This window comes from Hevea brasiliensis, chromosome 1 (assembly GCF_030052815.1).
Source record: "Hevea brasiliensis isolate MT/VB/25A 57/8 chromosome 1, ASM3005281v1, whole genome shotgun sequence".
Taxonomy (NCBI): Eukaryota; Viridiplantae; Streptophyta; class Magnoliopsida; order Malpighiales; family Euphorbiaceae; genus Hevea; species Hevea brasiliensis.
This window is the reverse complement of record NC_079493.1, coordinates 123,071,393-123,141,753: the sequence shown is the minus strand read 5'-3', so window position 1 is coordinate 123,141,753 and position 70,361 is coordinate 123,071,393. Positions and strand designations below refer to the sequence as shown.

Sequence of the window (70,361 nt, the reverse complement as noted above, 5' to 3'; positions counted from 1 at the left end):
CATGCGAGGGTGGAAAGCCGCATCAAGTTCAAGCTGTGTGCCAAGTGCCTCCTGCAACTTTCTCCAAAATCGAGAAGTGAATGGGGCCCTCTCGAGATATTATGGAAGCCTAACTCCATGCAATCGACTATTTCTCGAATGTAGAGCCGGGCATCTTGTGCCACGAGTATGTAGTCTTCTGAGTAAGAAGTGAGTGATTTGGTCAAGCGGTCTACAATTACCCATATCGAATCATATCCTCGCGTGACGAGGCAACCCGATCCACAAAATCCATGGTGATCATTTCCCACTTCCATTCTGGGATAGGGAGCTCTTGCAGCTTCCCTGACGGTCTCTGGTGTTCAAACTTCACCTTCTGACAAGTCAAGCACTTGGACACAAAGTCTGCTATGTCTCTCTTCATGCCATTCCACCAATAGCTATCTTTCACATCATGGTACATCTTGGTGGAACCTGGGTGGACACTGTACAGTGTATAGTGTGCCTCTCGCATGATTTCATTCCTGAGATTGTCCACATTGGGCACACATATCCTAGAACCTTGCACTAGGGTGCCATCATTGGCAAATCCAAACTCACCACCTTCACCTTACTGTACTCTTTCTATGATCTTCATCAATTGTTGGTCTCTGTGCTGGGAAACTCTAACTCTGTCCCTCAAGTCTGGCCTCACTGAAAAGTGAGCCAACAATACCCCCTCATCTGAAAGATCTAGGATTAAACCTTGATCCATCAACTCATGTACCTCCTGAATCAGTGGTCTCTTCTCTACTGAAATGTGCGCCAAACTGCCAGAAGATTTTCTGCTCAAGGCATCTGCCACAACATTGGCCTTTCCAGGGTGGTACTGGATGGTGCAATCATAGTCTTTCAGAAGCTCCATCCATCTCCTCTGTCTCAAGTTCAAGTCCCTCTGTTGGAAGATGTACTTCAAACTCTCGTGGTCGGTGTATATCTCGCACACTTCACCATACAGGTAGTGTCTCGAAATTTTTAGTGCAAAGACTACAGCCGCCATTTCCAAATCATGGGTGGGGTAGTTCTGCTCATGCCTCTTCAGCTGCCTTGAAGCATAAGCCACTACCTTTCCATTCTGCATCAAAACACACCCTAGGCCAACTCTGGAGGCGTCACAATACACGGTGTATCCTTCACCACTCACAGGTAGTGTCAACACAGGGGCAGTAGTTAGACACTCCTTAAGCTTCTGGAAACTCACCTCACAGTCATCTGTCCAAATGAATGGAACATTCTTCCTGGTCAACTTAGTTAGGGGAGCCGCTATCCTGGAGAAATCTTGTACAAAACGCCTATAGTAGCCAGCTAAACCCAGAAAACTTCGCACCTCAGTGACTGTTGTAGGCCTAAGCCAATCAGTTACAGATTCAATTTTCTTGGGATCCACTTGAATGCCGTCACTAGAAACCACGTGTCCCAAGAATGAGATGCTTTCTAGCCAAAATTCACATTTTGAAAATTTGGCATATAGCTGGTGCTCCCTCAACGTCTGCAATACCATCCTCAAGTGACACACGTGTTCTTCCTCGGTCCGAGAGTATACCAGAATGTCATCGATGAATACGATGACAAAACGGTCCAAAAATGGCTTGAACACCCTGTTCATCAAGTCCATGAAGGCTGCTGGTGCATTAGTGAGTCCAAAAGACATCACCAAGAACTCATAATGACCATATCTTGTCCTGAAAGCCGTTTTGGACACGTCCTCATTCCTGATTCTCAACTGATGGTAGCCTGATCACAGGTCTATCTTGGAAAAGAATCTAGCTCCTTGGAGCTGATCAAACAAATCATCGATCCGAGGAAGTGGATACTTGTTCTTCACAGTCACCTTGTTCAGCTGTCTGTAGTCGATACACAACCTCAATGACCCATCCTTCTTTCTCACAAATAGAACAGGAGCGCCCCAAGGTGAAGTGCTCGGACGTATAAAACCTTTGTCCAGCAGCTCCTGTAGTTGCTCCTTTAACTCTTTCAATTCTGCTGGGGCCATCCTGTAAGGTGGCATTGATATGGGGTTTGTACCCGGAACAACATCAATGTAGAACTCTATTCCCCTTTCTGGTGGCAACCCTGAAAGCTCCTCTGGGAAGACATCCATAAATTCTCTGACAACAGGAACATTTCCCATGCTAAGACCTTCTACAGATGTATCTCTCACCAATGCCAAATACCCTTGGCATCCACGCCTCAATATTTTTCTGGCACTAATTGCTGACACCAAGTTATATGGAGCTACGCTCCTGTCACCATCAAAGCTAAACTCTTCCACACCAGGTATGTGGAAATACACCTTTTTGTTCCTGCAGTCTAAAGTGGCATAGTGAGTTGCCAACCAATCCATCCCCAAAATTACATCAAAGTCCATTACTGGTAGAGGAACCAAGTCTGCTGGGAGGATCTTTCCATCCACTACTACTGGGCTACCCGGAAAAACCATATCTACATCTATGTTGTCGCTAAGTGGGGTAGCTACTGACAAAGGGTACTCTAAAGTTGTAGGGTTTCTACCCAACCTCATGGCAAACACAGGGGAGACAAATGAGTGCGTAGCACCCGGATCTATCAAAACACGAGCCTCATAAGAACAGGACTGGAAGAATACCGCCACAACTGCATTGGAAGCTCGAGCATCCCTGGTGGGTCGGTGAGAACCCAAGCTTGACCCTACCCCGAGTGGCGTAACCTTGATATCGACTTCTACCTCCCGACCGCCTCCAAATCTACGCCCCTTGTCCTCGGCCTGTTGGCCATCGAATCGATCGCCGCCATGTTGGAAGCACTGGATACAATTGTCGAGGAACATTCGCAATGTAACCTTGTGACCCCATCGTGGCTTGCCGAACACGGGCATTCGCTAGCAAAGTGACCCGCTTGGCCACACATGAAGCAAACTCCTGATCCCCTCAAACAAGGGCCTGTAGGTCCTCTTCCACACTCTGCACAAGGTGCCAAGGAGGATCTGAACTGCACCCAGGCTGCATTTCGAATCGTGACCACCGCTGGATCCGCACAGTCTGAATCCTCGTGGTCTGTGTCTAAAACCACTTCTCTTACTCCTACTCTTTCCTCTGTAATTACTCTGGCCACCACTATCCGGAGTACCCATTTGGGGAACACCTGAAGAACCCTCTGCTCCGTTTTTCTTTGCTCTTCCGCTGTCATCCACAGCATAGCTAATCTCAATCTGTCTGGCTCGATCAACCACCACATCAAAAGACTGACCAGACATCATGGCCAGGTTTGCATACCTCCTGTCAAGCCCCTTTAGGAACCTCTTCACCTTCATAGTTTCGTAGCTACTTTGTAGGGGCATATCTGCTCAATTCGAAATTGCAGAGCATATTCATCTAGCACTGCCATTCTGTCTTAGGGCCTCAAAGGCCCACTGTTTCTGATCTCTGAAACTTTCTGGCACAAACCGATTGATGAACAGTTCCACAAACTGAGCCCATGACAAACCCTCCATCCGAGGTAACACGTAGTCATTCATCCATTGTCTAGGCATAGGCCCCATGACATGCTGCATACACTCTATCAGTCTCCTATCGACCAATCAGACTGCTCTGCTGCTTGCGAGAATCCAAAAACCGATATGCATCGTCTGACACATCATAAGTTCCAGGCACCAACTTCTTAAAATTTATGATCTGTTTGTAAGGTTCCCCTCTTGGTGCGGTGGACTGCTGCTGCTGTGGAGGGTGGACCATATACTGCGCCATCATATCAATGGTCCTCTGCAACCCAGCTAGAGTATATGCCATGGGGTCCATGGGACCCTGTGCCATGAAAGACTGTTCCTGAACTGTGGGCAGCTGCTCTTCTACTTGAGCAGCTCTAGGCCTCCTACCCCGCCTCCTCGGGGCAGGCGGCGCCTCATCTGTCGACACACCTCGTCAGGCACATCTGGTTCTGGTGCAGTGGCAGCTCTCCTGCTTCTACGCATTTTCCTGAAATTCAGTAGCATTAGCCCACAAAATTCAAAACTGCACATTGCACAGCTCTATAGACTCATATTTACACACAATATATGAAGCAGAAACTAGAAGCAAAAACGATAATGCAAGACGAATATGGACCCTATTTTTCCGCATGTGACTCCTATTAGACTCTTCCCGATATTTTAGACAAACATTCCCTAAGAATCTGGAGCCTAAGCTCTGATACCACATCTGTCACGACCCAACCTATGGGCCGGACCGGCACTAGGACCTGGGCCAGCCTAAAGCCCCCGAGGCCCGTAGTAAGCCTAACTGTTCATTAACCCAACTCTAAGGCCTATTTGGGCCCAAATTCAAGAAAACAAACGGATAAAGTCCGGCCATAAAATGGACTTCCCAACGGGGAGTTTTCGACTCACCCGACCTGTAAACATAATAATACTCAATTGGGGAGCTCAGCTCACCCTCCACATACTCATAGCATCATAAAAGAAATGGGAGCTCAGCTCCCTCATCCAATCCATCAAACAGACATAGAATATTAAGTTTACAGGTCCAACATGATAATAATATTACAGACCAAATTCAAATAATTACTGCTAACACATGCGACAATTCTAGGAGTAAATAAAATTACACAAATATTGATAAACAACCTGCGAAGTAGAAAAGCAGGTTAACCTAGAATAAAATATCCTCCTGTGGCCTGTAAAAATTTTTGAACAAGAGTGAGCGTTCGACTCAGAGAGTAAAATATCAATTTTAACCATAATCCCTATAACTATCTAAAACTAATGCACCCTGTAGAGTGAAATGCAACATCAACAATATTTTCACATCATAACATCAAAAAGGTAATTTGGAGCACTCACGCACCCTGTAGCATCAATCATAATATATGGGGCCGATCCCTATACGACTCTCTTAAATCCAACCCAGTGCCAATGAAGAACTCAGCTCGGACTTCCACTTAATAACCAAATCGAGGGTCCCAGCGAAGAACTCAAGCCGTGACTACCCCTCGAAGGATCGGGTCCTAGCGAAGAACTCAAGCCGTGACTACCCGTCCTATCCATAGTCCACACCACATCACACGCACGCCAACGCACGCACACTGCTCCAAATTACCGCAACAACATTCATGGCACTTTAACAGTTATCAATGCAACATAAATCGTGCCTAGAGTTTAACTACATAATTATATGCATATAAGTGATGCATGGGCATGCTGAACATATAATAATATCGAAATTACAATTAAAATTAATATTTTACTCACAGACTTGACGACAATCACCATGTGGCGGGCGGAGGAAGAAGGCATCGGCTCACCTGACAATTTTTATTACAATCATTTAATAAATTTGACTCAATACAAACAAAGAAAAAGACCAATACGTCCTAAGTCGTGCCGAAAATCTGGTAGAGTCTCCCCTATACCTAGGACCTACCCATCCTGCAAAAGGGCTCAAAATACACTTCTATACTCACAATCCATATGTCCACAACTCAATCACATCACACAGCCCCTCCTGGGCCTATCAAATCAATCATTCATCACAATATGTAAAATTTCAATTTAGTCCTTATAATTGATCATTTTTGCAAAAACTGCCCAAATAAGTTCTAAAAATTATAAAACTCTGCCCCGCGGTCCTTAGAAATATTACTAAGCTATTGCAAAAAGAATCGTAATTTTCTAAGCTACCACGAATATTTTATGGATTTTTAATCCTATTTAAGCACTAGAAAATTACGTAAAAACAAGGTTCGGGTTTGCCTTTGCCGATTCCGACTTCTGGAACGCGCTCGGGACGTCTGACAATGGGGGGCTAGCCAAAACCTCGGTCCAATTCGGAGACTTTTACGTAGCAGTGCATGCGGCGGAATTTCGTGAATCCAGGACAATGTCGAATTCCGTGAATTGAGGATACCTACACGAAGCCCAATAATAATATATAAAAAATCAGGGGTGTTACAATATTTTAAAAAATATACAATCTAATCTTTATATTATCTTTTTGTTAATTTTTTTTTATTAATTAATACTAATCAAAATATATTGACAAAAAAGAATACTAATCAAAATACTATTTTATATCTTTATTTTAATAAAATTATTTTATTAGTTCTTATATTTTATAAAAATACATTAGTTAATCTATATAATTTGACTATATTAATTATTTAATCTCATAATTATTTTTTATACCTAAATTATTATGATCTTATTCTCTTTATTTCTCTCGTCTTCTCTTATTTTTCTCTTTCATTTCTTTTCTTTTTTATGTCTGCACTTTTCTTTTTATCATTATCTTCTTATTTTTATTTGTTAATAAAAACTATACAAATTATTTAAATAAAAAACTGTTAATCAATTTTTTCTAATTTCTAAGTAATTAAAAAAAATATTTGCAGTACAAAAAATATAAAAATAATATTTAAAGAATTATAAATTAAAAAAATATAAATTTAAATTTAATTTGCACATAATAAATTTTAAATTTTTATCTAATAATATATATTTTAAAATATTATATTTTTTAAAATATATAGACTAACTAATTAATTTCACTAAAATAAAATGACTAAATAATAGTAATTTTTAAAATATATTAATTAATTAATTTTTTAAAAATAAAGAAGCTAAATAATAATTTGAATGGTATGAATTATGAAAAATTTAATGAATGAATTAAATAGTTTAATAAAAATACAACTCAACTCAACTGAACTAAGCCTTTATTGGGATAGGCTATATGGATTCGTTTTCTCCACTCTAAACGATTTTGGGTTAAATTCTCAGAAATGTGTAATGCTTCTAGGTCACGTTGTACTACTCTCATCCAAGTCAATTTAGGTCTACCATTTTTTTTCTTTCTATCTTCTAACCTAATGTGCGCTACTTGTCTAACTGGAGTCTTTGTATGTCTACACTTCATATGACCAAACCACCTCAATCTCCATTCTCTAAACTTATCCTCAATTGGCACTGCTCTTACCTTTTCTCTAATACTCTCATTACAGACTTTATCTAATCTAGTATGGCCATTCATCCACCTTAACATTCTCATCTCTGCAACTCTTATCCTAAACGAATACGACTCATTCAGTGCTCAACACTCATTACCATATAACATAGCCGGTCGTATAACTGTATGATAAAATTTTCCTTACAACTTATTGGGAATCTTGCGATCACATAAAACTCTCATGGCACATCTTCACTTCAACCATCCGGCTTTAATACTATGATTAACATCTTCCTCACATCCCCCATCTACAATGACTAAGCCGAGATATTTAAAGTGATTACTTTGGGATAGTACCACTCCATCCAAACTAACTCCTTCCCTATCACCAGTTTGGCCTTCACTGAATTTGCAATGTATGTATTCTGTCTATATTCTACTTAACTTAAAGCCTTTTGACTCTAGAGTACTGCTCCAAAGCTCTAACTTTCTATTTACTCATTCTTGCGTCTCATCTATCAAAACAATATCATCCGCAAACATCATGTACCAAGGATTACTCTCTTATATATATTTCGTCAATTCATCTAAAACTAATATAAAAAGGTAAGGGCTTATAGCTAATCCTTGGTGTAATCCAATTGAGATCGGAAAATCTCTTGTGTCCCCTCTCACTGTGCGCACAATAGTAGTTGCTCCTTCATACATATCTTTCAACACTTGTATGTACCTAATAGATACTCTCTTTTGTTCTAACACATTCCATAAGACATCTCTTGAAACACTATCATAAACCTTCTCCAAATCAATAAAAACCATGTGTAGATCTTTCTTCACATCTCTATATTTCTCCATCAAGCTTCTAATGAGAAATATCGCTTCCATAGTTGAACGACCGGGCATGAAGCCAAATTGATTGAGAGAGATAGAAGTATCATGACGTATTCGATACTCTACAACTCTCTCCCACAACTTCATAGTATGGCTCATGAGTTTAATTCCCCTATAGTTTGAGCAACTCTGTATGTCTGTCTTATTTTTAAAAAAAGGTACTAAAATACTTATCCTCCATTCATCAGACATTTTATTTGAGTTTAGAATCTTATTAAATAATGTAGTTGATCATGCCACTCCCATATCTCTCAAACACTTTCACACTTTAATTGGTATTCCATTGGGTCCACAAGCTTTACCCACATTCATTCTCTTAAGTGCTTCTTTTACTTCTAAAGATCTAATAATTCTAGTATAATTCACATTATTTTCTACTGTTCTATAGTATATATTCACGCTATTACCATTTTGACTATTATTAAAGAGATTATTAAAATAATTTCTCCATCTTTCTTTAATGTCCTCATCTTTCACCAACACATTTTATTCTTTATCCTTAATGCACTTAATTTAATTGAGATCTTGACATTTCCTTTCTCTCCTCTTTACTAATCTATAAATAGTTTAATAAAAATAAAATATAAAAAATAAATAATTAATTTTATTAAAATATAATAATTAAATAATAATTTACCCTAAGTTAAAACTGAAATATTAAATAGCTGATCTGTCACGACCCAAAATTCTGAACTGTGACCGGCGCATAATTTAAGTATTCTTAAATCATGCAAGCCTTATCAGAGTATCTTAAATGAATATATTGTCACTTACTAATCCCAAAAATAGACAAAATCCAAATAAACAAAATGCCGAATAAACATCATAAATATCCCATAAGTAAACTGCGGAGTCTCTACAGATTTCAAATAAACACTTAAACTGTTCAATAAACTAAACTAATAATTAGCTCGAGAAAACATGAATTCGGGCATACCATGAGAACAAATCAAAGTTGTCCCTTTCCAGAAAATGAGCTGAATATTTGGATCAGCTGCAGAATTCTACTAATCTGAAACAGATAACAAACAGAGAAAACGTGGTTTGAGCTAGATGCTCAGTGAATGATAATTATAGCACACAACGAAATAGGAACAGGCAAGCGTTTGATTAATTTCACAATAAATTTTTCTATTCAATAAAATCATGCTCATGCGGTCAAAATCATTAATAAAATAACTTCATAAAACATATATATAAAAAAAATTCATTCAATAAAAATTTTTATGGTACAGTGCACCAGGGTGATGATACCCCACATCACCAAAGGCCAGATGGTAAGAGCGCTACCAGATATTAGATACCTTCCTCCTCCTTCACATATATCAATGCATATGATACTAATGCACACCATAAACTGCAATGATGCATGACTCGACAATGCAACCTAATACCGTGATAGTCCACACGGCGGGGCCAGATAATAGAAACAAATACCGGGTACAGGTACCAATTCAAAATAGAAAATCAATTTGTACAAATCAATCAAAATCAATAAAAAAAATTTCAGATAGCAAATAATAACTGACAGTGCAATTCCAATAGTGTATTTCAATAGTTTCAGAGAGTCAATAAAATCAAATCAATCTCAAATCAATTCAGTGTAACACATCGATAAATTTTATAGTCAAGTATCAATCAATATAAATACATTAAAGGCCTGTTTCCGGAATCCTAATGGGTCTAATGCAGAGATAGTTGACAAAATTAATTATTTAATCAAAATCGAAATAAAATTCAATAATAAAATAAAACTCTAGAAAATCACATATAAAATAATTGTTAAAATATTGATTTAAAATTTCATTTAATAACAAACTTAATGTTAAGAAATTTTAAAAGGGACTAAAACGATGCCATGTACTATAATTACTACTCACCTAAAATCTCCAAGATAATAGTTATTTCAATGGAAGAGAGACAATTTCAACAAACTGATTGAATATTCAAATTTCCTACACACCCAAAATATTAAAGAAAAATATCAAATAATAATAAAATATAATAATTTATATATATATATATATATATATAATAATCAATTATTATCCAACAGTAATTATGATCAACTCAATTCAATACTAATGATCAAAGAAAAAAAAAATTCTAGGGTAGTTGTAACAAATCAATGAAAGAAAATAAAATCAAATTCACCCATTATTGAATAAATAATGAGAATTTTTACCTTGAAAACAGAATCGAATGTGATGAATAGAGAAGTAAAAATTTAGGGATTATTTGTTAAGAGTATTTGATAGAAAAATGAGGTGACAAACAGGTTTTGAGAGTAAAGTTTAGCAGAAGAGATGATTAGGGTATATATATATTTCAAGAGTTTTATTAGGTATAGAATGAGATAAAAGTTATTATTGAACTGGATTATTCAGATTATAGATATATATCTAATTTTAAAAATAATATATATATATATCTAAAAATAAAAAAATAAATTATTTAATAAAAAATATATATTTTTTATAAATATATTAAATTATTATTAATTAATTAAAATAAAATAATAATAAATAATAAATGTATATGATTTCCGCATGATCTAAAATCATTCTAAAGTTTCCGTTCAATTATGATTCCCAGACAGACTAATTCGAAGCCTGAATCACCCACCCCTAAAAAGATGAGTCCCTTGGAGTCAGATACGATAAAAGGCTGAAGTCATTGTTTCTTGGGCAGCTACCTAATGTATAAAAAATTGCAATTTGCCTGATTTGCTAATATTTCAAAAGTCTTTTTGCTAATATTTCAAAAGTCTCTCAACTAAAAATATTATATAAATTATAGGTAAAATACTCTACTTTTTTTTCTTTAGAAAAAAATTTCATAAGAGTTTAGTGATGAAAATGAATTATTATTTAATAGAGCTTTTATTTTTATATAAATTTAATACACATATATTTTATAAGTGATATGAGATGCTTAAGCACCAGTCTAGCAAGCAGAAACTCTACAACCGCCTACCCATCAAATCTTCAGTGATTACTTGGTTATAGGAGTGATCTAATCGAATCGAATTAAATTATAAAAATTAAATTATATATTTTAAAAATCGAACTAAATTAAAATGGGTGAAAAATTAAATTGAATCGAACCGTTCTATTTCTGTTCGATTCGATTCAAACCAATTATTTTTTATTATTTTTTAATTTAGACTTGATTTTCAAGTTATTTGGTCCAATTTTAACTTTAGTTTAAATCTAATAACTATTAATTAATGAAATTAAATAATTAATATATATTAAATTAAATATAATTCATAAATTCTCCATAAAAATAAATTAATTCAAAAATCGATTCGGTTTGATTTGATTCGATTTGAATATATAAAATTATAATTCGGTTCGGTTTGGTCTAACCAATTTTTTCTCTTCAAAATCGAATCGAACCGAAATAACTGAAATTTTTATAATATAAAACCGAATCGAACAGATTAAATTTTAAAATCGAACCGATTGAACTGAATTGACTCGATTTGATTCAATTTTTTAGTTTCAACCAAAATCTGCTCACCCCTATTTGGTTAGGAAGCTTAGTGTTCTTGATTTGGTGTTGTGTTCTTGAGTTATTGCATTTTAATGGTTGGGTTAGGGAGATAATGATTATTTGGGTTTGTGTTTTTTGTACTCTGAGAGTTTGTTAGTTTGGATTCTTTATTGATGTAATTTGATATTGTTATTATATATATATATATATATATATATATATTGTATTTTTTGCTTTGGATATTCTGAAATTGCTTTAAATGTTATGAAATTTTGCTAATTTCTTGTTGAATCTGGAATTGTATGGAGGTAGTGTTCTTGTTTCTAAGAATTCTTTTTTTATATAATTTTTAATTTAGTTAAAAATAATAAAAAATTTTAAAATTAAAAAAATAATATTTTATTATTAAAAATATATTATTTCATTAAATGGTTCATTTTAGACTTAATAAAGAGTTTGAGATTAAATTAAAAAAAAAACTCTAAAATAGCATGTAGTATAAATGAATTTCATAAAATTTATTTATGAATCTAATATTTAAATATTTGATTTAAATAAAAGTTATTTGAAATTCTTAATAATAAATTATATGAAATTTATTATAATTAAATTAAATTTCATCAAAATTAATAAAATTTTAAATTTAAAATCATATATATTTCAAGTGATAAAATTATTTTCTTATTATATATTATTTTATTTTATTTTATTTTATTTATTCTAAACATAAAATTTAATATAAAATATAACAAAAAAAATATATTTATAAATAATTCTATTATAAAATTTATTTACAAATGAAATAAATTTTACCATAAAAAAACCAAGGTATAAATAAACTTATTTAAACCTCCTACAAAATTTAGAGCATATTCGAACTTATTTCATTTTTTTTTTTAATTTTAGTTATTTGATTTAATTTTATTAATTTTAATACTACTGACGATACTAATTTACTTACCGAAACTCTTTATTTTTTTCTTTTTTTTTTCTTAATTAGCAAAGTTCATAGGTAAATTTATTATTTTTATTGTTAATTCAATGGCAAAACCCTAACCTATATGATTCTATTTCATCTAAAATTGTAAAAGAACCTTCGTAAATTTATCAAATATATGTGTAACCTTTAACACCGATAATTAATCACAAGGAGTGGATTTTGGCTTTATCGTATCTCCACCCCTATAGTAGATTTTGCATATTTCTTCATTCTAATTTTTGGCAATCATGCCAGAAAATCAACTTGGGGAAACATCTCATATGATATTATTAATAGTGACTTCAATATGGCATCCAAGTTAAATTCAACTCGGGATTTTCTTACAAGAACTATACATTGTCCCAAGTTATCTTAGAAAGTTCACAGATCATTGTTGCTAGGCATGGCCAACAATACCCTATGCTGCTATTATGAAAAACCTACACCTTGTGATGGCTGTCTGAATTGAAGATTAACAGCTATAACATTAATGATGATAAGCTACAGCTAATAATGCAAATTCACATGCCCAAGGTTTTTTACGAGTTAGTTCTCAATTGGATTTGAAGAAATTTGCACTGTAAGCCCCTTATTAATACCTTGTGCCAATCACCATCAACACATACCTTATAGCAGATAGAAGCTTGTGAATCCTTGTCATGGCAATGGCATATGCTCAAGGCTAAAGTAATGAAAGCTTAACTCACACTGGTAACATTGATAATTGTATTTGTTCAGTCTTCCATCCAGAAATTGTTTTACTGAAGACGATTACTAGGCAGCAATGAACTTCATTGCAATCTATTCAAATCTCATTGAAGCTTGGAATCTGTAATGCTTCTTTTTTGATACAAGACTGAGAATGAACTTGCATATCCAAAACTGATAGACCTCATCAAATCCTCTGGCAACTGTGTTGGCAGAAAAAGACAAAAGAAGTTAACTTATTAGGATACAATTAAGATGAGTAGGGAAGAAAATGATATTAGGATGAGTAGAACACAATTACCAGGACAAGGTAATTGCTCTCAATTCTTAATTCAAGGTTGAACAGTTTTTGCATCTTACCTAATGGAGACAAAACCTAAGAAGTCATTCAACAAATTATGTTATATATACACGAGCATTTGATGATTTTTCTATTATAAAGTAGTTTTTCAAGTCAAGGAAATATAAACTTCAATCCTCAATTTAATAATAAGTCTTTTGAGAATACTGCAAAGCAAAAATTAAGCAAATTTGCTTGTAAAGGTTTTTAATCTCATAAAACCGAGTATTGTTAACAAATGCAATGGATGAGGGAGAGAATAAAATGCATCGCAATACTACCTTCTTGATTGCAGCAGACAGCTAGTGGAAAGATATCAATGTTATTTGCCTGGATTTGGTATCCTGCATTAGTAGTCTAATTGAGAATACGATATGTTGCTTCTCCTAAGGACTGTTCATTTGACCACAGATTTTGTCCACCAAAAACACTTTCCGACATAACAAGTTCTGCTGGGTGCGCGCAAATACACATCATAGTTCACCTGGAATTTCGGTTCAGACTTCAGAGTGGAATCAATTACAAGGCTCTAGATTTTTGAATCTGCTTTTGTCTAAGATTTGATGCTCCAAAACTGATAACAACAAATAGTGAGGATGAAAACGGAGGAAGAGAGAAGAAAACAAAAATTGAAACGAATTCGCGCTAGAAATACCTTTAAGAGTTTGGATGAATGATAAACCAGAGACTCATCTAGTGGTGTATCACCCATACGTCAGGGATTTGAGAAATCATTGACCGATATTGCGCACCCGATCTACACTTTTGCTCTAACAAAGGGCAAGCATGGATGAGGAGAGAAGAAAGGGAGGAAGGCAGCCCTTCTTCAGGTAGGGATTGGAGATTATAGCAATGAGTTATCCGCAATTCTTTAAGAGATGTGAGGTGTAGAAGGCCCTTGTCCAAAAACTTCAGATTCTCAAGACTGTAGATTTTAAGAGAAGTGAGAGTGGAAGGAAGCAGCATCTTGCCAGGAAAGGATTCCATATCTTTGGCACCGTACTCGGCAATTGTAAGCTGTGAAAGAGAGGACAGTCCTTGCAAATCCGATTGCATGAGGTGAGCAAGGAGTTTGCTGCAAGCATAGATTTCAAGTGATTCTAATTTTGAGGGCAAACACCCTTCCAGAAACAACTCAAGCTTTGGACAATGATTTATTTCCAAACTTGTAAGCGAAGGGGCGAGGGAATGCAAAGATTTTGGCATGTACTGGAGCTCACGGCAGCTGCAGACCTTCAATTCTCTAAGAGAAGTGAGGTTTTGAAGCCCCTTGAAGTCTAAACATTTCAGATTATGAAGATGATTAATTTCAAGAGAGATAAGAGAGGATGGCAGTAACATCTCAAAAGATTCCACATCTTCACATCTTTCAATCACAAGTTTCACAAGAGAGGGGATGGTTTGTAGATCCCACTGCATGCGGCCTGCGACCAGTTTGTTGCAACTCTGAATATGCAGCGATTCTAATTTGTCCGGCAAACATCTTTTTGGAAATGGCTCGAGTTCTGCACAATAACTGATAGATAAAGAAGAAAGGGAGGAGGGTAGCCCATCCTCAGGAAACGACTCAAGTGCCGGACAACTCATTATCCTCAAATCAACAAGGGAAAGGAGAAGAGAGCGCATATTCTGAGGTAGTGACTTCAAATTCGGGCAATCACATAATGAAAGCCGTGTCAAATTTGAGGCGGGCAATCCTCCTTCCAGAAAAGATACTAAATATTGGCATTTCTCAATTTCCAAGGAATAGAGAGATGTAATATCCCCATTTGTCCCGGGTGTTAAAAAATCATCCAGATTTCCACAGTCTCTTACTTTCAGAGTCTTGACCTCACTAAACAACGTTAGTGGAAAGTTCTCTAGTGAATAAGAGTCATAGATTACAACTTTTTCTAAAGCATTAGGAAGAAGACCAATTCTTCCCATTATCTCCATTACAAAGTCAAATGGCTCCAATCCATAACTTATGAGACTGTACAACCCAGAAGGCAGTTTCTCCAATGTCACGCCTACAGTACTTACTCTAAGTATAGCTGGAGCCCTTAGAAGTGCAACTGCAAGCTGCTGACAACTATCAACATCCAGTGTCGTTAAACAAGGAAGATAACCAGGCAGGGCAACCTTCTTTAGGTTGGCACAACTACTTACATGAAGCTCTTCAAGGACAGGAAAGGCTCCTTCACATGAAATCCACTCCCTCCATCTTCCCATATATGAAAAGCTTAGAACTTTCAACAATCCAAATGGCTTCTTCATGGATGTGCAACTTCCATAGAACTCAGGACCGACAACCTCAACTCCAAAGTGTACGATAGTAAGATATTCTAAAGACGCTAGCTGCCCAAGTGGCGGTAAATAAGAGCAAGTCATTCCACATCCACTCAACTCCAACGACACTATACGAGAAAAAGAAGAGTGTCCTATCCAATCTGGAAAGCTGGCACTGCAATAACCATGAATTGAAAGATGTTCCAATTGTATTTGAGGTTGTAACGACTCCAGCACACACCTGTCATGCTCTGAATCAATACTATCGTGGATGTTCCTCTCCCATGTCAACTTCAACTTCTTAAGTTTCTTTTTACCCTTCAAATTGGCCTCCACGGCATCTTTGGCTTCCTCAATGTCCTGGAGATTCCAGATACAAAGTTCTCCTGCAAGAGCTTGAAGCTTCCCCAGTTCTTTAATGCTAGACCAACTCTGTTTACTCAGAAAGAAATCTGTTAACTTTTGAAGATTTATAAGCTTACCCATTTCTGGTGGCATCTCTTGCAGTTTTGTTCCTCTTATATCAAGATGAGATAAGTTGATTAATCTTCCGATGTTAGTCGGCAACACAACTAAGTTTTTACACTCACGCAAGATTAAAATTTGCAACAAATACGAACTGCATATAGATTCGGGCAGGCTTCTGATTAATGTTCCAGAAAGATTCAGATACTGTAATAGCTTCAATTCTCTAATTGAATCAGGCAACCTAAATATACAATGCCGAGATAAAGATAGTACTCGTAGACGGCTGAGCGTCGGCAATAAATCACGTGTTACCTGGTCTCTGATGTATGAACTGCTCTGCCATTGCTCCGTATATGGCTCCATATATATGAAAGTGCGCAGAAGTTTGGCTTCACAAATGCCTGGAAATTTCTCAAAGAAATCTGGTTCTGATTTAGCATAGGAGAAATGGCGAGTCCTCCTAACAATTTTGCGTGAATTATCGCCCTCCTCCAACTGAAAGAAAAATTCTCCAGAAACAAATTTAGCTAAGTCATTAATGAGATCATGCATAACAAAGCAAGATCCACGACCTTTAGATCGTTGGAAAAGTGACCTCGACACAAGATCATCAAAGCAATCGTTACCAACTTCTTTCATATCCTTGCTTCCTACAGGTTGGGCTAGAAAGCCCTCGGCCATCCATAGAAGAACTAAGTCTTCCTTGTCAAATTCATAATGTTTAGGAAATATAGCACAATAAGCAAAGCATTGCTTTAAAAGAGAAGGGAGATAATGATAGCTCAATCTTAGAGCCGGAAGAATCCTGCCATTTGATAATCCCCATATGTTGCTCTTCCATATTTTCTCCCATTTCTCAGCATCTCTTTCAGCACGTAGCAGGCCACCAAGTGTTTTTGCTGCTAAAGGTAGGCCATCACACTTGCTTACTATCTCCTTGCCAATGTCTTCTAATTTAGGATGCACGCTGGAATTATCATTGAGAAATGCATGCTTTTCAAACAAGGACCAGCAATCCTCGGTAGTTAATTTCTCTAAATGATAAGTTTCAACAGTACCCACGACTGATGCCACGCTTTCATTGCGAGTTGTAACAAGGATCTTACTTCCTTTTGCTCCATACAATAATGGTTTCCGTAAATTATTCCAATCATCATACTCATCATTCCAAAGATCATCCAAGACGAGCAAAAATTTTTTCTCACTCAATTCTTCCTTCAGGCTTTGCTGAAGTTGATTTGGAGTCTTGTCGTCATAAGACCCTGGCTTGACTTCCATAAGAATACCTTTTGTTACATTGAAAACATTGAATTCTTCTGTTACGCAGACCCATGCTCTGGGTTGAAAGTGCTGTACTCTGCTGTCATTGTAGACAAGTTGAGCAAGAGTGGTCTTACCGATCCCACCCATACCCACAATGGGTATCACATCCAAGCCATTGGTATCAGAATCGGATAGCAGGATCTTTATTATGGCTTCCTTGTCGTTATCCCTACCATAAACACCGGATTCATCATCATCTGGCAGAGCAGTGGTTGGTGTTTTCCTCAGAGACAGGTTTTCTCCAATTTTTTCTCCCAAACCAAGTGGATCCTTTTGTTCTAATAGAAACTTAAGTCTCCCAAGGATCTCTTCTAACTTTTCCCCCAACATATCCTTTTTGAAGGGATTATGAGAAGAGAGAAATTTCTTTACCATCTGTCTATGAGATGCATGTTCCAACTTGGATTGTAGAGCTTTAAAAGCAATCTCATCCAACAAGTCATCCGCCTCGTAGACAGCATCTTTGAGGTCATCGAGCCAAATTTTCACTGCTGGCTGAGTGATCTGCTTCTCCTCTGCGTCAGCAAGCAGTCCATCAACAGAATTCAAAGTTGTCTTCAACTTGTTTAGCAGTCCCTCATTGAGATTTCGGCTTTTGAAGAAGCGCAGAAATTCTTCAGAAGCCATCCGCTCAAAAAGAACTGGAAGTAAAGCGGAGAGAATCGCTCCTGCTACAAATTCAGCCATGGTTTTTCGTCTCTGCAAATATAAGTGATTTAAAGATTAAAAAAAAAAACTAATGAAGGAGAATACAATCAAGTGAATCAGATTGAGTTTATGAAAATGAAAGAGAAGAACCTGTAAAAAGATTATTTGCTCGAGTACTGATGAAGATGGGAGGGAAGTGAAGTGACTTTAAGATTCTCTTTAATCCTGATAAATAATTTGCCCACTGCTAGTGCTAATCCACTGGAGTCTGCAAAAGAGGAATTGTTAATTGGTTGGGCAGCTAGGTCCTAATGCATAGACAATTGCATAAAATGTGAACCTTCCTAGGGATTTGGTTGCTTTTGGAAGCTTTATCTTGCAGTTTAGTAACTGAGTGGAGTCTTCATCTAGAAGCTGGTGCTGTGATAAAATGAAATAAACATCATTTTGGTAAGATGACCGCGGTTCAGTTTCAGGTTCAGGTTCTGGTTGGAATTGAATTTGGAATCCGTAGTTTTGATTTTAAAGTTCAGATATCTGGACCCCTTTGACATTACTACTAAAATTATAATTGAAAAAAATTATTTTTTAAATATATTAATTAAAATATAATTTAAAATAAATTTAATAAATTTTAATTATAAAAATATTAAAATAAAAATAATTTTTTTTAAATAATTATTTTAATAACATTTAAAATAATATTTTTATTCAAAAAATAATTATAACCCTCCAAATATAATACCAAACAGGCATAAAATTAAAAATTTTTTTTTTAGTTTCATCCTGAATTTAGTTAAGCTTTGATTCGTTTATGATTCAATTTCCTGAGTTTGAGTCAAGTAATATATTGTTTTTTTTCTTATTTTTTTTATTAAGTAATATATTGCTCTTGGTTAAGGTTAATCTTGAGATTAGCATAATATTGTCATTAACCTTGGAGACAACATGTTCCAATTACCCTAACAGAGAATTTGATATTCAAATTTCAAATTTTCTCTATTGTATTAGTAATCAGAATTTTGCTAATCAAGTTGCATAAGTAACGGCACCTTGATCTGGTTGCTTTGAAATTATATTATATTAAGCTTGGAATAGCACGTTATTGTCGTCAATAAAATTATTTACTTTGAATATTAGATTAGCAAATAATTTCAACTTGGTGTGGTTCTGCAAAATTCAGAAATTTAACATTATGAACAATATTGAAGTGCGCTCACGGACGACATCTTCTATCATAATTTAGAACTTCAAAAAACTGTGTAGAACGGCTGAGAGAATATGAATACAACATACTTTTTATTGAAGAATTAGAGCTCTCCAAGCAAGGATTTGAATTGAAACAAAGGATCCATTTTTGAAAATTTCCTATCAAAAAGAAAAATTAAAAACAAAAATTTTGAAGATTAAAAGGAAAATGAAGAGAAAAAAGAGTTACCTGGAAAGAAGTATAAATACATACCCACTGAAACCCAATCTGTAATCAACATAACCATATGGAAATACCAGCACTTCTGAACCCAACAGTAGAAAGTCCAACAACTCTCACTGGTCCATACTGTTTTCAACAAATTTTTGCATTGGATTTGAATTGCAGGCAGTGTCAGCAGGGTGCCATAAGCGCACAAATTTACTCCTTGAAAAGTCCATCTATGATCGAATCTCTATACCCAACAGCTTTCCTCTTGAAGCATTCATAATTAATCTAAAAAGCGTCCATCATTTGAATAAATGTTATCATCTCACAATAAGGTTTTGATGACCTCTGGGATTGGCAGAATCTGTTTCCCAACCAACTCCAATTGCTGCAGCTACAGATGAACTATACAAGGTAGCCAAACTAAAAGCCATGGCCTTAGCGATAGTGATTTTTCTGCATTGATGAAAGCACTGAAAGCCAAATTGCAGCAATCCTAAGCAAAATTGGACAACTTCAACCTTACTCCTGCTTTGCATACAGACTGCTTCCGTGGCTTCGAACCTATAGCATCCAAATTACAAATAGAATAATTTTATTAATACATCAAAACTACGCTCAACTTCTTACTTAAAAAAAATATATTTTTTTTTATTATTTAGATGTGTACTTTTGCAATTTTCCTAGCTTTAAATGAATGTTAGTTTGGTATTTCTTTGTATCAAAATCAATTTCAATTTTCAACTCCCATTTTGCCATTTTCAGTAATCCATGTTGCCTAAGGACTTAAACAAATTAATCCTTGTAATCTACACTCTTGCTGATGCACTTGTAGTGATACCATTGGTAATGAAATGTTACCAATTAAAACACCACATGTATTAAATTAGCTTCTTGATTGTGCTTAATACTAGCCCTAATTATGCACTTATGTAGCATATGGAAAATGAAATTGACAGAAACTGGACTATTTCATCATTTATAAAAAAAAAAAAAGATTATAAAAATATTTTTAAATATAGTTAATAAAAACTTAATTGAAAAAATATTTTAATAAATAAAAAATATCAAGTTAAAATTTAAAAATTCTTGGTAAATTTTAATAACAGCTTTTACGCCAGTTATTTAAGTTGATCATTCAATCGTCCAACCAAATAAATAAATAAATAAATGAATAAATTTTGCTTGTAATGTTTGCAACTGCACAATTGGGCGGTGCAATGTAACCGACATAAACCGCGCGTGGCGAGTGGTAACACTGCAGAGTTGTTTCTCAGCACGAAAAAAACACTCATCTATAATAAATTTTGAGGTTGATCAAATCGCGCGCTCGCATCTCATTCCGCATTTTCCCTCGTTTTCTAGGATCTCCCCTATCGTTTATTTTTCTGGAGCTGTTCCATTTTCTCGCTGCCCAAACAGCCTTCCAATCCACAAACAATGAGTAACGACAACAAGGATAGCTTTGACATGTCCGATGTCGACGCCTCCCTCCCTGCCGCTGCTGCCGGTAATCTCTCCTCAACCCTCCCTTCCAAATTTTTTTTTCAAATTACTTTGTTATTATTATAATTAGCTATGTTGGGTATAATCCCTAATTTCTTGCTATTCTATGTTTTGAGAACATAAACAATCTGTTAATCTAGAGTTCTCAGTGTAGTGTTATCTAATCGAAAGTGATTTTTAAAATTCTCTTTCTTGTTTCTTTATAGCGGCCGTTGAAATCAAGCAATAATCACGATCTCTATATCTCTTTATCCCTACTATAAATGATTCTTGTTTGTGTATCTATAATCGTGCGCCCATATGCGCGTTTGGGTGCGTGTATTGGTAGTTACTGAAATTATGATATAGCATGATCTCTCTAAATCTGTGTGTCAAAAATGTATTTTTCTATGTACATCTATGGCTTTTTGTCTCTTTGAAATTCTTTTATAGGTTTATATTCACTGTTTGTATATTTTTGTGTTCAGCTCTTAGTGCGGAGGATCGTGCTGACCTTGTTAACGCTCTCAAGGCAAGTAATTGGGGGCAACTTGTGCCTTTTATTTTTTGGAAAAAAGAAAAAATTTGTAAAGCTGTTGCTGGTGCACAAGAGATCGGTATTCATTTTGTAAATGTTGGAAGAATGTTGAAAATGGGATTCTTTGAATCTTTGTGATAAGTAATTTTCTGAATCAAAGTACCATGTACCTAATGGATGAGTTAATAATTCATTTATACCATTTACAAAAGCAAATGGCTCTCTTGTGAAATAAAATAAAAGAACAGAAGAGGATTCCTTAATAAATTGGATGCTTGTATTGCCATTTTCTTACCCTGATTATGCTGTTCGAGTTCTTTTTCAGAATAAGCTTCAAAGCTTGGCTGGGCAACACTCAAATATTCTTGAATCTCTGTCACCCATTGTCAGGAAGCGTGTTGAGTTTCTAAGAGAGATTCAGGTTTGCTTTTACTCTCTAAATTTATTGTTTATCAATTTTTTTTATTCACGGCTATCTATTATCATCTTGGATTAATTCTTCTATTTAGTTTCGACTTTGCATTAATTTTTTATCACATGAATGGCTCTGTTATTAGAATCGTAATTCGAATCTTACTATTTGATTCTATTCGATTCCCCGTCCTAGCGAATCGAATGTATAGGGTGAATCTTAAATATACTAGAATCTTGATCTAATCTTACAATTCAATGGTGAATCGCGTAGACCCTAGAGCTTTAAATTTTAATATTTCGCTTCATTTTTTTATTGTGAAAAGTGAACATAAAACCTTTCCTTGGCTATTTTTCTTCCAGTAGCCATTCTTTTCCCTCTCCCTCTTCTTTGTTTTCTTTTTTTTTTTTTTTGGTTAATACTTCTTTAATTATAGTTGCCAAATTATGACATTTTATGTTAATATATTTTGACTTTTTAATTTAACTTGCTATTTTTTTATTATTTAATTTTTTGTTCAAATTTAAATGGGAGTTTCATCGCATGCACAATGATAATCATTATCCACAATTCAAAAGTTCATAATTTGTAACATAAAACCGCATAATATAATAAGAGTATATTATTCTATTATAAACTCCGCCTAAGTAGTTTGCGCTTAGCCGGTCCCAAGCCTGGATAAAGGAGGAGGGTTGCGGTAGGTGACAACCAGCGTAAAAATTTCGTCACACCCTATGATATGGATTCAAAAGATAGTGTGGAAGTATTTGGGAGATATGGGAGTGGCATGGTTAACTAAATTATTTAATAAGATTCTAAACTCAAAGAAAATGCCTGATGAATGGAGGAAGAGTATTTTAGTACCTATTTTTAAAAATAAGGGAGACATACAGAGTTGCTCAAACTATAGGGGAATTAAACTCATGAGCCATACTATGAAGTTGTGGGAGAGAGTTGTGGAGCATCGACTACGTCATGATACTTCTATCTCTCTCAATCAATTTGGTTTCATGCCCATTGCTCAACTATGGAAGCGATCTTTCTCATTAGAAGCTTGATGGAGAAATATAGAGATGTGAAGAAAGATCTACACATGGTTTTTATTGATTTGGAGAAGGCTTATGATAGTGTTCCAAGAGAAGTCTTATGGAATGTGTTAGAACAAAAGAGGGTATCTATTAGGTACATACAAGTATTGAAAGATATGTATGAAGGAGCAACTACTATTGTGCGCACAGTGGGAGGGGACACAAGAGATTTTCCGATGTCAATTGGATTACACCAAGGATCAGCCATAAGCCCTTACCTTTTTACATTAGTTTTAGATGAACTGACGAAACATATACAAGAGAGTATTCCTTGGTGCATGATGTTTGCGGATGATATTGTTCTGATAGATGAGACACGAGAAGGAGTCAATAGGAAACTAGAACTTTGGAGAAGTACTCTAGAGTCAAAGGGTTTTAAGTTAAGTAGAACGAAGACAGAATACATGCATTGCAAGTTCAGTGAAGGCCAAACTGGTGATAGGGAAGGAGTTAGTTTGAATGGAGTGGTACTGTCTCAAAGTAATCACTTTAAATATCTAGGCTCAGTCCTTCAAGTAGATGGGGGATGTGAGGAGGATGTTAGTCATAGGATTAAAGCCGGATGGTTAAAGTGGAGACGTGCCACGGGAGTTTTATGTGATCGTAAGATTCCCAATAAATTAAAAGGAAAATTTTACCGTACAGCCATACGACCGGCTATGTTATATGGTAGTGAGTGTTGGGCACTGAAAGAGTCGTATGCATCTAAGATAAGAGTTGCAGAGATGAGAATGTTAAGGTGGATGAGTGGCCATACTAGACTAGATAAAGTCCGTAATGAAAGTATTAGAGAAAAGGTAGGAGTGGTGCCAATTGAAGATAAGTTGAGAGAAGGGAGATTAAGGTGGTTTGGTCATGTGAAGCGTAGACATACGGAGGCTCCAGTTAGACAAGTAGAGCACATTAGGTTAGAGGATAGAAAGAAAAAAAGGGGTAGACCTAAATTGACTTGGAGGAGAGTAGTACAACATGACTTAGAAGCATTACACATTTCTGAGGATTTAACCCAAAATCGTTCAGAGTGGAAAAAGCGAATCCATATAGCCGACCCCAAATTTTTGGGATAAAGGCTTAGTTGAGTTGAGTTGAGTATATTATTCTATTATAAAGCATTCTTCTTATTACCAAAATGGTAATTCTATATTTATCAAACTATGTCATTGTGATATATTTTTACTTAATTTTTAGAACATATATTATTTTAATTAATTTTAAGAATTTTATTGAATCTTATGATTCATTTTAATTTTTGATTCACAAAATGCAGATTTCAATTCTCGATTCGCATATCAATTTGACAACTATGATTAATGGTATATTGTCATGCGCATGCATTTTATTATTGGCTTCTTGAACTGATGTTTAAGAGCTAATGCACTAAATTGATATTTGATTTTATAATTAGAAATAGATTAAAATGTGGGTGTGTGAGGTCACTGCATATTCTTTTTTGCCCCCAAAGAAAAACGGGTGGTGGTTTTAGGTTTGTAAGTAGACCCCCTTGATAAATGATTAGCTTTTTGAAAGTGAATTTTCTGCACATTGAGAAATTAATGCCAATTGAAAGCCTATTCAGGGGACCTATGATGAGAATGCAAATTTTGCGCAGGAGTATAAGGAAATGGATAGTGCTTTTGATGTTGTATAGATTGAACAATTTACCTATAGATACTTTGATGGTGGGCAAATTTGTAGTAGTTAATAGGTGTTTGCCTTCAAATCCAAAGAACAAGGAAAGTTTAGAGTAGGAAGGTTGAAATTGCATTGATTACAATGAGAAAAGAAGAGAATTTGGTGGCCGTTTGGGAACTACATTAGATTGTTGTAAAACATACATGCATGCTGGTTTATTCTTTTCTTTGCTAAAAGATATATATAACGAGCAATTGTGCATATCAAATTTTCAGAGCCAACATGATGAGCTGGAGTCAAAGTTTATAGAGGAAAGAAGGGCATTAGAAGCTAAATACCAGAAACTTTATGAACCACTTTATGCAAAGGTATGTAGGGTTTTGCCTTGCACTAGTTTTGCATATTAGATAATGGATCCCAATGTTACAATTACTGAGGTTTATCCATTTTGAAGTTTCTTTAGTTTGTTTTTAGCATAATATCTGGTGCTCAATTTACAAGGTTCAGCAATTTATCCCTTTGGTTTATTTAATCTGTTGTTGATGCTCATAGAGATATGAGATTATTAATGGTGTAAAAGAAGTTGAAGGGTTTACAAATGAAGTTGCAATGAACCAAGAAGGGGACGAAACTACAGAAGGTAACTTTTTTACTAAATATATTTGATGGAACTCATTTTCTTCAACTTGTGCATAAAATTCTTTTTTTATGCAGAGAAAGGAGTGCCTGATTTCTGGCTTACTGCAATGAAAACCAATGAAGTAGTGGATGAGGAGGTAATGGGATGATGCAAGACATAGTGTAATTTTTCCACTCTGATGACTTGATTATGACAATATGATTTTCTGCTTCTTGAAATAGATAACAGAACGTGATGAAGGGGCTCTTAAGTTTCTTAAAGATATCAAATGGTATAGAATTGATAACCCTGAAGGTTTCAAGCTGGAGTTTTACTTCGACGCTAATCCATACTTCAAAAATTCTGTCCTGACAAAGACATATCATATGATTGATGATGATGATCCTATTTTGGAGAAAACAATTGGGTAATCAAAAGCATGTTGTACTGAAAATTTTTTATGCCTCACACCCCCCTCCCTTCCCTCCCTCCCCTTTTCTTATTGTCTTTGGGTATTTTTTAGGACGGAGATTGAATGGTATCCAGGAAAATGCTTAACAAAGAAGGTCCTGAAGAAGAAACCAAAAAAGGGATCAAAGAATGCCAAACCCATCACAAAAATTGAGAATTGTGCTAGTTTCTTCAATTTCTTTAACACTCCTAATATCCCTGAGGAAGATGATGACCTAGATGATGATGCTGTAAGTTTTGCTTCCTTGCATGCTAGGATATTAATGCAATTGATGATGTATTAGTATTCTTAATTTCTTTGATTGGTATTGACAGGTTGAGGAAATCCAGGATAGAATGGAACAGGATTACAATATTGGGTAAGTACCATTTTCTTTGTAAATCAAGTAGCTGTTCTTCTATTTTCATTATTGTTGATTGGTCCAGTTGCTGTTCTATTTTCATTATTTTTTATTGGAACATTTTTTTTGGTGATTAAGTACTACCATTCGGGACAAAATTATTCCTCATGCTGTGTCATGGTTTACGGGGGAGGCTGTTGATGATGAATTAGATGTAGAAGATGATGATGATGATGATGATGATGATGATGATGATGTTGACGAAGATGAAGATGAGAATGAAGATGATGAGGATGAGGATGACGACAATGAGGATGTCAACGAAGGAAAAGGTCGCAGGAAGAAGGTATAAAGAATAAACATCTATTAAGATTGTTGCCTCTTCTGTATTTCCTTGGAGCATTTGAATTTTAGATGGAACTGCAAGTTTTTGAAATTGCTAATTTATTATTCTGCCATTGCATTTTCATGTTGTTGCAGTCATCTAGTGGACCTAAGGTGAGTTGATCTATCAAGTCCAAGTTTTTGTTCTATCTATGAAGATTTGAAGTGTCATTTATGAATTATGATTTACATCTTCTGGTTCTTGAATCGCAGAAAAGTGGAGGAGCACGAACTGGGGAAAGTCAGCAAAGTGAGCGTGCTCCAGAGTGCAAGCAACAGTAGCGTTAGGTTTTGGACCAACCAGTGATTCGATGCCGGGCAATGCAGTGTCAATGGTTGTCCAAGCTGATGGAAATTTTGGGGCTTTTGCATTTTATTTCTCATTGTGTATATATCCTCTTCTTCTTCTTTATCATTTTTTTTTCTTTTTAGAATGTTTATTTTGATGGGTCTTACCATTTGTATTGGGTTGCAAAAGTGTGGAGTTTAATTTTACATATATTCTGTAAACCAGAAAGTCAACCAATGTATTAATCTCAATTGTTGGATGTTATGGTGTAAAGCGACATTTTTATATTTTTTAACTTAATGGATCTTGTCTTTATCCCCAACTCTGTTTCTATACATAGAAGAAAAAGGAAAAATTGATTCTTCTTTTAATTCACTTATGTCTATATATTTTGCTCAATTGGATTTTCTTTAATTTATGAAACAAGTTGATATTCAACTTGCGGAGGTAGTATTTTTCTTTATTTTCTTGGACGAAGGATAGGGTGCATGCTAACGCTGGCTCAAGGTGATGTGAAATTTCGAAGAAAGACTTGCCATAAATCTGCTAGTTATGATTCCCTAGCAAAGTAGAGGAGGAAGAGACAGATTAGAGAGGAGATAAGAATAGGCAGAGACAGAATAGATCATGAGAAAAGAAAGTGAGATTATTTCAGATAATATGGAATGAATCTTTAGCGTATCCATTCTCTTTATATTAGAGACTCGCTACACTAACATCCCTGCCTCCGAGAGACATCTATCTTAACGCACCCATTAAGCTATCATTTACTACTCTGCTTCCTTCTTCTCCCTCCACTTTCTCCTCTTATACTATACGTAACAAAATCTACTCCTCAAGAATCCTCCATGTATGATATATCCAGGTTACTTCAATGAAATTTCTTGTTCTGGCATAAGGGTCTCCTAGCTTTGGTTCATGACATTTCATAATCACTTAAAGCATAAGAAAACACATCTCACAGGCTACATTTCATTATTGTAGTTTTCTTGGATAAATTTTGATAACTATTCTTGAACTTATTTAACAGAACATTACTGATTCTTCAACTTAAAAATGTAACATAAAATCCTATGAACTTTCAAATTTTGCACAGTAAAATCTCTCTAATCTCCAATTACCGATTTTTCAGTTAGATGAGCTTAGTCAGTATTTTTATTTTCTCTCTCAAGCCATGTATAAATTGAATCATTTTTCTCTCTACACACAGAATAATTTTTTTTTTTGCATAAAGAGAATAATTTTACACTTTGCATAAGAGATGAGAGAAAAATGTTGACTAAGCGCCATGCAGGAGCTATTCACATCAGTTTCTAACCGAAAAAATCAGTAATTGAAAGTCAGAAGGATTTTACTGTATAAAATTTAAAAGTTTAAGGGGTTTTATGTTATATTTTAAAATTGAAGGACTGTAGTCTTACAACTATATAAATTCAGGAACAATTGTTGAAATTATCCTAGTTTTCTCACTATACAGAGTATCTAGAAACGGAGGACCTATGTTTCTCAACAGTGTGGCTTTCTTGTTCTAAATCAACATTTTTTTCCTTTGGGATATCTCTTTTACTCCTGTCAGACAGGTCTAGGATAAATCTCCTAGCCACCAGATGACGCTAGGATCCATTCCCAAGGTAAAAGATTGTGTGGCAGCTGCCAGCTAACACAAAGCTTCTGCTTATAGTAAGAAACCAGTTATTCCTGTTTCTAAAAACTTCATTTTGAATCGGCATAAGATGAATTGATATACACCACATGCTCCATAAAGCCCTCTGAATTCAGCTCCTGTAGTGCAAAATTGCCTTTTTGATCCGAATAGGATATAATAGACCGACCCCATGATGTAAATTTTTCAAGTTGCCTTGGACATCGATACTAAGGATTTACAAAATTGTTGAAGGTCAGTGTGTCTCCCTTTACCATTCACAGAGGAAACATTTCTTCAAAGCAATTGGACCATATGTTTAAATTAGAATTACCAAACCGTCCATGCTTGGCAACAGTGCCGAACTACAACGCATTAACTGAAGCCAGCTCCTCATCATATTTGAGTTCTCTTACCAATTGCCAGTCAGCGATGACCCAAAATGGTAACAAAAGAAATGTGTTAATGAAGAAAGCATGAAGCTTTCTATCTATTGATTGCATGGAACATCAACTCACAAGGTTATTAATTAACTAGTTGAAATTTCGTGAGAAGAGGCTAAAGCTAGCATATTTTGGTTGCCAATTAAACAGAAAAGCCCGACTATGAAGTAGCTGCAATGGTCCTCACTGTCCCTTAAATTTCTAGATTTTGCCCAGATGGTTGAATTAGAACTCTGTGAGTGATATATTATATCCCTTGTAATTCTTAGTTTTTGTACTTAACTCAACTAAGCTTTTATCCTAAGAATTTGGGGTCGGCTATATGGATTCTCTTTCTCCATTCTAAATGATTTTGGGTTAAATCTTCGGAAATGTGTAATGCTTCTAAGTCATGTTGTACTACTCTCCTCCAAGTCAGTTTACGTCTACCCCTTCTTTTCTTTCTATCCCCTAACCTAATGTGCTCTACTTGTCTAACTAGAGTCTCTATATGTCTACGCTTAACATGACCAAACCACCTCAATCTCCCTTCTCTCAGCTTATCCTCAATTGGCACCACTCCTACATTTTCTCTAATACTCTCGTTACGAACTTTATCTAATCTAGTATGACTGCTCATCTTATCTTATACACATACACTCTTTCAGTGCCCAACACTCACTACCATATAATATTGCCGGTCGTATAGCTGTACGGTAATATTTTCCTTTCAACTTATTGGGAATCTTGCGATCACATAAAACTTCCGTGGCACTTCTCCACTTCAATCATCCGGCTTTAATCCTATGACTAACATCCTTCTCATATCCCCCATCTACTTGAAGGATTGAGCCTAGATATTTAAAGTGATTACTTTGGGGCAGTACCACTTCATCCAAACTAACTCCTTCCCTATCACTAGTTCGGCCTTCACTTAACTTTCAATGCATGTATTATGTCTTCGTTCTATTTAACTTAAAACCTTTTAACTCTAGAGCATTTCTCCAAAGCTCTAACTTTCTATTAACTCATTCTCGTGTCTCATTTATCAAGACTATATCATCTGCAAACATCATGCACCAAGGGATACTCTCTTATATATGTTTCGTCAATTCATTTAAAACTAATATAAAAAGATAAGAACTTATAGCTAACCTTGATGTAAAAGGTAAGGGCTTATAGTTTTTGTACTACATTGCCAATGGAAATCCATTGGCTTCTTTTATTTCATCATGTAGAAATTACAATAAAGAGAAAAACAAACTACTAAAAAGTATAGTTAAAAGATAAGTATAGAAATTTATAGTTTCTTTCTGATCACTTTATAAATCAATGACTGCAGATATATATTTCAGTCCATGCTCCTGTAGTTCTCAACCTTGGCTACTTCCCAACTTTGTTATAGTTTTTCAGTTGATATTAGCCTTCTTCATGCTCCAAGCACTCAATCTTGTGATGGTGACACTTTTACTTCCGTTATTGAAAGCATGCAGGTGGGCATCTTCATTTATAGCCAATATGGGATAGACTCTTGCTGTCATGCAGCTCTTTCCTTGTCCGCCAAAACTCTCCACTACTGAATGATCAATCTGTCAAAAGCACAAAATTCTAGTGCATAAGACAAAAGGCTAATAGGATGAAATTAGCAATGTATGTTTTTTTGCTGATTTTTATTAGGATTGTATAAATAAAATCTTATGATCTCATTATTACAGTAAACCCACCAAGCTTCTTAATGACAAATGCTCATGAACAGGGTCCACATCCACAAAAGCCCCATAGGTGGTCTTATCATTATCTGGATTCAGTGAAGACCTACAGGTTATTAAAGGTACAAGAGCGTTAAGGAACTTTTGATTTACACGTGAGAATTGATGGCTTGAAAAGTAGAGAAAAAGAGATGTGAAGAGAGATAAAGGAGGACCTGCTTTGGTCACTGCACATGAGCACCACATATTTGTTCTGGCCTTTGAATATTCTGAAGAAAACTGATGTATACTCTTGCATGCCTTTAGAAGCAAAAACTAGCAACCCAAATGGACCTAAACTGCCTCTAACTGATGCACCCTTTTGGCTACATAGCAATTGTGGGTTGGTCCAGCTTGGGTCTAGCCCTTCTGCTTTCCTAAAATGTGATACCTTGAATGTTATCTCCACATCTGCCTGTTAAGGTTAAATAAGAAGAGGTGAGCACTGTAATTAGGGCAACAGATAAGCATTAATAACCTATTAAGTGGGTCGTATATGGTTGTTAAATAAAATTAGCAGAAATCCAATTTCTGAATTGCAATGACTTGCCTGTGCAGCTGTGACACGAGGAACTTCAAGCACAGAACCTCCCTGAAGGACTTTTCTAGGCAAGTGGACTGCATTTGTGCGAAGCATTTCGATTTCCTTTATTGGCCATTGCAACAGTTGCTTTCCTGATTTGTCAAGCCAGATAACTCTTGGAATTGCCTGCAAGAATGAATCCAAGAAAGGAGTCATCGTAGTGCAAGAGGCCAAGGTCAAAACTTTGGCTCCTTCAAATATTTCGAAAGTATCCAATAAATTAAAAAAAAAAAATCAAAGAACAGAGTATTTTATGTACATTACCTGAATTCCAGACCAGCCCTTCTTGATATCATCACTCACACTTGAAGATTCATTTATCCAACCCCACAAGATCATTCTATTCTTAGCGCTGTCAAAGAAAGATTTTGAAGCATAAAATTTCCCATAATCATATCTTAACCCTGAATCACCATCCACTGATCCTTCATCTGGAGTATAAACATCCTTCACAGGGTCATATTCTCCAACGGTGTAGTAATCATGCTTAGTATCATCTAAACTTGCCTTAAACACATACTTAACATTTGGTCCCAATATTGATAGCATATCAACCCCAACTGAGCTGTTAACTGACACTGGAAAAAAATCTACACATTCCCACATTCCAGTGTCCTCAGCAGAATGCAATAGGGTTTTGGCCTTAATCCAATAAACAAAATCTTTACTTCTGTAAAGATATGCTAATCCCTTACGGTTTATTCTGCTTCCAATGACCACCTTCCATCTTCCATCAGCACCAAGCCAGGCAGTGGTTGGGTCTCTGAAAGAGCTAGCATTAATTTGGTTCTCAGGAGTGGGTGCCATTACAGGGTTTTTGGGGGACTTGACCCATTCTAAGAGGTATGGATCAGATGGGTTTTTGGGCATAGCCAAGTTTTGAACTTGTTGGCCTGTTGGGTTAATTCCAGTGAAAAGCATTGCAGGTGTACCATCTGGGAAGATTGTGGCGGATCCAGACCAGGCACCATCAATATCTGATGGCTGAGATGGATAGATGGCAACTTTTTGTGGGGTCCAATTAACAAGATCTCTTGAAGTGGAGTGGGCCCATACAATGTTGCCCCACACAGCTCCTTTGGGATTGTATTGGTAGAAAAGATGGTAAATTCCTTTGTAAATCATTGGCCCTGCAACCAGATTTTTATCCATTATTACGGCTTCAGTGGGGATTTTGTACTAAACTTTTGATTTATAAGAGAAAGGAAGAGAGTGGAATTTGGATTTTTGTTCATATTTAGAACTATATCTATTTGTAAATTAAGTCTTACTTTCTAACTAGAAGATTAGAGAAAAATATAAAAAAGAAATTATTTTTCCCATGTTACGAGATTGACATGAAGGAAGCCAGACTTTTCTTTCTTTTTAAATACCAAGCCTAGATGCATCAGAAATCAGAATCTTCAGCATCAAACAATGCATATATGGATGAACTCCAGATGCAAAAACATGATAAAAAGAAAAAAATTCAGCAGAAAAAAACAACTCACCATTTGGATCTGAGTACCCCCATTAGTAAATTTCACAACCAGAACACATCCAATGACAAAAAAAAAAAAAAAAAGAAAGAAAGAAACAGTGTTAGAGAAATAGTAAGTACAAGCAAAAAATCAAAGCTAGAACGGGAAAAAAAAAAGGGCTTCCAAGAAAGGAATAGATCAATGGAAAGAGTCATATCAGTGTTGAGTAAATGTTTATATATTTATACCATTCATCCAGTTCTTGGGAGGTTGAAAATGATAACCAGTTCTGTGAGGTTGACTAGTTGCAGAAGCAAATTCATCAAGATTTTGAAGCGTCTGGTAAATATGATGGGAAGCTTCAAGCTCAAAAATTCCATGGCCAAAGAGAATAGGAAAGAAGAAGAAAAGCCTCGCAGAAAAGATGGCCATGGTTTCTTTGTTTGAAGAATACGGTGATTGCACTGAAGCAAAGCCTACAACTGCAAGGAATTTAATTTATAGAGAGGAAACGGTGGCAAATAATAAAATTTTAATTAATTAGAAAAGTAATCAATGCGCTAAAGATTAGTGTACATTTGTCAAATATCAGGATTTTAGTCTCAATACTCAACTATAAATGGAATATTTATTCATGAAAGTGAGTTTATATATTGATATGTGCATTAAAATCTGTTTGATATTACTCTTGAAATTTCATTAAACAGAAATAGGAATACTGTAATTATCATGCGGCATGGCTTAAATAAATTTTTTAAAGAATATATTTTTATAATTATTTTAAAATTTTAATTATAATATGTGATAATTACATTAAATATGCAATTGACCATAAAGTTGAAAGAAAGTGGATAGATTTAATAGATTACGGAAGCATGCAGGAAAACCGGTTGCTGCTGTAACCTTTTGAAGTCAAAGGTCAGTGAGTGTTAGCTAATTATAAAAATATTAATCAGTGTTATTAGATTAGCATTCTCAAAGCCAAATCTGATTGCCATGACAATGGGCAATTTCGCATTCATTATCAGAATCGGAATAAGTTTGTGCATAATAAATATTTTTTTTTTCATAAAATAGAAAATATCCCATATTAAAAACTTAATTTTTTTGAAATTATAAATATTAATTGTGTAGTTGTATTTCTTATTTCCATATTTTTTTTAAGGACTCATTCCATATCAATCTAATATATTTAAAAATTTTAAATAATTGTAATGTGATTTTTATAATAAAAATGAAAGAATGTTAGTATCCCTTTAAATGATCTTTGTTTTTAAGAAAAAGAGTAAATAATAAAAATGTTAAGGTAGATAAAGTCTCGATTACAACATTTTGCTCGTCTAATACTACGTTTTGTCATGTTCACTATGTCAACATCATTTAGCATTAATTAATAGTTCTAACCACATTTATTAATAAAGAAAAATATAAAGTATCAAATTGATAAAAAGAAAAAAAATTAAATCTCAGTCTCTTATATGTCAAAACACGAAATTATATAATATTTTTTTATATTTTTTCTTAAAAATTAATCTCTCTATAAATATGAGCATTTCACTGCCTATGTGACAAGGGTCTAATTGAAGGATACATAAAGGCAAATCCCTAGCTCCAACAAAATTCAATACACCCGAACTATCACATTCTACAATTAGATTTTAGCGGCTTAATTCATCCTAAGCTAACTTTAGACTCTCATATATAGCCCATAATTTGGTACAAAGAATTATTATACAAGGGCAACATTTAATTAAATTTTAATTAACTAAAGAATGCATTTTAATGAATATATATCAACATCCTCCAAGTAATAAAAGATACCATTTCAATCATTAATAATATTGATGTGTTTTCTTCTTCTTTTTTTTTTTTAGAATATTTTAATCCACCAAAGTGCAAAGAATTGATGGTTTTCTTCTCTCTTTGGTTGATTTTGAACAAATTAATTAATCAACTTCATGTGGACAATAGTTGATCTTCTTCTTCTCCAATTTAAATAGCCAACTCTTATAGTTGAGGCTATGAAAATTTATAGTTTATTAAGTTTATTATATTATTTATTTTTTACCATTTAAAATCAATTTCTTTGTAAAAGCATAATTAGTCTTTTAAACATTTATTTTGTAATATTATTCAAAAAATAATTAAATAAAATTTTAATTTAAAAAATATTTTAAAATACACTTTTTATTTTTATTTTCTTGTTTTTGTCAAAACCAAGACTAAATTTTGGTATGAAAAATATACAGTTCCTACAAGGATGAATTTGAATTGGCTATCCATTTAGTATACTTAGATTAACTAATATAATGTACTTGCAAATTCTTGAATTAATTTTATCTTTAATATACTATGTATACTTTTTTTAATTTTATCTTTAATATATTTTGTATACTTTTTTATGTATATTTTATTTCTTTTTATCTGCAATGATGCCATCACCATAAAGAAAGGAAGAGTGTTTAGTTATACTTTTATTTATTTATCTAGATTTGGAAAATATTTTTTTTAAAAATATTTTTCGTATTTTTTAATATTTAGGGCACTCAAAAAAATTAGTCAGTAAAAAATATTTTTCTAATCAAATATAAAAATAAATTTTTTTTTCAAAAAGAAGAAGTTATTTTTCATTTTATAGATTTTGATAATTTTATTAAAATATAAAAATATTTATATATGCATGAAATAAACACATATAATTAATTTAACATTACAACCAAATAACGAAAAATATTTTCACAAAAAAATATTTTTTTATGAAAAATATTTTCAATATATAAGTTATTTTTTGTGAAACAAAATCAAGTTTTAAACTCCATTTATTTTATGAAAAATAATTTTTATATATAAAAAATTTTTTGTGAAAATTATTTTTTTAAAAAATATTTTTCATAAAAATATTTTCTATTGTTTGTTTATCATGTTAAATTAATGATATATGTTTATGTCATATATGTATAGTTATTTTTAATTTTTAATAAAATTATCAAAATTTATAAAATAAAAAATAACTTTCTCTTGTGAAAAAAAAAAGCAATTTTCTTTAAAAATGACTTAATTTTTTCTTTAATCTGAAAATTATCATTAACTTATTTTTTTTGAGTACTTCAAATATTAAAAAATGTGAAATTTATTTTTTCATAAAACAAACTGAGAAATTTCATGTACTAATTAGGTTTAAAGTCCAATCACCAAATATCTTGTAGCATGTGGGGAAGTAGAAAATAATGTTTTTTTTTCTATTTATTAACAGAAATTAGTTTTATATATTTATTTTTGTAGAATTTTATATTTTCAACACATTTATTTTTCTTTGTGTTTTTTTAAGTGAATATGAAATTTCTTTCAAGTGAATTAAAAAAAAAAGTCAAAATTAATAGTTGAAATTTAATTACAAGTGGCTATCACAGTCTCATATATAGAATGGAATTAATAAAAATCAAATTTTCAATTGTTTCATGCCTTAAACTTGAATTAATCATCCGCCTAATATTTGTTCGAGCTTATAAAAGTCTCAATAATCTTATGACTAAAAAATTAGAATAAATGCATATTTAAACTCTATTTATTTTGCGAAAAAATAATTTATGAATGAAAAATATTTAAAGAATACATATTTTTTAATAAAAATATTTGAGTGTTTTAAAGACCAAAAAATAAGATAAATAATTTTAAAAAAATATTTTTCATGAAATAAATGAAACCTTAATTAATTAACAAATATTATCAATTTCCCTTCAAGGGTTTGAAACAATGATGTTACAATTTGAATTTAAGGCTAATTCACTTAAATTCTTTTATTTTCAATTAAAACTTCTAAATTAAAATGACTACTAAATAAACTAATTCACATTTATGCAAGAAAAAAAAAGAACATAACGCTCATGCACATTATTATTATTATTATTATTATTATTATTATTATTATTATTATTATCTCGGCATGGCATTAATGTCAATATCTATATACATTTAATCCTAGTATCCCAAATAGAAAAAAGACTCACTGGTTTTAGATTGAAAATATCTTTCAATCTTGGGGTAGCAACATTAGAAATTAATTATATTTGGAAATACTGTAGTAATATGAGTAGATTATGGTGCAAAAAAATAAATAATAATTTGATCGAGTACGCACAGGAAAGGGCGGCTTACCGCAGCCTATGATTTTTACACAATGCACATGGATCATGATTTTCAGACAAGACATGAAATCCTCTTTTCAGACAGCCAGAATATGCGACAATATCCTGTTAGAAGTTTGCATTTCTCAAAAGTTAGGTACCCAAATGTGCTTTTTTTTATTTAGGGGTGTTTAGTTTATCTGTTGGTGTAATTGATAGCTAATAGACACCCAAATAGATAAATTATGGTGTTGACAAGTTGAAAAAAATAGAATTGATAAATGGCAATCGATATGATACTCATCACCGAAGTTTAGATCACTCTATTTTTAGAAATGCTTTCATCACCGATAATCGATCTAGTTTTATTTTTTATTTTGACCATATTATCATTTTTTATTTAACTTAAAAATTAATATTATTAATATTTTTATTTTTTTATTTATAATTTTAATATTTTAATTAATATATTTCAACTTTGTTAAAATATTTTTTATTAATAACATAAAATATAAAATATTTATTTATATCTAAAAACTTAAAAATAATTATAAATTTTTCTATTAACAATAATAATTATTTTATTATTTTATCTATATTTTTAAAATTATTTAATTATCTTAAAAAATAATTATTTTCTTATTTCAATAATAAAATAAATGATATAATATAAAAGATTAATAATTATATATTTATTTAAATAATATAATATATTAATTTAATAATTATATATTTAATTTAATAATAAAATAAATAATATAATGTAATAAATTTATAATTTTATATTTATTTAAATAATAAAATAAATTATATGATATATACCCTTATTAGTCATTTCACATGTTAACAGCAACAGCTAAATATAATTTTACCAAACACTTAATATAAAACAGCTATCATCAGCTATCAGTTATCAGCTAACAGAATAAATATCGCCTAACTATCAGTTGTATTCAACAGTTAATCCAAACAGGCCCTTAATGTTAGTCCACACAGCCCTGAATTGAACGGAATCATGAAGAGAACTGTGAATACAACGTGGGGGCAAAGACAAAGAGAGTTGACGAATGCGGGGTCGCATAGTTCTGTATATTTAGATGAGACGAGTTTTCTTCTAAATCTTTCTTTTCTTATGTATTGAATGGGAGTTTGTCGGATTCTCTTAGGGAGGTTTATTGATCGAATATTAATTCAGAACCCCATCAACCACTAAACTACAAGCAAATTGAAAACTAACTACATTTCAGCTTTTCAAGAGAAGGCGGTGACCATGATCCATAGAGATCGATCCAAGGCGTTTCTGTCTTTCATAATCTTAGATCAGCCTTAAGCACAATCAAAGCAGCCGACTTCTCTAGACTTCACAACCTCTCCTGCAACTGAACATCCTCAAGAACCAGCACACGAACCTCACAAGTTACTCAATCACTCTCACCATTCTCCACACCTGAACTAAATGCCAAACATACAAACATTTGGTATATTGAAACCAGGAAGAAACAGAACTAACCCCTTATTAGTCAGAAAATAATATAGCAATTGTCTAATGGAAAAACTCAATTGTACCGAAAGGAAGAGAAGTAAAAAACATGAAAATCATTTTCATAATTAAAAAAAAGAAAGTTGTTGACAAAATCTTCTTCTTAGACAATCAGAATATGCATACAGAAAATTGTGCAAATCCTATTTAAAAATTGAATTTCTCAAAATATTAGGTATGGAAATGTGATCCTAGTTTACATTAGTCCACGATTACGGTGCCCACAAAACAAACGTGAATGAAAGCCAACGTAATGATTTATAGAATTGGTCAATGAAAGTACATCTGGAATCGCATAGCATTGAGTCAGTCTGCCATCTCCATGACTCCATCACTGTTTCCCTCCTCTAAAAGAACATTCACTTTTTGTACATGAATCATGGAGTTGATATTACTTTCCAATATAATTTTTAAATTTTAATTCAATAATATTAAAATTAAAATTTAAATCTTAATTAAAATTAAATGAATCATTAAAAATTATTTTTTATAACAATAAATTCCCTTATGAATTGAATGGGAGTTTGTCGGATTCTCTTAGGGAGGTTTATTGATCGGATATTAATTCAGAACCCCATCAACCACTAAACTACAAGCAAATTGAAAACTAACTACATTGCAGCTTTTCAAGAGAAGGCGGTGACCATGATCCATAGAGATCCAAGGTGTTTCTGTCTTTCATAATCTTAGATCAGCCTTAAGCACAATCAAAGCAGCCGACTTCTCTATACTTCACAACCTATTGGAAAAGCAACTATTAGCTGCCACTTATTTTGCATTTATTTAGAGAATTTATTTAGGAATTTTTGTGTACATATCTGTTATTACCTTTTGTTGTATGATTCTGATACAATTTTGATAGTTTAGCTTGATTAGGAAGCTATTTGTTAGCTGTAATTTTTTATATATATCTTTGATTTATGGGACAATAAAGATCAGAATTCTTATTCCAAAATTTCTTAGTTCTTTTACATGGTATCAGAGCCATGGCTGATGAAAAGAAAAATGAGAGTTCTGGATCAGGGAAGAAAACTTATAGTTCTTACACACTGAATTCGAATGACAACCTAGGTAACTTGATTACCCAAGTTCAGTTGAAGGGCAAGAATTATGAAGAATGGGCCCGAGCTATGCGGACTGCATTGCGGGCCAAAAAGAAATATGGTTTTATTGATGGATCTGTTAAGCATCCAGCATATGACTCACTGGAACTCGAAGATTGGTGGACGGTTAACTCTATGCTGGTTTCTTGGGTGTTTAACACCGTTGAACCGACGCTTCGCTCGACCATCTCTCACATGGAGAACGTAAAGGATCTGTGGGAGGATATTAAACAAAGGTTCTCGATTGGGAATGGTCCACGAATGCAAAGAATCGAGATCGGATCTGGCGAATTGTAGGCAGGAAGGTCAACCGATCGTGTCTTATTTCGGAAGACTCAAAACGTTATGGGATGAAATAAACAACTATGATCAGATACTAGTGTGTATCTGTGCAGGCTACAGATGCAATCTTACCATTGAATTGGAAAGAAAGCATGAAGAAGAGAGAGTTCACCAGTTTTTGATGGGCTTGGATGAAGAAGGATACGGAACAGTGCGCTCTAATATTTTGAGCACTGAACCCTTGCCCAATTTGAATCGTGCCTATGCTATGGTTGTTCAGCAAGAGCGGGTGCGAACTATGACACGAACTAAGGAAGAAAGAGGCAATTCTATGAGTTTTGCAATTCGAGCAGGAAGTCGAAATTCAGGGGGGGATAAAGACAAATCATCAATTTGTTCTAATTGCAACCGAGAGGGACATGATGCTGAAAGTTATTTCCAGCTGATAGGTTATCCAGAATGGTGGGGTAATAGACCACGTGGGACTTCTGCTGGACAAGGAGGTGGTCAAAAGCATGGCAATGGAGCAGTAGCAAGGGAGGAGTTGCTCGTGCCAATGCCACACAAGCAACTGGAGTTGATGGTGGGCGTGGAATTGTGACAGATTCAGATCGAAAGGGTCTTAGTGGATTAAATGAAGAGCAGTGGGCTACTTTGCTGGGCATGTTGATTTCTTGTCAGAATGGTGGCAATGAGAAGCTGACAGGTACGTAGAGGATATTTCCTTGGATTATTGACACAGGAGCTTCCCATCATATGACAGGAACGTTGGCATTTTTGAGTGAATTGCGTGACATTGTGCCATGCTCAGTTAGGTTACCTAATGGAGAAAAGACCTTGGTGGTGAAAGAAAGAACTATGTTACTTGGAGGAGACTTGAAATTGCAACGAGTCCTTGATGTGCCGAATTTGAATTGCAATATGATCTCTGTATCACAACTACTTAATGATTCAAATTTGGTTATTCAACTCACTAACAAAATTTGTGCTATACAGGACCTAAATTCAAGGAACTTGATTGGAGCGGGTGAGCAACGCGAGGGGCTGTACTTTCTCAAGGGAGTGACATCGGTACATGCTTGCAAGGTAACTGATGTGGGGTCTTTTGAGCTTTGGCATAAGAGAATGGGTCATCCTTCTTATAAGGTGGTAGAGTTAATTCCAGAAGCTGGTAGCATGGTTAAGAAAACTAATAAAATTTGTGAAGTTTGTTTTAGAGCAAAGCAAACAAGAGAGATTTTCTTTTCTAGTGACAATAAAGCTGATGGTTGTTTTGAATTGATACATTGTGATTTGTGGGGAGCTTATAGAGTCCCAACTTCTTGTGGAGCAATTTACTTTTTAACAATTGTTGATGTTTGCTCTCGTGCTATTTGGATATATTTGCTGAATGGAAAACAAGAAGTAGCTTGTGTTCTTAAGAAATTTGTTGTGATGGTTAAAGGCCAATTTGAAAAAAATGTGAAAATTGTCAGAAGTGATAACGGAAGTGAATTTATGTTCTTGAAAGAATATTTTCATGAACAAGGGATGTTGCATCAAACTTCCTGTGTAGGAACACCTCAACAAAATGGCCGAGTGGAAATAAAACATCGCCATATTCTTAATGTGGCAAGAGCCTTGAGTTTCCAAGCAAATTTACTCATAGAATTTTGGGGAGAATGTGTACTTGCAACCGGGTATTTGATTAATAGGACTCCATCTATGTTATTAAATGGTAAAATCCCATATAAGATGCTCTTTGGGAAAGTACCTTCTTACAAACACGTTCGGATTTTCGGTTGTTTGTGCTATGCGCATAATCTGAATCGGGATAAAGATAAATTTAGTAGTAGAAGTCGTAGGTGTGTTTTTGTTGGGTATCCATTTGAAAAAAAGGGATGGAGATTGTATGATTTGGAAACTAAATAATACTTTGTATTAAGAGATGTGGTATTCGCTGAAACAAAATTTCCATATGCAAATGAGAAAACAATGGGTGATGAACTCATTAAAAATGGAGTTGAGGAGTTGGGTGATGAAGTTGATGGTTTAGAGAATAACTTGGGAAAGGAGCACGATGAAAGCGTGGGTAGAGAAAGTGAGGTGAATCCTAAAACGGAAGAATTGATCTATAAAAACAGTGAGGGAGTGGATAGAGGTGAAGTTGTTGAAGAGCAACTAGGTAGGGGACAAAGGGCCAAGCAACTTAGTGTTCGTTTAAAGGATTATGTGACAAACGCCATCAAAACAAGCCCCTCGGTATGCTCACCTTCCCAATCTGATTCCTCAGGTACGCCTTACTCTATAGCACATTATGTGGGTTATGATAAATTTTCTGCACAACACCGATATTTTTTGGCAGCCATTACTACAGGACATGAACCAAGCTCTTATGCAGAAGCAGTTAAGGATGAACAGTGGAGAGCAGCTATGAGAAAAGAAATACAGGCTTTGGAGGATAATGGTACATGGATAGTTAAAAATCTGCCATTTGGGAAGAAAGCAATAGGAAACAAGTGGGTATACAAAATTAAATACAATTCTGATAGAAGTGTTGAACGATACAAGGCGCGGTTAGTGATGCGGTTAGTGATATTGGGAAATAATTAAGTTGAAGGCATAGATTATCAGGAGACTTTTGCTCCTACAGCAAAAATGGTTACTGTGCGCACCTTTCTTGCCGTTGCGGTTGCAAAGAATTGGGAACTCCATCAGATGGATGTCCAAAATACTTTCTTACACGGTGATTTGGAGGAAGAGGTTTACATGAAGATGCCACCTGGATTTGCTTCTCAATCACCAGGGAAGGTTTGTAAACTCTAGAAATCTCTATACGGTTTGCGGTAAGCACCTAGATGTTGGTTTGCGAAATTGGCTGCATCTCTGAAAGCTTATGGATTTCAGCAATCATATTCAGACTACTCTTTATTCACTTTTCGAGCTGGGATTGTTTAATTGAATGTGCTTATTTATGTGGATGACCTTATTATCTCCAGCAATGATGTTTTTCGCTGTACAAAAATTCAAGAACTATTTGAGTCATTGCTTTCATATGAAAGACTTGGGGAAGCTGAAATTTTTTTTAGGGATTGAAGTAGCCAGAAACTCGAATGATATTTTCTTGTGTCAGCGAAAGTATGCGTTGGATGTAATTTCAGAAGTTGGATTACTGGGTTGCAAGCCTGCTAAAACTCCTCTTGAACAAAATCACAAGCTGGCCCTTACCGAGAGTGATGATGTGAATGACCCTGCTCAGTATAGGCGTCTAGTGGGACGGCTTATTTATCTAACAATAACTCGGCCCGAGTTATCTTATTGTGTGCATATTCTTGCTCAGTTTATGCAACAACTGAAGAAAGCTCATTGGGAGGCAGCTGTTAGAGTTGTGCATTATTTGAAAGGAAATCCAAGTCAGGGTATACTACTGCATACTAATTGTGATATCAAATTGTTTGCTTACTGTGATTCTGATTGGGTTAGCTGTCCTTTGATGAGACGGTCTTTGACCGATTATTTTGTTCTTTTGGGTGAATCCCCTATCTCGTGGAAGACTAAAAAGCAACAGACAGTGTCTCGCTCATCCGCTGAAGCTAAATATCGGTCTATGAGTACTACAACTTGTGAACTTTAATGGTTGATAGGATTATTGAATTCTCTTGGTGTGGCGCATACTGAACCTATGAATTTGTATTGTGATAGTCGTGCACTCGCATATAGCTGCTAATTCTATCTATCATGAACGTACCAAGCATATTGAAGTGGACTGTCATTTTATCCGTGATGAGATATTGAATGGTAACATTCGAACAGATTATGTACGTAGTTCAATGCAACCTGCGGATATCTTCACAAAGGCGTTGGGAAAGGATCAGTTTGATTTTCTTCTTCGCAAGTTGGGCATTCGAGATCTCCATGCTCCAATTTGAGGGGTGTTTTGGAAAGGCAACTGTTAGCTGCCACTTATTTTGCATTTATTTAGGGTATTTGTTTAGGAATTTTTGTGTGCATATCTGTTATTACCTTTTGTTATATAATTCTGATATAATTTTGGTAGTTTAGCTTGATTAGGAACCTATTTGTTAGCTGTAATTTTTTATATATATCTTTGATTTCTGGGGTAATAAAGATCAGAATTCTTATTTTAAAATTTCTTAGTTCTTTTACACAACCTCTCCTGCAACTGAACATCCTCGATAACCAGCACACGAACGTCACAAGTTACTCAATCACTCTCACCATTCTCCACACCTGAACTAAAGGCCAAACATACAAACATTTCGTACATTGAAACTAGGAAGAAAGAGAACTAACCCCTTATTAGTCAGAAAATAAGATAGCAATTGTCTAATGGAAAAACTCAATTGTACCGAAAGGAAGAGAAGTAAAAAACATGAAACTCATTTTCATAATTGAAAAAAAGAAATAACCAGCACACGAACCTCACAAGTTACTCAATCACTCTCACCATTCTCCACACCTGAACTAAAGGCCAAACATACAAACATTTCGTACATTGAAACTAGGAAGAAAGAGGACTAACCCCTTATTAGTCAGAAAATAAGATAGCAATTGTCTAATAGAAAAACTCAATTGTACCGAAAGGAAGATAAGTAAAAAACATGAAACTCATTTTCATAATTGAAAAAAAGAAAGTTGTTGACAAAATCTTCTTCTTAGACAATCAGAACATGCATACAGAAAATAGTGCAAATCCTGTTTAAAAATTGAATTTTTCAAAATATTAGGTATGGAAATGTGATCTCATTTTATATTAGTCCACGAATACGATGCCCACAAAACAAACGTGAATGAAAGCCAAGGTAATGATTTATAGAGTTGGTCAATGAAAGTACATGCGGAATCGCATAGCTTTGAGTCTGCCATCTCCATGACTCCATAACTATTTCACTCCTCTAAAAGAACATTCACTTTTTGCACATAAATCATGGAGTTGATATTACTTTCCAATATAATTTTTAAATTTTAATTCAATAATATTAAAATTTAAATTTAAATCTTAATTAAAATTAAATGAATCATTAAAAATTATTTTTTATAACAATAAATTCCCTTATCAAAATTATTTAAATAACCCTTATGGATTGTGGAAGAAATACAAATTTAAAGTCCATTAGGAGAAAAAGCCCATGGCCTAAAATGTTTGGTAAAGAATCAAAGTACAAAACTTCAAGTCCATTAGGATCCTAGCCATCCAAGTCCAAAGAAGTCCATAAATAGTTTCAAAACTGGAATCAATCCGACTCAAATAGTTTCAAAACTCGCCGTTTGTTATTCCTCCTATCTTGGAAACGCGGTGAGCGACTTCACCAACCACAGGGCGAAAAACCCAAAAGCCACCTTTCGCATCTGAAAAGTATATTTTCTTTTGGCTATTCCTCTTATTCTTTTCAAAATTTTGATTTACATTCAAGAGAATTATAAAATTTCAATTAACAGAAACCAAAAAATTTGAGCTTACTGAAAGGATGGTCCAATTTATAGGCACCGTTCGTGTATCTCCTTCTCTGGCCATTTTTGCTCTCCGCGGACGCCAATTCTCTTTTCAGAGCTCTTTACTTTCACTTTCAAGAAATGGGCTCTCTCTATTTTCACTTTCCAAAAATGGGTTCTCTCCGTTTAAGAGGATTTTGCGAGCTTGCTTTATTTCTAGTATGTTCTTCCTTCCGTACACTACTATTAGTATCATTTCTGTTCTTTATGGTTGGCTATCTCATGAATTCAATTGGGCATTTATCGTTTCAAGAAGACGTTATTTTAGTTAAAAATCGCAAACCTTTAAGCCGAATGACTGTTGTGTGTCAATATGTGGTGGGTTTCCCCCTTCTAACTTCTTATGCATTTGCAAGCTCTGTATTAATTCAGGTTATATCTTATCCTTTGTCTTACAATAATCGTATAAATGTTAATTTGAAGCCTTATTGTTTTATGTGTGAATGAATGCAAGGCAGCAACTACATATGTATGTTTAAGTATTCCAAGCTTTCCTTGGCTCATAAGCCTAGCAGCACTGATGGGATTACTTGCTTAAAAGTTTTTAATACGATAACAAGTTCCAAATTTTAAGGGATATCTGCAATCTTAGATTTATGCAATGAAAAATTCTTTGCTAGATTCAGTGGTTTTAACATCTATAAATTAGGGTAAGAAAATGATTCCATTAGCTTTAAGATGCCATTGTCTCTGCCTGTTGTGCAGGTGTCGGTGGACTCCACTTACATATAGTTTGCAGTTTATGATGGTATTCAATAAGTCATGTTCTGACCAGGTGTTTCAGTGCAGATGCAAGTGGAAATGCTGATGCACAGTACCAATCTGAAATCATATTCATGGGGACAGGAACTAGTGAAGGGATTCCACGTCTCAGCTGCCTAACTAATCCTCTAAAGAAATGTCCGGTATTGCTGCAAACCATCCTCTCATTAGAACTATTTTAAGATTAAATATCATATGCCCTGTTGAATATGAAGCAACTGCATAAAATTTACCTGATGCATTGATTCAAGACTGCAAATGGTCCTTGGTTTCTCAGGTGTGCTCAAAGGCTGTGGAACCAGGTAATAAGAACAGAAGATTGAACACGAGCCTCCTTATTCGTTATTCTGGGCCTGGTGAAAGACGCAACATTCTAATAGATGCTGGCAAGTAAGTGAAAGATACTTCTAGCTTTGAATTTTATTTTCATATAAAAATTTAAATGGCTATTTAAATTTTGCAACAATGCTGAAATTTGTTTAGGTAAGGATGCAGTCCTATATATGGAATTTCATTTTTTTTTTATCAATACTAAAATTTCATCTTTCTGACATCTTATCATTTTGAGGCTCTCTTTTATAATTTCAAATATGGATTGAAATGGGATGTGGGGGTGAATTTATATCTTCAGCTTGGTGCTCTTTACTTCTTGCATCATATATTGAATTGGGGTTCTACTTAAAAAATGATAGCATTGGGATTTTGTGATTCTTTGACTTTTTGTGGGCAATAGTGAGTTAGCAGTAGCACAGGATGGGGAGGAGGGAATGATTTAAATTTTGGAAGCTTGTTATATGGGATTAGCATATATTTTGGCATTTGCATGCTTAGATTGTTTTTGAAAGTAAAATTTCTATGCATAGACATGAATGAGGTTTTTGGCCCTTTTGGGGTTCAGACTGATGATTTGTTGTAGTTATAATCCTTCAGGTTTGATGCTTGTGGCAATATGTTACCCATTGTAGGAAAAAAACTCACATTTAAGAAATAGGAAGGAAAATAATTTTGTTCCTGCTGAATAATGTGGCCAACCAAGAAGTTCCTGGTGGCTGAGCATTATTTAATGTTTTAATCAATTGCCCAATATAATTTGATCAAACGTTTTCTTTGCAACTTCTGTTTTGTAGGTTCTTCTACCACAGTGCTCTTCAATGGTTTCCTGCATTTGGGTTAGTCTTCATTTTATACATTTTCTCCAGTATTTCAAGCTGTTAATTTTGGGCTCCATAGAAATTGGATGGTTGATCATGAAATGATTCTTTCACTCAAGATTAGATAACTCTAGCGAGGGTAAGATTCAAATATTATGCTGTAAGTTGTACATTGGGAATCTTAACTACTAGTGAAGGCAGGATGAAGGAAAAAAAAAGTTAATATTTCTCATGCACGCAAGGGATGGTATCAATTTATGTATATTTAGGACATTAGGTGAGATAAATGCAGTGGTGTCATGACTCTTTTTTGTAATTACAGTGGAATTGTAATTTGGTCTTGCATAAATGATGAACATTTTGTTGTCAGCCAAGATTCATGAATTCGTGCAGATGTGCAGAGATAATGTAGTCTATTCATTCTTCTTAGTTCTTGATTGGCAATAGGATTTCAAAGTGGTGCCCTTTATCTTATTTGGTGATGATTATCATGTCTGTATCAGTGAAATGGAATGGAGCACACCTGTTCCTATTTCCATGAGGTGCTTTTATCTCTGTTCTAATTTTTGTATTCCACTTGGTCCTGAGTTATTTCTTGTTATTGTTTGTATGGATTACATGAACAACTATTCAATTGTGTATAAAGTAATTGCATGTTATTGAGAAGTTCCTAGTTGATTATATGTACATAATAATAGGTCAATGGAGAATGAAATCAAATGAACAACTTCAGCCTTAAGTCATGAGTTAAAATAAAAAATGCACTAGGATTCTCCCTTAATTATTTTCCTAAGTTATTTTGTCTGGACTCCAGCACACCAACTTTGACACTGGCTAAAGAGTATATATTTTGCACTGTACAGTTTGTTATTTGTTCTGTTGTTAATTTATTTTAAGGTCTCTAATGGTACAAGGAAGTGGTGAAGGATTTGGAGTGGCATATTGAATTGGTAGTTCTTTGCTGTTTCTATTATATTGTATACATTTATTGTCATGTATTTTCCTTTTTGTTTCTTTCAGGCTAAGAACAATTGATGCGGTTATTATTACTCATTCTCATGCTGATGCAATTGGAGGTCTCCGACATTAACACTTTCTAATGTTATTTAGTAAAAAAGAAAAATTATGTTAAGAGCTAGGACAATGCTTGAAGTTTCTTCTTGTTTTCAAATGTAAACTTGCAGGTTACCTGGCATTGATGAGCTGTCTTTTTTTTTTTTTTCTGCTTAAATTGAATCCCCAGGTCTGGATGATCTTCGAGATTGGACAAACAATGTGCAGCCCTACATTCCAATCTATGTTGCGGAGCGTGATTTTGAGGTAAAAAGAATCCATTTCTGCCTTCCTTTTACAGATTCCCTATTCTTTTCTTCTAAGATTGCTTTTGGAGCTGGTAATATTATGATAAGTGCATTGCAATTGCTTGAAGTGTAATTGAATGTTTATTGCAAGGCCAAATCATTTAAAAGAAATTCTTCTCCTGTGCTACTCTGTGGAGCTAGAGAAGTGAGAGTTTTAGCTCAATTTTGATTCCTAGTAATTTTTGTGAATATGTTATTAACTATGTGAAAAAAAAATTCATTGTTTTTCTTGGTGTTTGTTGTAGAATGTCAATAAAAACATGCCTGCTTATCTGAATTGATAAGTCATTGCATATTAAAATTACTTTACAGCAATTGTTGATTATATGAAATATTTTTGAATGATTTTATATATCTCAGAACTGACTGTATGACAGTCAAAGCAATTCAGGTGATGAAGAAGACTCATTATTATTTGGTAGATACAAGTGTCCTTACACCTGGTGCTGCTGTCTCAGAGTTACAATTTAACATCATACATGAGGAGCCATTTGTAGCATGTGATCTGAAGGTATTGATACAGTCATTTTGAGATCTTCATGCTATGTCAGTAGTTGTGTACAGATGGATATTCAGGTCCAGAGGAATTACTTAGAAAGCTGTCTTGCTGCCACAAAATAATTGTTTCAATCTTTAATTGATGAAATTTTGGTAATGTTTGTAGCCTTTCAGTGAAATTTAATGTCTTCTGGCTTGCATATTTAGTCATTGATGTGGTCTTGCTTGTGAGGGCATGTGACCTGGTGTCATATTTCTTTGAACTTTCCAATGTAAAAGCAAATTAATTTGGAATGAAGTATCTTTTTATTTGAGTTATCGAGTAAAATACCATGTTTTATGGTGTTATAAGTAAAAACAAAATACTTTCTTGTTTAAGGTGAACCATTTTCATATATTTTGCTTTGTTTCAGTTTACGCCTTTACCAGTGTGGCATGGTCTCGGTTATCGTTCCCTTGGCTTTCGCTTTGGTAACATATGTTACATCAGGTATTGCTTCTAAGCCTCACAACGTTTTGGGAAATCATTTGTTTACTTCTGCCTGCTTTCTGGGGCTAATCCTTTTTTTTTTTTTTGCAGTGATGTTAGTGACATACCTGAACAAACTTATCTACTACTCAAGGACTGTGAAATTCTAATTTTGGTCTCTCTCTCTCTCTCTCTCTCTCTTTCTTATGCATGCATGCACAAAGGGGGCATATGAAAATATGCAATTGCATAGCATTTGCCCGTTTCTATTGCTTCATGCATTTGCCTGTTTCATATTCCCCTGTTCAGCTTATGCATTGGTTCTTTTTTTCTTAGGATGCATTGAGGCCTGATCGATCTTCTTCAACACATTTTGGACTTCCAAGGGTACGATAATCCATATAATCCAGTGGGTTGTTATTTTGTTTGGCGTTGTCATTATGTCTTTTTTTTTTTTTGTTGATTAAAAAAAAATATAACAAATTATAGCCTCTGCTATTTTCTCTCGATAAAATTTCTTACTAAAAAAATTGCCTTTTCTGATAATAAAATTTGTGTTATTAGGATTTTATGCTTATTTTGACATTCTTGTCAGGCCTTAGATGAAGTGCGGAAAATTCAACCAAAAAGAACACTTTTCACAGGTATTTTTAATCACTTTGGCTTTTCTATCAAGAATCCTAACTAGTCTTTTTTTTTTTTAAATTTTGAAGGGCTTCATATTAAATGTAGTTTATTAGTGAGACTAATCATCCTTTTCAGTTGAGAATTATTCTAAAGAAAATAATTAGCTTTTAATTTTGTTCTTGTGAAGGCATGATGCACCTGATGGATCATGAAAAGGTTAATGTGTATCTGTCGAAATTGTTGGAGACAGAAGGGCTTGATGTACAACTAAGCTATGACGGATTGCGTATACCAGTAACACTTTAACTTCTGTCTTAATTCTACTTCCATCCCATTCTTTTTCTTAATAATTACATACAGCATGGTGTATGTTGGTTCCTCATGAGCTCCTGCAAATCAGTCTCATTTTCGGAATCGATAATTTCCCCTTAATGCTTTAAATCTTCTAGTGTAATTTGCCTTCAGCATCAATGCTGCCGTACATCTTGCAGCAGGCTAGAACCATAGACGAGTTTTTTTAGTTGATTATTTGAAATTATTGTGGAGACCAAATGGTTCATTTCTCATCTTATCAATGTTAAATCTAGAAATAGCCCACTTGCTTGTGACTCTTCGGGACCTACTTAGAACTTTCAGAAATGTCTGGACGGTGCTCAACACTATGTTCTTTTATTTGTGCACAAATGATACATGTATCAGCGTCCTAGAGTCGTCTTTAGCATTATGAGATTGTATCTTTAAAAAAAAGAACGGCCTTGATTCATTTTTTTGGGTGTCTACATATACTGTTTAAGGAATGATATAATTGTCGGTTGCCATAAATTCTTTGTAGAAATGATTTAAGGTTAAATCAAAATCTCATGACTGCTCCTTTTCTAAAAGCAAAATCTAGGCCAATCATGTCAGGACCAAAATTTCCAAAAGTGTTGGAAGAAAGAACAGTGGATGCTGCATATTTTAGGATAAAGAACCAGAGTTGAAAAAATTTTGGGTTCTTGTGAAATCAAATAAAAGCAGCAACTAAGCGTCTGAAAGTGAATTTTTGTCAAAAGGAGAAGCAGGTAAAAGATGGGTTTGGTAAAACAAAGTTATGGACCAAAACATGTCAGAAACTTTAGGAAAAGTTCACAAGATTTGGGTAATAGATGTTTGTATTGGTTTTGGACAAACATTAGGTGAGAATCCTAAAAATTGAAGGTTGGCATTAGATAGAGACAAGGTTTCTAGCATGCTCCTTCTAATATTATAACAAGAACTCATTTGGTAGGAATCCATCTTATTTTCCTACCAGAAGTAAGGCATTGGATAGCTACATGGAGGTATTTTGATACTCTAATAAATTATTTTAGGAAAAATTATTTATATATAAAAAATATTTTTTACGAAAATTATTTTTTATAAAAATTTTTAATCATTTGATTGTAATTAAATATATTTGGGATAATTATTGTTAAATTAATAATTTAGTTATTGGATGTCTGTATTATAGTATATAATATTTCAATTTAAAATTCTGATAATTCTATTTTTTTAGATAATTTTTAAAGTAAAAAAAAATTTTAAAAAAAATATTCCCATGAATATATGAAGAATTGGAGTATGAATAAGATTGTTTATAGTGCGGGGTCCCACACCATAAGATATTGTGACCTAAAAATAGAGCAGTGCGATGACAGGTGTCCAACAGCATTTGCCCCCCTACTGACAAGGGGAGAGAGAAAGAGTCGGTCACGCACCTTGCATGGATTCATATATTGTCATCCAACCATGATTAGCTACGTGTACTTCGCTCACAGTATGAGTCTATGAAATGTCCTCCGTTAATATTACACTGCTTCGCAGGTTCATTTTTTCCGTGAACTCTGATTCTCCGACTGCAGACGTGGCAATCCTGTGGTTAATCAAGTGCAGGTGAGGAAAGTGGGGCCTAGCGTGGAGGGAGATCTAGTGTTTGAGACATTATATGTGGGACCAGCTGAATTGTAAAATGAAATAGAGTGGGACCTACTGCACTCCTTATATTCCTGAATCCTGCTCGTGATGCCCCAGTGCGGCTTACAGTACGTTAAATGATAAGAGGAGCAATTTGATGTTGAGATGTATTATTATTATTATTATTTAAAAAAAAAACTTAATTTTATGAATAAATTTAATTAAAATTATTTTTGAAAAATTATTATTTAAATTTTTTATTTTAATAAAATTAATTATTTAATTTATATTTTAAAAATATATTATTTAACCTATGTTAAAACTTTCATTAAATTACTTAATCATTTCCTAAAATTTTTTTTATTAGTCAATATTAATCACCTACTATTTAATCTCTTTATCTCAATAAAAATTAATTAATTATTCTTTATATGTTAAAAAAATATAATAATTAATACTGTAATTTAACTCTTTTAACTGTTTAGTTTTATTTTTTATAACTAAACTATTTTAATTCTTTTTCTTTTATTTCTTTCTTACTTTTTATTTTTTCATATTTTTTTTCCCTCACATTCTTCCTCTTATTTTTTCGTTTGTCAATAAAAATAGTGTTGATTAATTTCTTTTTTAAATAATTAAAAAAATATTTATAAATAGAGAAAACATAAAAATGATGTTTAAAAAATTAAAAATTTTAAAAAATATATGTATATAAATTAAGATTTAATTTTCATTTCACTAAAAATAAAATAATTAAATAATAATATTTTTTAAAATATAAAAAATAATTAATTAATTTCTTTAAAATAGAAGAACTAAATAGTAGTGTGAATAATATAAGTAACGAAAAATTTAATAGATAGACTAAATGGTTAATGGAGATTTTTATAGAAACTAAATAGTATAATTTTTAAAATATAAGATCAAACAATTAATTTTTTTAAAATATAGAGACTAAATAGTATTAATTAAATATTTAATGTTTTATAATCATAATATTATAAATTTAATTGACTAAAAAAATATTATAATGTTAAAAAAATATTACAATTACGGCATTTTATGACAATTCATTAGCATGACTTAGTTATTCATTATTTTCTTTAAATACCATTTTATATTTTGATAAAAAAATAGTTTAAAAAAAATAATTTGTTGTTCTAAAATTCTTATAATTGAAATATATCAAATTTAAATTAAAATTTTTTAAAAATAGTTTAATTAATAATATTAAATAGCCCTCAATATTTATACGTATAATATGAAAAATTGATGTGATTAATTATTGTTTTATTTGAAAAAAATAAAGATTAAATTGAAAGTCAAATGTCTCAATCAAATTAAGAAAAAAGGTGTTCAACTTGGGGAAGTATAGTTAGGTTTGGGTGATGTACTCTTTGGCAAACAATTTAATTAGCTTTGGCAAAGACATCAATAGCAACTAAAAAAGGTCAATTTTGTATTGTTTTGACCTAACGGCCATGGAATTGAACCTAACGTATTCTACTGTACATAAATTATATTTATATAGTGGGAAGGAAAAGGAAGGACTTTACAACATATTTTCCCTTTCCATATTAAAAAAATTACAAATCAATTGAAGTTATTGACTTAAATCTTAATTCATAATATTATTTGATAAGAATTAACATAATTTTTTTATATATAATAATTATATTAAACAATTTTCTATATGGGTTTTGAGGTTGATGAGAAAAGGAAAGGAAACCATATATTTAGGTGATCATTTTGAGGCATATCTATATCAAGGCCATGCAAAAGAGTGAGTGCTGCATTATGAATGTAGCCAGTTCTGCTGGCACCATCCCTCTCGTTAATCTGCCACTGGCCAGCCAGGGTCGTTGATGCAATTTGTTGGGCCTTACAGATGATAACAAATCACCCAGGCCCTCACCCAGTGCCTTTTCCTCTAATGAGTTGCAATTTCCAAATAATAAACTACATTCATTCTGAAAATAGTTGAGAAATTCTTAGATGCTACATCGTCTATATGTAATAAATTAGCAAATAAAATTTTAGGATAATTATGAATAAATTATCATAATTATTGTCAAATTATAAATTATGAAAAATTCTTGCATAATTAGTTCATAATTGTTACATAATGAATTAAATTTATATCAGTATTTTTCAAAAATATTTTAAGGTACAAATGATGGTTCAAATATCATATAAATAAGAGATTGTAAACAACTATTTCATAATTGAGGAATTTAAAATACAATAATTTCAAATCGATTGGAATCCATTATATAATTTTTTTTATCATTAAATTCTATTTTATGTCAAGTTTGTATTAATATTCAACGCTCATAAATCATTTAATACTATTTTTTTTACATCATTTTAGGTTTCCATTTTTATTTCTTACTATTTTCTTATTAATTTATCACATTTTTGTACTATAAGCATGGTAAAAAATATTTGATATCGCTATAGGTTAATAGCAGTGTAAAACTCAGTCATTTCTCATAATATAGAGCCGAAGAGAAAAGGAAAGAGAGAGAGAGAGAAACAAATAGAAATAGGAGAGAATGCCATGTTATAGCAAAGCTTAAATTCTAAGGCTACACCTTACGGTGACAAAAAAGAGAAGAATTCATTATTAGCCTTCACTCGTTATCATATAAGTTTTGTTTTCTTGTATTTTTTTTCCCCTACCTGCCACCGACGCACCGAGTAAACTTATAGTCCAAGAGCAGCCTACCCTTTAATATTTTATCATGCATAGCCGCCTCATAGATTGTGACATGCATACATACTTATCAATTCTTTGCTTAATTATATATATTCAATCCAAAAATTTTCAAGAATTGGCAAATTAAGATTGCGTATGCCAACCATGCCATGTTGATCCTCAGGATCAATGAACTTCTTCTAGTTCCTAAGTTTCACTCGTTCAATAATTATACAACATATGAACACTTATATGTATATATATACCTACAGAAAATATTAATTGTTTTTCACCTATATGGCATCATACTTGAAAATTTTCACTATTTTCAATCCTAATAATATTTCTTTCTCTAAGTGTTCGAGTGTGTGTCTCTATATATAATATGAAAGTTTTAGATGCAAGAAATATTTCTTATATTCCAGTGTTTTTCATATTCTGATTGATAATTTTGGGTATTAATGATTGCAAATTTGAGATTTTGACATGGATTTTATATATATATAAGATTGATTTGAGTCATATTAATGAATTACATATATAATATAAGATAATCTTGTCCCTTAAATAACTCTTCTTATCATAAATGTGATAACCTTACAATTGATTAAATTCTCCCTATAACATCGATTATTTTAGATAACCATCATATTTTTTTTAATATAATTAATAAAAAAAATTATAATTAAATTGTTAAAGTATAATAAAATCCACATATTAGTCATTGATATGTTTTTTTAGTAACAATTTAATCCTTAAAATTTAATTTTGTTAACAAATTAATCCATACTACTAAATGCTTTTCAATTTAAAACAATTTAGTTCATAAACTTTTATTTTATTAACAAAATAATCTTTAATTTATTAACATAATTAAATTTTAAGGATTAAATTATTATTTAAAATCGTATTAGAGACTAACCTATGAGTTTTGATATATCTCAAAAACTTAATTATAAATTACCCTAATAAAAAAGATTATTAAAAATTGATTAATCATTATATATATATGGTATGCGTCAAGAAGCCATATATGGTGCCAAATGCCTTGAGAGAGAGGGATACTTCCCATACATAACAAACATGGAAAACTATCCTATCCCTTTTTGTTTATAATTATATGAACAATAGAAATGAGCTGGGAGCACATTCATGAGGCTAGGTTCGAGCAAGGTCCCATTTTCAAAAACTAAATCATTGCAGAATAAAACCAGAAAATGACAAAACAATAACATCATTTTTTTTTTAAAATTTTCAATTTATTCTCCATCTATTTTTATATGGGAATAAAAACTCATCGAAAACGTGAAACCAACACAAAAACAATGTAGTTCCACAACTACTCAGAATTAATATTTAAATCAATTCACCATAGAGCAGACTGAACAGTATATGTGTGTGGGGGTAGGGGTTGGGGGGTGGTAAAATATTGCCAGCACCCATGTTCCCATTTCATAAATTATTTGTCATTGTTAATGATTGACACACTGAGGCATAATTTATTTTTACGTAAATATTTGACATAAATTCTCCAATTGCTACACTAAAAATTAATAAGCTTGTATCTGTGTGCTCAAACTTCTAACAATTTTGTGCTTTGTGTCCATACATAATTCACAATTACCAAGCAAAAGAAAAGCATTGCTTACATTAGTTGACTCAATCAACACTTCAAATATTTAAACACTAACAAGTCAAGCAAATTAGTGCCCCTAGTCTTTGAATTCGTAAACTCATAGTCGTCTAACACAATTATGGGGTCAAATTCTGTTAAAGAACCATATTAAAATGTCTCTAGTTAGCCTTATCATTGACTCAAGTCAACTACATATACTTTTTTTTTTCTATATCTCCATGTAATTTGTCTCAATATTCTCTCCAATGTTCTTGCATGAATTTTATCTTGGTCTATAGTCATCATCATCATCATCATATATAATCACCGGCATCACTAATTAATGATGGATGGCATGCAACCACAATAACTTTGGTTAGTAGTATTTGTTAAATTAATTATATAATGATGCGTACAATTGCAAGCCATAAGAGAAATAAACAAGTTATATATATATATATATATATATATATATATATACCTATATTTTATATTGGAGCAACCATGCAAAATTGTCAGAAATTTCAGCTATCTTTACGCATAAATAATAGTCGAATGATAAAGAAAAGAAATAAAGAAAGATGAAGTAACAAAATATTTCCATATAAATAAAGCTTTCGGCCATGCCTGTTACAAATTAATCAATGGATCAATCATGGCAACTGTAAATGTAGAAAGTTATGAAGGGTCGACTAACCACGATGTAAAACATGTACATCTAAAATCTAAATCTTTATCTCTCTCTCTCTCTCTCTCTCTCTCTCTCTCTCTCGATTGATATAGAAATGATGCTTTCTTTTCACATATGGGTTGCTTTTATTTTTAGCTCTTACTTTATGGGAGAGGGGAAAGGTAGGAGAGGTGATTAAAAAAAGGGTTAATTTTTTTTAGCTGAAAAATTAAATATTTGTTAAAAGCAAATAGACAATAAAGAAAAGAAGAGATTTTTCTGGGGTTTGGGGAAGAGAACAAAAGAAAAGACAGAAAGTGCAACGTCAGAGTTCAGCCATAGGGTTCCACCTTTGGTTTTGTGTGGTATTTTGTTTTGGACTCCTTCAGGATCACACAGAGGATACCTTCTCATCCACATCTCTCTCTCTCTCTCTCTCAGTTTTCTGAACTGTTTTTTTTTTTTTTTCCTCCTCTTGTTTTTGTTCATATCCGTGTGGCTATAGTTGGATTTTCTTGGTATTAGGAAGCAAAGGTTTATTAAGAAATCAAGAAAAAAAAAGCAGTGGCTAAGGATCTGGATTCAGTTCTAGTTAATAGTCTTTTCTTTTTTTCTCCCTCTTTCTCCTTGTTTCTTTTTGTGCGTTTTCAAAAAACCAAAATTGTCTCTTTAAATGAAGCCAAACAAAGAAGAAACTATCAAAGTGAATGATACAAGGGTTATGAGTTTTAAAGTCTAGCTAGCTGCTGCCATAGTCTACATATTTGAGAAATCCGTTTCAACTTCTCTATTTGGGGTTCTTTCTCTTTCCAGTTTCTCCCTTATTTTAGCTTTTTCTAGGTTTGGATTTTTCTCTTTTATTATATATTCTTTGTCTTTAGATCTATTATACCGTTTTTCACATAATATGAAAACCGGAAGAATCCATGGCCCATGATGCAACCTTAAGCTTTCTAGAACTGCTTATCTAAGAAAAGAAGATGATGAAAGGTTTGATGTTTCATCAGCAACAGCAACCACAAGAGGAAAACATGTCTAATTTGACTTCAGCTTCTGGTGAAGCAAGTGTTTCTTCAGGCAACAGAAATGAAACTGGAACTAACTATCCTCAACAATACTTTGCTCCTCCACCTCCTCAAACTCAACCTGTCAAAAAGAAGAGAAACCTGCCAGGAAATCCAGGTTTCAAATCCTTCTCGACGCCGTTATTTTTATTGCTTATTATTATTTTCTGTGCCAATTATCATCATTTTCTCTTTTTGGTGGGTTCTTCAATCAGACCCAGATGCAGAAGTAATAGCTTTATCACCCAAGACTCTGATGGCAACAAATAGATTTGTGTGTGAGATCTGTAACAAGGGGTTCCAGAGAGATCAGAATCTTCAACTTCATAGAAGAGGGCATAATCTGCCATGGAAGCTGAAGCAAAGAACCAGCAAGGACATAAGGAAGAAGGTGTATGTCTGCCCAGAAACTAGCTGCGTCCACCATGACCCATCAAGAGCTCTTGGTGACCTGACAGGAATCAAGAAGCACTTTTGCAGAAAACATGGTGAGAAGAAATGGAAATGTGACAAGTGCTCAAAGAGGTACGCAGTTCAATCAGATTGGAAGGCTCACTCCAAGACCTGTGGCACTAGGGAATACAGATGTGACTGTGGAACCCTTTTCTCAAGGTAACTAACTCCATATCCTTTTATGAAATCTATGTGCTTGAAAACGAGTCCCTTGCTCATCCATTCTAAGCACAATAGTCGTAACAATTCTTTGATTTAGCGAGGGATACGAAATAACTAAACTAAAAGAGCTGGCATTAAATGCTTCGTCTTTCAAATCCCAGTTATTGTAGATATATAGATAATAGACTTAATTTTCATTATTCTTTGTCTGATATATATACTCTCTGAGAAAGAGAGAGAGAGAGAGAGAGGCGCCTTGGTATGGCAAAATTTTAATTGCAGGAGCTTAGGTGGAAAATCTGTCCCTAGTTCCCAGAGTAAAAAAAAAAAACAAAGAAGCAGAAGAAAGAATTGCAGAGAGAAAGAGAGGAGAGAGAGAGAGAGAGAGAGAGAGAAAGTCAAGTATTGATGGCATTATTGTCATAAGGCACTTTGTGACAGGTTTGCTTTTGTTTTCTTGTGGTGTGAGTTTTTGTTTTTCTTTGTGTGGTATTTCTTTTCAGGAGGGACAGTTTCATCACCCACAGAGCTTTCTGTGATGCTTTAGCAGAGGAGAGTGCACGAGCTATCACAGGAGCACCAAACCCAGTAGTACTCCACTCCTCTCAGCCTGCAGCTCCAGGTTCTTCAATTCCTCATAACATAAATCTCCAAATACCCCAATTCAATACCAGTGCTCAAGATCTGCATGCATTTTCACTTAAAAAAGAGCAACAAAGTTTTAGTACGCTAAGGTCAGAGTTACCACCATGGTTAGCTTGCCCACCACCAGGACTAAGGGGTGGGGCTGGTCCTGGCCCACCACATCATCATCATCAACAGACACCCGTTGATCATCTCTCCTCCTCCTCATCTTCAATTCCAACTCATCACCAAGAATTGAGCCCAAACCCTAACCCTAGTCTTGGCCCCACTCTACCACATTACCGGCAGGCGGCTCCATCCCCACATATGTCAGCTACTGCCTTGCTGCAAAAAGCAGCTCAGATGGGTGCAACCATGAGCAGCAAAACTACAAGCTTGATGAGACCCCACCATCACCAGCAGCAGCCGCAACACCACCACCAAGAAGGAGCTCATGTGTCTTCCCATTCTGGTAACAACAATGCAAATACAACTGGTTTTGGTCTGAATTTTTCCTCACCTGAAGAGCAGCTGCCAGGTGGTGGGTCAATTTTTCATGGCCTGCAGGCTCCTTTTAGGAATAAAGCTGTTCCTTCTGGTACTACTAAAGTTGGTACTAGTGGTTCACCACCCTCAGGTGCCCTTCTTCAAGAAATGATGAATTCTCTTTCTTCTGCTTCTGGGTTTGAAGGGAGTAACTCCTTTGAAGATGCATTTGTTGGCGGGATTTTGAATACCAAGAAAAGTGATGATAATGCTGGTGGTGGCGGTGGTGGCTCCGGCTGCAGTGGTGAGGGTTTGACGAGAGATTTCTTGGGTCTTAGAGCTTTCTCTCAAAGTGATATACTGAGTATGGCTGGTCTTGGCAATTGCGTCAACACTTCTCATGAGCAACACAATCAATCACAAAAAACATGGCAAGGTTAACTCTTTCATATATATATATATATATATATATATATATATGGATTTTCTTTTCGCTCTATAGTTTCAAATATTTCATTTCTTTTTTTTTTCTCTCTCTCTCTCTTTTTAAGCTTCCCAAAGGGAAGGACATCAATGCCTTACTTATGTAGCCATAATTTCATAATTTTTGCTTGTCTTTTTTTTTTTAATTATATTATTGTTTAATTCTTAACTAAATTAGCATAGTTAATGAGTTAAGCAAAACCCCTTAATTAGCTTTTGGTTTAGTTCTGAAGTTATTGGTTTATGTGGGTGGTCACTTCAAGACGATGACTGCAATTGATAGATTAAGCGACTTTGAAAAGAAATTTGTACTATTTCATTCTCTATGTAATCTATTAAGAGGTTAATTGAATCTTAAGTTACACTACATGACAACACCAATGGCTTAAGCTACACAATTAATAAGAATAATTACTGAATAGGTCCTTTCACTCCAACATTTATGAGATTTAAATTTGACGCTTTCAAATTCAAATTTCAAATTTTTTTTTGTGTATTTGGATCTTACTGTAACTTGAATTCGAGACCTTACAATCTTGGAGATGACTCTAGTATCACCGAATTAAAGTTCAATGATAAATTTCAGTTTTTGGTAGTCATGATGAAACGGTGAGTTTCTTTTTTTTTTTCAATCAAGTTTTACATTCTATATTAATTTTACTATTTCAGTATAACAGAAAATAAAAAAAAAAATTACTCAAATATAATCATTATATGTATAATAATTTTATTATGATATTTTATATAAATTATATCATAATTAACAATCAAAGTATTACATTTACATCAGATAATTATTCAAAAAATAGACCATTCATATTTTCACCAAAGAATTCACAAAGAAGAAAAAGCTACACCAACATATTATCACATGCATACAGTTCAATATGGATAGGATTAAATGTGTGAATATTATTTAGTAACAATGAGATGAAAAGCTTTGCCAATTATGACTAAATCTTCTATTATTATTAATTAATGATTAATTCGCACCATAAAATCATAATAATTCATAAGATTATTGGCTTAGGAAAAAAAATGATTCATATGGTTATTCATCTATATCAAATTAGAGTAATGAACTAATGACTATTGATTGACTCAATAAAATTTAATCAGCTACTCCCATTAAGTTGAAAGCTTTAATCTTATCAACTGTCCCTCTTAATAACCGATATGTAAATTTTATTACAATCGCTCAATAAAGTTGGTGGTATACCCTAGTTTTGGATTGAAGAAGCCTCTTCTCATTTATTTTTTTTTTAAATAATAATAATAATAATAAAACAGCTATTGATGCACACTAATGGTAGGATGTGATTTTGTCCATCCACTTTTTTTTCTTGCCTTTTTATTTAATTTTGAAAATGCTGAGTAGTAATTCGAAAGCTGTCTTCCCAATTTGGTGGGAATTGATAGTATAAGTGAATAGATCATTAATTGACTAGGCAAGAATTGATTTCCTCAAACAAGATTCACCATCTTATAATGTAAAGGTGAGTTTCCTTTATAGGTAAACTTATAATATATGATGCTCCACTAATGCCATAAACATGGTGGTCAAATTGCTGGGCCGCACTTATCTATCCAAATTAAAATAAATATTGAACAATTTTTGTTTTATCACCTTATATTAAAAATTATAATCAGTAAGAGTGGGAACCCTTCAAATTTCAAATTTGAATCCAACACGTTATGAATTAAATGATAATGACTTGCAATATTGTTTTTTATTAATTACATTAAAAATGAGATTATAAATTAATTTTTATATATTGTGTTAATTTCATCGTTCTATCAAGTTTAAGAATAGCAATGGAGTGGATCTGGAGAGGAGATTGCTCTTCCGTCCTCACCACATAAAAGATTGGGTTCGAGGCAAGGTAGATTTCCCTGTGAGGGTTTTTTTTTTAAATTTTTTAATTTTAATGTATCATTATATAATATAAAAATAGATTATAAATTAGAAATATGAATTATAAAATATAACCTTAATAATATAAATATATATGTGTGTTAAATTATAATATTTAAATATATATATATATATATAAATAAATTTTTTTAATAAAATAATAATAATATATTATTATTATTATTAAGGAGGGTTACGAGGATTTATCTTTCTGTCTCTATTCTATACATATCAAGAAAAATTAATTGAATGCAAGGGTAATCGAGTTTTAGTAATAAATACCATCTCTAATCAAGTGTACACTTGTAATAGAAATTTTAGGCTTTATTGATTCATAGGTGGAATGAAGTAGGGAACTTTGAACAAACAAGTATATACTATAGAGAAGGGATGGAATATAGATATATATAAAGTTGGGGACATAAGGTAATGGGTACAAAAAAGCATTGGATTCTCCAAGAAAAAGAGGGAGAAAATGTAGATCTAGGGATGTGCAAGTTAGCTTGGTTTAGATATGATGTTCATTCATAAAACAAAAGAGATGCCGTTTGACACCTTTTGTGGGTGCAAGTGGGAATCAATCCCGAGGGTTGATTTGTTCTGCTCATTGGCCTGTGAAGGTTGTACTCTTTCTTTTTTCATGTAATTTCAGATTCTATGGTTCCTCAGAGGTCAATGAGCACATACTCACCTATATACATGGCTCTATGGCTTCTTCAAATTTATAGTTTTCCATTAATTATGCATGCCTTGGTTGGTAAAGTTATTAATTGTAATTATAACAATTAATTTAGTTAACAAATATGGTCATCGAAATAAGAATTGATTAATGTGCTTGAACAATAATAGTACTTTTTTTAGATTTTTTTTTTTAAAAATCTGGATTTGCAAGGTAAGATAGAATAATATTAAATAAAAGTTAATTTATTTTTAAATAGAGAAATATATTTTTGTGGTACATTTATAATTAGGTGAAAAAGTTAATGCTATGTGAGTGACATATTATGGGATTTATATGTGGACTAGCCAACTTTGTAAGTGGCATGGCACTTATCTTTTCTTTCTCTTCTGGAAATACAAGTACAAAATAAATATTATTATAACCAAATAACTCCAAAAATATTCATTTTTTAAAAGAAAATAAGGATTATCCTTCAAAATGAATGCATATGCCCATTTCTCTTTATTGATCTCTTGTTTCTTGTTTAATGATTTTATAATAATCAATAATTATATACGAAAGAAAAAAACAAAAAACTAGAGAGAGAGAAACAATGGCCTTTATGCTTTCTTTGTGAAGGTGATGGCAGGCAAATTATCAAAGAAAGGTGAGAGAGTGAAGATGGTGGGTTAAGAGGTACAGTCCCCCCCCACAAACGTAAAAGTTGATAATGATCTATGAGAGGCCAGAAGGAAGGGAATATGTGGGTTTGCTACTTTGCAATAGCTTAGCTTACCTTAATTTGGTTTTATTTTTTCATATGGGAACATGCATGGGTTGACTTGTCCTTGTAAAAGATGCTTACCCTTCCCTCTGTCTTAATAATTCTATCTTTTCTTTCTCTTTGACTTATACTACCCCACCTCTGCCTCTCTCATAAAATGGGATTTGCACTTTTCATGAAAATTTTGCCAGCTTTAGTTTGTCAATGGATAAAGCTAATGATTTTGCTTCCATTATTGAACAATTATTGATTAAAAGACTTTCAACAGTTGATTGCTTTTATTATGAATCACTTGGCCCATTTGAGTATGCATACAAAAGCATCATTAAATTTGATGTGCTTGTTGTAATTTATAATTTATTTGGTATTAATATTTAACTTTGAATTTCCCTTAAAATTTGATATATTTTATTTATCAAAATTTCAAAAAAATTTACAAATAAATCTTCAAAGTTACAAAGTCTCTAATTTGAGTATCAATCAAACTGTTTTACAACGTTGTTTAAAAAAGTGCATTTTTGAAAAAAAAATTATGAATTCCAAATTTAATTTTAGTTGATTTAAAGATTAAATGTGACCAAATCTAATCACTTTCCTTTTCATTGAGACTTTCTTATTTAATTTATTGAAAGTTTAAAATAAGTTTTAGGTCTAAAAATTATTGAGAAAATAAATAAAGTATTAGCTCTACTTGGTTTGTTAGCTCAAAGAATACGCCAAACCGGCCTTAAAGTGCAAAAAGAGTGGGGCTTGGTCCTTTGGGCTCAATAGTTGTTACAAAGGTTAGGATAACTCCCATGGAAGATGGAACCACCATAGATAGATTAGGCTTTAATTAGTAATTATAAAAATTTTGAATTGTGTTTAATTTGATAATCAAACTAATAAAAATTAATTAATATTATTATTATTTATAGTTATTTATAAATTTTTATAACAACATTCATTTATAAGCATTTCCTTATTAAAATTAAATCATATTTATTATTTTTATAAATAAAAAGAATTCTAAATATATTTTTATTAATAATTAATTAATAATATAAAATATATATTTTATTTTCTTTCATTAATTTTTTTTTTATCAGTTCTTTCATTAATTTGGTTACAACTGAATTTTTGTTAACTTCGATTTTCTGTCATCTTTAACTGGATTTGATTAATAATTCAATTAGTTGTAAATGGGATTTGGTTCACTTCCATTAACCGGCATAGGGAGGTAGCAATGGAGCATTCACGTTTCATACACAGGAGGCAGCTGGACAATGATCCCCAATGTACCATTCCATAATAAATCTCCTGCTCACTCAAATCAGGAACAATTTTACCTCCACCAACAATCCCAACAGCAGCAATAATTCAATCAATTCCAACAACAGCAGCAGCAGCAGAATCAGCGTCACCAGTCACTCGCCTCTCACTTCCACCTCTTGCACGTAAAACCCTCAACTCAAAACATTTATTTCGAAGGGAACTTTTCTTAAGATGATAATTGTTAAGCTGCTTTGATGATCACTTTGGTTTTTGTTAATTTCAGGTCTAATTGCAGTTCAGCATTCTATGCAACAATTCAAGCTGTACAGAAAAGCTGGAGGATCTGTAGCTGCAGAATCTGATTCACATTGTATTCTTTGGTGTGGAAGGAAATTGTCATCTTTCCTTAGCCCAATGACCCTTAACAAAACTTCATTTCATACTGTGCGGCACATTTTTTATTATCATGGGAGTTGGAGGCCATGAAATTGTATATCAGAGTTCTTGATTATTGCATTAGTGATATGCCAGTATTTGCACTTCAATCGAGTTTGTTTCCCCTCTAAAAGCCCACAGAATTGTTGCACCAGCATAAAAGCACCATTATTATTAATAGTGAGAAACATGTGAACATTGTTTCTACTTCAGAATTTATGAATTTTTGTATAAGATTTATGATCAACTGTAGTTGTAATTTCTTGTGTTGGTATGAACTATCTTTGCTTCCGCATTTTTCTTAAATTTTATTTTGGCATTACTTCTTGATGCAGAAGAAGGAAGAAGTTGCCTATCTAAAAAGTAGAAACAAATGCAAATTAAGTAGAACTTGAGTCACTTTATGAGCTCTCTTTACAAGAAGCATTCAAGGCAAAAGGTGTGTGCTTGTGCTATAATCTGATACTGGATCTGCTAGCTTGTTGGAAGATTCATCCGTTAGTGTTTGGATATACAACCCAGTGGATGGTTAATACTGCGTGCTCTAAAATTTAACCACCATTACCAGTTTGACGATGCACCTCACCTCAGGATCCAAATGAGCCAGTCTCACTGTGGTTCCATTCCTCTTCTCTAGCCATCAACAAACCTTAATCTTGATGCTAGTTCCATTTCTGAAAGAACGTGATCGTTTAATTACTCTGAAATTGCATACTTAACCATGCTATGAGAAGTGCCAGAGCCATACAAAATCAAAGAACACTCCTGTCGTCCCATGTTTTTTAATTAATAGAAATGTCATCAAGTCTGTTTTGTCTTTTAGAACGTCTGACATATCGTCAAAGGCTTTGAAAGAGTCCTACTCAAGTGTATTTTACTAAATATACACAGAAAAATTCTTTACAAGGCTATCTAAAGCCACTCTATTTTTAGTTCCAAAAAAAAAAAAAAAGAATTCCAAGAATACATTATTTCTTAATATATATCATTGTCCAAAAATATCACCAGTAACTGAATCTGTTAAGAACGATTTCTTTTTCTCTCTCTTAGTCTCAAACACATATGTCTATTTCTCCTCCCATTGCTCTCCATCTTCCATTTTCATTCGTTTTCTTGCACAGAGAAAAGGAAGGATCTGCAACCACCAGAGAAAAAAAAGAAGCCCCATTAAAGAAAACTGCACCATCCCCGCCGGCAACGCAACCGATATCTCACCATCAACAAAAGCAAACAATAACAACAACATCAAACAATATGAGCATTCCAAGGATTGGCAACGGCACCACCCAAGCTTGTGCTGCCTGCAAATACCAGCGTAGGAAGTGCGCTCCTGACTGTATTCTCGCTCCTTATTTCCCTCATGATCGCCAAAGACAATTCCTCAATGCCCATAAATTGTTTGGTGTTAGCAACATAACCAAAATCATCAAACCCCTAAGCCAACCTGACAAGGACGAAGCTATGCGAACTATCATTTTCCAATCAGATGTTCGGGCCAGTGATCCCGTTGGAGGCTGTTATCGAATCATTCGTGAGCTTCAACGCCAAATCGAATACCACAAGGCTGAGCTTGATCTTGTTCTTCATCAACTAGCCATTTGTCGAGCTCAAGCTCACCAACAAACTCACTTCCAGATGCTAGAAACCGATGATTCAACAACGCTTGAATGTGAGATTGTTAATCAAGATTCTTTGGATATTTATGATCCCACGATGATGCAATATCATTATCCACAAACGCAAGAAGAGGAACAAGAATTTGTGGTTCCAGATCATGATCAACAACTGCAAGAACACCTTGTCAATGAAACTGCAGCCTTGACCATCCAGGATTCTACTCACGTTGTTTCATCATCATCATCGCCATCCTTGCATAATGTCAAGCAGCCTTATGTTAATGAATGCGACGATATCAAGCCACTTCTTGACATAAACGACGTCAAGTTTGAGCCTGAAGAGTTAGTTGAAAGGAAGTTTGTACCATCGACACAGTTAGTTATATCATCATGAAGAAGAATACTTATTCTTGTTAACCGTACATGCAAAGAGGAGGAGGAATAAGAAGAAGAAAGAAATGCCCATATCTTAATTTGTTTTGTCGAAGGTAGGTTTGTGTTCCATATCACATTCTAGGAGATTGATAAGTGCTACTGTTTCTGGGTTTTCAATGTCTTAGAGCTGTAAAAGGAAAAAAAAATTACACAGCTCTGATTTTCCCTGGATGTAAAGCAGATCTAAACAGGAGTTGTAAGCATTAATTGATCATTAGCTTCGTTTAATGATATATGACCAAGATTAATGGACATCAAATATAAAAGAATGCTGCAAATCTCTTTTAGGCTTAGAAGATGAGATTTGAAAAATATGCTTTCAATTTGGAAATTTGTATGAGAATTCAATCATTTGATCATGGACAATGATCTTTATGCAGAAGAAATAAGTATTTTTTATTTATTTTATATTGTTGTTAGATGATATATATTGCAAATTAAAAACTAAATTAGAACAATTTTATTTATTTATTTATTTTGGATTTTACGTAGGGAGTCGTAATAAATTTATTTCTGTTATATGAGTTTGTTGTCGATAGCACCGGTCGACGAAAAACCAAAGACATTTTGTCCACGCTACTGTGTTTGGTAGTGATAAATGGACTACCATTAGCTGCAGAAACAATGGGAGGTCTCCTGCATTCCAAAAATTAAACTAATTTGGAACTGAGGTATAATTTAATTCAAGCCAGTGCAAAAATAAAACCAGGAAAAGCTAGAATTTTTTTTATCCCCACATCGTCAATCTAGCTACCTCATCCACGTCTTGTGGAATGATAGTATTACTGTGAACATATTCTTCACTCTCCATTTGTAGTGTCAATGCCTCAACAATCCCAGAAACTTTCTCCAAACCCTTTTGCGTGTTGTTCCCTGCAGAGAAGATATAAACATTTTTCTTCACCTTAATCCAACTCTGTCCAGGATACTTCCTTAAACCCTTTACTCTTGCCGACGCTCTCACTGTTGCAGAATCCTTCCATCTACCACTTGCAGCATATATATTAGAAAGCAGCATGTAATTCCCCGTCGTTTCCCGCAGGTTGAGACTAAAAATATGGGAGGCAGTTTCTCCTGCCACTTTTGTATTGTTATGCATTCTACAAGAGTTCAAAAGAGCACCCCAGACACAAGCATTGGGCTCTAGTGGCATATTTTTGACAATTTCACTTGCTTCTTGTAATAACCCTGCACGGCCTAGGAGATCAACCATGCAAGCATAATGCTCCATCTGGGGTTCAATCCTATACTCCCTAAGCATCTGATCAAAAAGCCTACGACCCTCAGGAACAAGTCCAGCATGACCACAAGCAGAAATAATAGCAACAAAAGTAACCCCATCCGGCTTGAATGCCAATTTAATCATTTGATCAAAAGTTTCCAGAGCTTTTACACCAAGTCCATGCATCCCATACCCTGTGATCATAGAGTTCCACGAGATTAAATCTCTCTTCTCAATTTTCTCAAATACCATGTACCCTTCTCTGAGACATCCACACTTAGTGTACATATTAACCAAGCCATTTTCCACCAGAATGTTGTTGTCCATCAATGCTCTAATCACATGGCCATGAATTTCCCTACCAAGATGCAGAGCAGGTAATTCTGCACAAACTGATAAAATGGTAGAAATTGTCACAGCGTTTGCCAGTACTTTAGCAAACTGCATTCTTCGAAAAAGTTCCAAAGCTTCCCCTCCTCGCCCCTGGGAAGCAAAACCATCAATTACGGCACTCCAACTTACCACATTAGGCCTCAATGTCGGACAATCTTCTGATCTCTCCAGCTGTGAAAATATTTCAAGAGCCTCATCACATAAACCAGCGTCTGCATGTGACGTTATCAAGGCATTCCAACTCGCTATACTCTTATTTTTCATTTCCAGAAACAAGTTATTCGCACTATTTACATCTCCATGCTTCCCATACACACATAATAATGCATTCTTCACAAATGAGTAATCTTCAAACCCACCCTTAATGACAAATCCATGAATCACCGTACCCCGATAAAATACACCCAAATCAGCACAAACTGATAACACCACAGCAAGTGCTTCAGCACTCACCTCAATTCCTCTCATCCTTATCAAATCAAACAACTCCATAGTTTCCTTAAGCCAACCAGAACGTGCATGGCTTGACATAAGTGATGTCCATGTCACAAGATTTGGCTCCAAACCTTCAGACTGCATCCTTTTAAAAATCTCAAGAGCACCATTGCAGTCATAATTAAAGGCATATCCCGAAACCATCGTATTCCAGGAAATATAGCTTCTTACACCCATTCTATCAAACACATTGTGGGCATCTCTCATTTGACCCAATTTCGCATACATGCCCATCAACTCATTGCCAACATGAAGATGATTCTGAAAACCCATTTCTAAGGCATGCCCATGAACTATTTTGCAGAAAATAGGATTTCCCATATAAGCGCATGCCCTTAAAACCAAAGGAAAAGTAAACCCATCCCCAAAAACTCCAGCCCTTCTCATTCTAACATACAGCTTAAGGGCATTTTCATAGTTCTCATTAGAAACATTAGCTCTCAAAATTGAATTCCACAAAAGCAAATTCGAGACGCCCTCAAAAGGGGCGCTGTTAAAAACTTTGTGGGCATCAAAGAGGAGCCCAAAACGACCATAGACAGATATAATACGGGCAGCCAAGAAAGCAGAGCAACAGCAACCAGTGACGATGACATGGGTATGGATTTGTTTGCAGCGATCAACAACGATGCATTGCTGAAGAAGGTGATCAAAAAAATCAAGAAGCTCACTGGAGGGTTGATATTCTGTGCTGTGGGTTTGACGATGGAGTAGAGAGATTGGACAGCTGAGATTTGAAGGGAAATTATGAATTCGAGAAGGTATGGATGCGAGACGTTGAAAAGCTGCAGCATGAAGCATGAAGATGAATTATTCATCAATAAAAGCTGCAGCATGAATCATGAAGAGGAATAATTAATCTTATGCTCGTAAATCACTCTTGAAGAAGCCAAAGGATGATGAGGAAGACAACAAAGAGATTCGGCTTTATTTACTTATTTTTTCTAGTCCAGCCCAAATAACAAACT

General features: G+C 33.7%; 7 protein-coding genes across 10 annotated transcripts in view; 4 read left to right on the top strand and 3 right to left on the bottom strand.

Annotated features, from left to right (window-relative positions):
* Nucleotides 1–12,597: 12,597 nt before the first annotated feature.
* LOC131182027 (putative disease resistance protein At3g14460) lies at nucleotides 12,598–18,478 on the bottom strand. Of its 3 annotated transcripts, none has more exons than XM_058150655.1 (5): nucleotides 18,206–18,478; nucleotides 14,004–18,106; nucleotides 13,630–13,922; nucleotides 13,310–13,384; nucleotides 12,598–13,211 (listed from the first exon to the last, which is right to left on the bottom strand). In XM_058150655.1, exon 2 carries the CDS (start codon nucleotides 18,092–18,094, stop codon nucleotides 14,042–14,044), a length of 4,053 nt encoding a protein of 1,350 aa, XP_058006638.1. In that variant the 5' UTR covers nucleotides 18,095–18,106; nucleotides 18,206–18,478; the 3' UTR covers nucleotides 12,598–13,211; nucleotides 13,310–13,384; nucleotides 13,630–13,922; nucleotides 14,004–14,041. The 3 variants fall into 3 exon arrangements, with proteins under 3 accessions (XP_058006638.1, XP_058006632.1, XP_058006644.1); XM_058150649.1 differs by having other exon boundaries at nucleotides 13,310–13,368; XM_058150661.1 differs by lacking the exon at nucleotides 13,310–13,384.
* A 2,297-nt stretch (nucleotides 18,479–20,775) lies between these two features.
* On the top strand, nucleotides 20,776–27,053 carry LOC110634080 (nucleosome assembly protein 1;4). 2 transcript variants are annotated; one of them, XM_058150668.1, is made up of 12 exons: nucleotides 20,781–20,982; nucleotides 21,446–21,489; nucleotides 21,821–21,916; nucleotides 24,903–24,995; nucleotides 25,180–25,267; nucleotides 25,342–25,403; nucleotides 25,489–25,673; nucleotides 25,770–25,947; nucleotides 26,033–26,076; nucleotides 26,197–26,404; nucleotides 26,539–26,556; nucleotides 26,656–27,053. In XM_058150668.1, the coding sequence occupies exons 1-12, from the start codon at nucleotides 20,913–20,915 to the stop codon at nucleotides 26,722–26,724; spliced, it is 1,155 nt and encodes a 384-aa protein (XP_058006651.1). In that variant the 5' UTR covers nucleotides 20,781–20,912; the 3' UTR covers nucleotides 26,725–27,053. The 2 variants fall into 2 exon arrangements, with proteins under 2 accessions (XP_058006656.1, XP_058006651.1); XM_058150673.1 differs by lacking the exon at nucleotides 26,539–26,556 and having other exon boundaries at nucleotides 20,776–20,982.
* A 2,978-nt stretch (nucleotides 27,054–30,031) lies between these two features.
* Nucleotides 30,032–32,274, bottom strand: LOC131181506 (beta-fructofuranosidase, insoluble isoenzyme CWINV1-like). Its single transcript, XM_058149961.1, has 5 exons — nucleotides 31,391–32,274; nucleotides 31,094–31,252; nucleotides 30,720–30,958; nucleotides 30,520–30,610; nucleotides 30,032–30,384 (listed from the first exon to the last, which is right to left on the bottom strand). The coding sequence occupies exons 1-5, from the start codon at nucleotides 32,249–32,251 to the stop codon at nucleotides 30,205–30,207; spliced, it is 1,530 nt and encodes a 509-aa protein (XP_058005944.1). The 5' UTR covers nucleotides 32,252–32,274; the 3' UTR covers nucleotides 30,032–30,204.
* Nucleotides 32,275–44,997: 12,723 nt separating this feature from the next.
* Nucleotides 44,998–50,759, top strand: LOC110642323 (putative hydrolase C777.06c). The gene is made up of 12 exons (XM_058150646.1): nucleotides 44,998–45,287; nucleotides 45,918–46,033; nucleotides 46,168–46,280; nucleotides 47,018–47,059; nucleotides 48,062–48,117; nucleotides 48,285–48,361; nucleotides 48,794–48,913; nucleotides 49,314–49,390; nucleotides 49,481–49,544; nucleotides 49,706–49,756; nucleotides 49,965–50,013; nucleotides 50,184–50,759. Exons 1-12 carry the CDS (start codon nucleotides 45,104–45,106, stop codon nucleotides 50,300–50,302), a joined length of 1,068 nt encoding a protein of 355 aa, XP_058006629.1. The 5' UTR covers nucleotides 44,998–45,103; the 3' UTR covers nucleotides 50,303–50,759.
* Nucleotides 50,760–57,304: 6,545 nt separating this feature from the next.
* Nucleotides 57,305–60,329, top strand: LOC110642314 (protein indeterminate-domain 7). The gene is made up of 3 exons (XM_021794307.2): nucleotides 57,305–58,093; nucleotides 58,191–58,587; nucleotides 59,094–60,329. Exons 1-3 carry the CDS (start codon nucleotides 57,892–57,894, stop codon nucleotides 60,139–60,141), a joined length of 1,647 nt encoding a protein of 548 aa, XP_021649999.1. The 5' UTR covers nucleotides 57,305–57,891; the 3' UTR covers nucleotides 60,142–60,329.
* A 5,330-nt stretch (nucleotides 60,330–65,659) lies between these two features.
* On the top strand, nucleotides 65,660–67,746 carry LOC110642318 (LOB domain-containing protein 22-like). The gene has a single exon (XM_058150638.1). It carries the CDS (start codon nucleotides 66,295–66,297, stop codon nucleotides 67,240–67,242), a length of 948 nt encoding a protein of 315 aa, XP_058006621.1. The 5' UTR covers nucleotides 65,660–66,294; the 3' UTR covers nucleotides 67,243–67,746.
* Nucleotides 67,747–67,892: 146 nt separating this feature from the next.
* LOC110642319 (putative pentatricopeptide repeat-containing protein At1g17630) overlaps nucleotides 67,893–70,361 on the bottom strand; it is a 2,862-nt gene continuing 393 nt past the window's right edge. The window contains exon 2 of the mRNA XM_021794310.2: nucleotides 67,893–70,178. Within this exon, the coding sequence (XP_021650002.2) occupies nucleotides 68,011–70,178 (2,168 nt within the window). The 3' untranslated portion in view covers nucleotides 67,893–68,010. The remainder of the gene's footprint in view (nucleotides 70,179–70,361) is intronic.

Bases quoted from the DNA above. Each gene is read 5' to 3' on its own strand.
- LOC131182027 (XM_058150655.1), bottom strand. From the start codon at position 18,094: ATGGCTGAATTTGTAGCAGGAGCGATTCTCTCCGCTTTACTTCCAGTT.
- LOC110634080 (XM_058150668.1), top strand. From the start codon at position 20,913: ATGAGTAACGACAACAAGGATAGCTTTGACATGTCCGATGTCGACGCC. The intron at 21,490-21,820 runs GCAAGTAATTGG...GTTCTTTTTCAG, and splicing joins ACCTTGTTAACGCTCTCAAG to AATAAGCTTCAAAGCTTGGC. The intron at 24,996-25,179 runs GTATGTAGGGTT...TGATGCTCATAG, and splicing joins ATGAACCACTTTATGCAAAG to AGATATGAGATTATTAATGG.
- LOC131181506 (XM_058149961.1), bottom strand. From the start codon at position 32,251: ATGATTTACAAAGGAATTTACCATCTTTTCTACCAATACAATCCCAAA. The intron at 31,253-31,390 runs GTAATGTACATA...TCATTCTTGCAG, and splicing joins AGGGCTGGTCTGGAATTCAG to GCAATTCCAAGAGTTATCTG. The intron at 30,959-31,093 runs GCAAGTCATTGC...TAACCTTAACAG, and splicing joins CTCGTGTCACAGCTGCACAG to GCAGATGTGGAGATAACATT.
- LOC110642323 (XM_058150646.1), top strand. From the start codon at position 45,104: ATGGTCCAATTTATAGGCACCGTTCGTGTATCTCCTTCTCTGGCCATT. The intron at 46,034-46,167 runs GTATTGCTGCAA...TTGGTTTCTCAG, and splicing joins ATCCTCTAAAGAAATGTCCG to GTGTGCTCAAAGGCTGTGGA. The intron at 50,014-50,183 runs GTATTTTTAATC...GTTCTTGTGAAG, and splicing joins AAAAAGAACACTTTTCACAG to GCATGATGCACCTGATGGAT.
- LOC110642314 (XM_021794307.2), top strand. From the start codon at position 57,892: ATGATGAAAGGTTTGATGTTTCATCAGCAACAGCAACCACAAGAGGAA. The intron at 58,094-58,190 runs GTTTCAAATCCT...TTCTTCAATCAG, and splicing joins AAACCTGCCAGGAAATCCAG to ACCCAGATGCAGAAGTAATA. The intron at 58,588-59,093 runs GTAACTAACTCC...ATTTCTTTTCAG, and splicing joins TGTGGAACCCTTTTCTCAAG to GAGGGACAGTTTCATCACCC.
- LOC110642318 (XM_058150638.1), top strand. From the start codon at position 66,295: ATGTCTATTTCTCCTCCCATTGCTCTCCATCTTCCATTTTCATTCGTT.